Source organism: Pinus tabuliformis, chromosome X (assembly GCF_031772625.1).
Source record: "Pinus tabuliformis cultivar Carrire ecotype Pingquan chromosome X, CPIR1, whole genome shotgun sequence".
In the NCBI taxonomy this organism is placed as follows: domain Eukaryota; kingdom Viridiplantae; phylum Streptophyta; class Pinopsida; order Pinales; family Pinaceae; genus Pinus; species Pinus tabuliformis.
Window position 1 is genome coordinate 414,415,127 of NC_142308.1, and position 72,089 is coordinate 414,487,215.

General features: G+C 36.9%; 2 pseudogenes; both read right to left on the reverse strand.

The window, feature by feature from the left end:
• Window positions 1-21,315: 21,315 nt before the first annotated feature.
• On the reverse strand, window positions 21,316-30,083 carry LOC149140296 (KH domain-containing protein At5g56140-like; annotated as a pseudogene).
• A 24,732-nt stretch (window positions 30,084-54,815) lies between these two features.
• On the reverse strand, window positions 54,816-55,779 carry LOC149140297 (KH domain-containing protein At5g56140-like; annotated as a pseudogene).
• Between the last annotated feature and the right edge of the window lie 16,310 nt (window positions 55,780-72,089).

Genomic DNA, 72,089 nt, shown 5'->3' on the forward strand with positions numbered 1-72,089 from the left:
AATGTTGTTAGAGGTGCTGCTATTTGCCCATAATTCTTAACAAACTTGCAATAATACCTTGTCAACCCAATAAATCCTCACAGATGCTTTATGGATGTGGGGATTTTACATTCCTTAATGGATTTAATTTTTCTAGGGTCTACTTCACACCTTCATGGGATACAATATGACCTAGACATTCCACCTCATGTACTCCAAAGAAACATTTGGAGCTTTTTTCATATAATTGTTTCTCCTCCAATAGTTAAGCACCCTGTCAACATGTTGAACATGATCCTTCAAGATTTGTTGTCACAAATTTTCTAAGGAAGGGTTTGAAATGGAATTCATCAAACCTCGAAATGTAGAAGGTGCATTGGTAAGTCCAAGGCATGACCAAAAATTCATAATGACCCGAGTCATGAGTTCTAAATGTTGTTTTTGGATGTCTTCAGTCTTCATTCTGATTTGATGATATCCAAAATGAAGATCCAACTTAGTGAAGTAAATTGATCCATGCAATTCATCCAATAATTCATCAATGACACAAATGGGAAATTTATCTTTAATAGTGAGCTTGTTGAGCTCCCCATAATCTGAACACATTTGCCATGACCCATCCTTCTTGTGCACCAATACTACTATAGAGATAGAGAAATAACTTTGACTATGTTGAATTATACCAGCCTCTAGCATTTTTGCAACCATACATTCAATTTCACTCTTTTGGGCATAGGGATATTTATAATGCCTAATGTTTAGAGGAACACTTCTTGGAATCAAATGAATAGCATGATCATGATCATGAATAGGTGGGAGGCATTTGGGAGTCTCAAATACCTTGGAATGATTGTCCAAGACTTTTTGGAGATCTGGAGAAATAGATGATTTCGATGTTGGAATCTCTAGTGAACATAATTGTGCAATTACGCCTCGTTGTTCTTTCTTTAGAATCTTTGTAATTCCATTAGAGATGATTATCTTTCCTAGTTTCCCTGTGATACCCCTTAATTCAACTTCCTTTCCTTCCGAAGAAAATTTCATGAAAAGTTCTTGAAAATTAAAAGCTATTGTACCCAAGGATTGTAACCATCGGACTCCTAGTACAACATCAGCACCACCCATTGGAATGGAAATAATTGGGCTATTCAATACATATTCTCCCATGGATAGCTTGATATTATGGCACTTTCTAGAGAAATTTATGTAATTTATGGTTCCTCCACTTGCAACCATCACTTGACACTCTCGTGCTGGATATAGGAAGCAATTCAATTCCTTGGCTATCTTACAATGAATAAAATTATGGGTACTGCCCGAATCAATCAACACTATTACCTTTTTCCTCTTAATATGGCCTTCTATCTTGATAGTTTGACCAGTGGTAATTCTGGCCAATGCATTACAAGATATGGTCGGATTCATTTCTTCTTTCTATAGGGTTTGTTCTTGGTGTATATCCTCTTCTTTGGACGTTTCTTATTCCTTTTCTTCATCCTCTTCACAAACTATGTAAAATAATTTCTTCTCAGCATAGTTATTACCTTTAGTGTATTTGTTATCACAACTATAACAAAGCCCTTTTTCTCTTTTTTCTTCCAATTGTTGTGGTCTCAACCTTATAGGTTGTGGAAGGGTAGGCCCAACAACACTTCCATCTTTATAGTTTTGAGTGGTAGGCTTCCTTGTTTCCATAATTTTTCTTTCCAACCTGAATTCCTTCTCCTTCAAAGTCCCTATGAACACATCAATCCTATGCTTCTTTGGAATATCTTTTTACTTTTATATTCAATTTTGAAAGTCCTCAATGTGCTCCATCATTGAAACCTTTTGTTTGAGATTTATCAATTGGCTAAAAAAAGTGTTTCTTTTTGCATCCTCATAATGTAGTATCATTTCTTCCATAAAAGTTGCCCAAGTGACAATTTGTTTATGAGAGAAAAGCCCATTGATACAAACAAATGATTTGGTTCCAAATATAAAGTTGCAATGCGTACCTTTTGTGTGTTTTGCACATTATGGAGATCGAATATTGAATATTGGTATATAGTATCATGAGATCCAGTTACCAGATCCTGCACATCATATTGGAACATGTTTTGGAACTGTTGGGTCTCAATCCACCATAATAGACATGAAATAACATTTCCTTTTTCCTCATTAATTTCATCATTACTACCCTTTCACTTAGTGAGCATTTCTTGTAAAATTTTCAAATCTGTCTTCATCCATTTTTCCTTTCCAAGTTTTCTTCTATACTATCATCTTATCCACTTATCTCTCCATGCCTTTCTTTTTAATTCCATCTTTTCATGTTTATATCCATCTTATTACTTTTTGTTAGAGTGAATTTTGTTGTTGGCACTCGTAATTTTGATATATCATGTTGCATTTCTTCCTCTTCTTTGAGTCATTGCTATAGTTTTCAAATTTGCTTACTAGGTGTTTCCATTTTCTTTCTTCAGGCATCAATTGGTGATAATAATTCTTCACTATTCCCTTTGAATTATTCAAACTAATTTTTCAAAACCAATCTTATGCAATTTTTTTAAAAAACTACACACATTTTTTCACTTTGTAGGAGCTCAATAATGAATCTGTTGCATCTCTGTAATTTTGGATCTCCAAGATCTGAAATTGTGCCCTATGGTAGCCCCCTCATTCCTCTTTCCAACCCTACAAGTCTGATAAATATTGAATTCTCTAAGGAAGAGTTATGCCAAATCTCTCACGATGACCTAATTATCGGCGCAAGCTCAGTGAGAGAGAGAACTTGTACGAAGTGCCATGTGTCATTATTTCGACCTTAGGACCAAAAAATGCTACACAAAAAACTAAACTCTGTCCTCTTTCTGTAACTTCTTACGAAATTTCAATCTGATACTCATAGAGAAAGTTATGACGATTTTCCCAAGGTCACCTGTTTGGGATGTAATTTGGGATCCTGCCAAAACCTAACTTCCTTGGATCATATCTTCGCAAATATAGTGATACAAGATTTGAAATTCAAATCCAATCACATTGTAGAGAGATTTCAGATCAAATGGGGTTTTTTTTAGCTTCTGAAACATCGCAGAAAAAAAGTTATAGCAAAAATGCCACGATGACCTGTTTGGAGCAGTGAAACCCTAAAATCCAAAGTTCTCATACCAAATGTTATGCAACCAGCTCACAAAATAGAAGAAAAGATAGATCAACACCTTCAAAATCACCCTCCTCGAGGGGAGAACCTCTTTTACATTACACAAATAAAACAATTCTTGGATGATACAAATGAAAAAACCTCCTTTCTATATATAGGAGTCTAAGGGGTCACAATATAATCAAAGCCGACATAACAATAATAATATAAGGGCACAACAATAACAATAATGGGCTTCTATGGGGCACAATAATAACAATATGGAGACAATAGGGGCACAAGAATAAAAATAAGGGCTACAATGAAATATTAATGGGGGAATCATTAGTATTATAGGGACCTAACATTTTCGCACCTCGTGTTGGTGCACTATAGCTCAACATCTTCTTTTGTTTCATTTCTTTCTATATCTATGTTGAAATATGTGTGATGGAGATGTCACACAACTTGGTTAAAGGCATGTCCAACTCTAGGGCCTGGCATCCTCCCCCACTCAAATTTATTGTTATCCTGGAAATAGTCCAACTTCAACCCTTTGATAATGTCCTATTAGATCTCGCCATCATGATGAAGTCTCTCTTGAAAATATATCTAACTACATTTTTTAAAATCACTCCTACATGTCAGAATTTGTTGGATCCCCTCATGAGGCTCAACTAATCAAGTAGTTAATCTGATCACTGTACTAAGATCCATAAGAACTCATATTGCAATATCCTTTATCTTAGATCATCACAATTCCACCAATCCACTATTATAGAGGCACCACCCTAGGTACCCTCATAATATTGGCTCACCATATATTTACAATGACGAGTCATCTCCTGATGGTTCACTAAGATGAATAAGAGTGTTGGTAAACTTCTAGAGGATGCAACATTTGTAAAAAATATATGTTTGGGGTTCATGATAGCTTGTTGGAAAGAACTATCTGAGGACTAAACATTCTGATAGGGGTATGAAAACCAACTATGTACTTGACCAAGGGTGTCATATCATTCTTCAATGGATGATCTTTCTTTATTACTAGACCAACATGTACACATTCATCATGGAAGTGCATTTGTAACATGCATGATAATCCTTTTCATTGGATATCATTTGTAATGTGCATGGAATTATTTTTCATTCATATGTGTATTACTTGATATTGGTGAGGTGTCATTGGAAAGAGATCATGCTTGTGGTCATCTCCCTTCATTCTTATATGTAGAGTGCATTAATCAGTCCAATTTAGAATTGGATAACAATTTGATGACCATGATCTAGGACCAAGTAAGCTTGTTTTGTTCCCTGAAAAAACACGTATAAAATAAGACTCTTAATCAATGTCATGAGGTTAACTCTAGGTCCACATGTTTAATATGTACGATGTTCCATCTACATGCCTCACATGGAAGGTATTCCTTCGATGTTAAGAGCCACAAAGGGAAAGTTTGGATTAACCACTATTATCGTAAGTTCTTAGTAGCGCCCCTAGCACTGAAAGTGACTCAATGCTCAAAGAGTAGAGAAGGATATGTGATTCAACTAATTTCATACATGATGTGTAAGTAAATATTCTGTATATGCACATATCTTCCATATATGCATATTTCTTCCATATATGCACAATTTCCGTGCATGCATAACTTCCGTAAATGTGCATATATAGAAGTTGCACATATATAGAAGATATACACATATACGAAAGTTGTGCATAAATGGAAGATATGCAATACATAAGATGTGTATATATAAAAGTTGTGCGACTTTCGTATATGCACATCTTTTGTATATCCACATATCTTCCATATATGTGCAACCTCTGTATATGTGCATATAATGTTTATATGTGCAACTTTTGTATATGTCCAACTTCCGTATATACATATATCTTCCATATGTGTGCAACTTCCATATATACACATAGATTTTGTATATGTGTGACTTCTGTATATGGACATATCTTTTGTATATGCACATCTGTGCACAACTTCAACCTGCGTATATACATAGCTTCCATATATGTGCATATCTTGTTATGCATATATGGAGGTTTTCATATATTCATATTACAAAAATTGTGTTATATGTCATATAAAGAAGGTATGTGCATATATAAAAGTTATGCATATATGAAAGATATGCACATATACGAAAGTTGTGCATACACGGAAGATATGTGGATATACGAAATTTGTGTAGAACTTCAACCTTTGTATGGGCACAACTTTCATATATGCACATCTTTTGTATATATTCATATCTTTCGTATATATGTGCATATATGAAAGTTGCGCATATACAGAAATTGCGCATATACAATGACTGAAATTGCGCATAAATTATGTGTATGTGCATCTTCCATATATGCACAACTTTAGTATATGTGCATCTACTGTATATGCGTAACTTCCATATATGTGCATATACAGAAGCTACGCATATAAAAAATATGCACAACTTCAACCTTGATATATACGTAGTCTCCATATATGTGCATATCTTCCGTATATGCACAATTTTCATATATGCAAATATCTGAAAGTTATGCATATACAAAAGATTCGCACATATATAGAAGTTGTGCATATACAAAAGATATGAGATACAGAAGATGTACATATATAGAAGCTGTGTGACTTCGATATATGTACATTTTTCGTATATGTGCAACTTCTGTATATGTGCTTCTTTTGTATATGTGCATATTTTCTATATATACGCATATATGGAAGTTGTGCATATACAGTTGATGCACATATACGGTAGATATTGTGCATATACAAAATATTTGTGCATATACATAAATTGCACATATCTGGAGAATGTCATATATGCATACTACGAAAGTTGCGCACAAATTCTGTATATGTGCATATACAAAAGTTGCACATATATATAAGATATGCACATATGCAGAGGATATGTGCATCTTTTGTATATGAACACCTTCTGTATATGTGCATCTACCGTATATCTGCAACTTTCATATATGTGCAACATCCAAGGATATGTGCATCTTTTGTATATGAACACCTTCCGTATATGTGCATCTTTTGTATATGAACACCTTCTGTATATGTGCATCTACCATATATCTGCAACTTTCATATATGCGCAACATCCATATATGTTCATATCTTCCTTATATGCACAACTTCTGTATATGTGCATATACGAAAGTTGCACATATACTAAAAATATGCAATACCAAAGATGTGCATACATAGAAGCTGTGTGAATTCTATATATGCGCCACTTTTGTATAAGTGTAGCTTCCGTATATGATTATCTCTCATGTGTAGCTATCACCATGACTCAACCAATAGACTGAATAATAAATACGATAGTACATGGTTACAACAATGATATTCAATCCCACACATCCCAATAGATCATATATGGTTGAAGCAACTCTCATCATTCGTTACTTTTCATTCCACCGATGACTTATGACTCTAGGACCACTCCACCAATAGCCAAATCATAAAACAATATTGTTACAAGGATTTCTCATGAGAGTACATGGCTAAAATAAATGCATGCCAAGGCTCATGACTCTCTTCTTCTATGCATGACTAAGACATTGATATACAATGCAAGTAAATCATTGAACCAATTATGCTCTAAGCATGGCTGGTACAAAAGATTTTTAACAATTTTTCAATGGCAAACAAATAGATATATCACTAAAAAAGTACTCCTTTCACTCAAGGAAACATGTGATGCTACTACAAGCAATTGAGTGAAGGAAATAAAATAAATAACAAGTAATCCATGAAATATTTATACCATGCATAGCTCCCCCTCATCTCATTATACCTCCAATGAGTAGGTTGATCCAGTGGACCTGAATCTTCATGAGACTCTCGATCGAACATGTTGTTGCAACTTGTACTCAAGTCTTGCCATACCGCTATAATATGCTCCCCTGAGAGTGTGCATGCCTCTCATAGCTCTTCTACAACCTTGTATGAATATGCATATATCAACAAACTATAGTGGGACTAGCTCATCTGCTCCAAATCTGAAGAGGAAGAATTTTTTCTTGATTTCTTGCTTCTCCTCACTCTCCCCTTCAACACATACACATTATCTGGTGTCCTAGTTCCTTTGGAAATCACTCTCTTGGACTTCTCCTTCCTGATGCAACATCCTTTAGAGTTGAAAATCACTTCCTTTCCTCCATCTACCATCTAACTCATGCTTAGAATATTTTGTTTGAACCCTTCAACCAATATTACATCAACTGCATTAGTTCTTTCATCAGTAAGACTAGTTTTCCTTTGTCCAACACCTTAGTAGGTGTATTAGCTTAGTAGGTGTAAAGACAATATTCATGAGGAGATTACAAAAGAAACAATAAATAGAAAAGGAAACTAAGCAAATGGGACTTGCACTTCAAAGCCAACTTCTAGATTAAGAGAGTTTTTATAGAAAATAAAGGTGAAGGAATTAACTAATAAAATTTACACTATAATTTCAACCTTTAAATCTATTTTAAATCAAACATTCAATTTATTCCATTCTTATTAATTTTAAAACCTATTTTTATTAATTATAATGTTAATATCTTAATAACTATCTTATTATTTTCGTGAACTTCTAAACAATCTAAAATGATATTTACATGAGATATATTATTCAAAAATTCTATCTCTATATTAAAACTATTAAAAAAACTATTATAAATTTTCTATATCAAAAATGTTTTTGTAAACTTATGTTGATAAATATTTATTCATAATATTTTTATTTTGAAAATTTTCAATTAAAGTTAATATTTTTTCATTCCTTTAAAAATTAAAGTTTATTTTTTTATACCAATGATTAATATTAAGTTTAATTTTTATATAAATGAACAATATGATGAGGTCATATTTCCCTTCTTTTCAATTATGATAATCATTATGAAAATATAATAACTAGATTTTATTTAAAAATATTATAATTTTTATATCTATTAATATTTTTCAGCAAAACTTGTATAGAGAAAAGTGGATTACATTAAATGATCATTCAAACCATTATCATTTAGAGTTTATAGCAAGATAAATCTTAAAAGTAGTCTATGTTGCATTTGAAAAGAGATTCTTAAAATTTAGACTTCAATTAATTTTATTTTTTTATATTTTTTTATTATAATAATTTAAAATATAAATTAATCAATTTGTATATCTAATTTAAAATTCCACTAAGTAATAAATTCAAATTTTATTTAAAATCATCTTGCAATATTCAAATTAATCTAGCTAAACACAATCAAAATGAAGCTCCGTTGAATAAAGGAAACTTATAATCTGCATGAACCTTAATTAAAAAATGAAAACTTGTAAAATAATAAATGTATTTCTAAATATAAGAGAAAATAGGAAACTTATAATATACATGAACCTCAATTGAAACTTATAAAATAATAAATTTATTTCTAAATATAACATAAAAGTGGAGGAGATGGCATCATCTTATGCCTTCAAACCTCTCCTCCATGCTTAGTACGTTCCAAAGTAAAGTTGTGGCTATGGAAACTTTGTTTGTTTACGCTGAAATAGATCCATCAACCTGTAAAATGACCCCCTTTTCAAGAAATTTGAATCTAGGTTCATGTAATCATGATTTTGGAGAGATCTGGTTTCCAAAATATATCTCCAGTGCATTTCACTGAAAGTATATCTACATGTCTATCACCCAAAGATTTCCCAAGAAATTTGAATGTAATCATGGTTTTTGAAGAAATTGCTTTAGAAAATATATCTATAATGTACTACACTCAAGTCTCAAAGTTCATGGTTGCATACTATCTATCATCATATTTGGGGATTGAGGCAGATCTTTTTCTTAAAATTGTTGCATACTATCACGACAACCAATATTTGTGTAGCTGGCAGAGGAGGAGCGGACAGAAGCCAAGGAGATCATGACGATTAAGCCTAGCATCGACCTAAAATCCTCTCCTACGGAAAAGTTCCTTCTGTAATTCATGCTGTGGGAGCTCCATCCTTCACCTTTGACTCCCTCTACACTATCTGTGGTCCCCTTCAAATGGGTAGAAGTCTGTGGAAAACCTAAAACTCCACATGAACCCAACGGGTTGCTGCCATAGACTAATTCATTCCTTGTTCTTCATTTGTCGCCTTGACTCCTGATGCCTCCCTTGGTAGCCAATAAGTTTCCTACACCACAGTCTCAACCAGACACTCAACACAGTAGTTCCAGCTTCAGATCTTATAGCGTGGAAGATAAAAAAGTTCTTCGTCTAAACAAAAAGTCTCGAAGAAACCCCGTGATCTGTTATATCATTGTTGGACTACAAGTTTCCATTGCCATGGAATCACGACGTTAAAACTGCTTATTCGCCTTTTTGAGACCTGGGTCCACCCAAAGATGTAGTTCACAGGCTGAGAAACAAGGAAGCTTCGAGCTTCATCAATGTTTGGTGGAAGTCTATCCTTAGAAAGCACAAGCCTAAACCTAATTTTTCTCCCCCTGTTTCATCCTATGGTGGCGTAGAGCTCCTCATGGACCGAGACAGCCTGAACGGTTCTCACTTGGCTGAGCCAAATACAAAAGAAACAAGAACATACAGAACATATTGTTTTTGGGTGTCTGAGGAAGAGGAAGGCGCATCTAGTTTTTTAGGATTTCAAAATTTTATTTTCCTGCATTCAACCTAGAAACATGGAGCATGGTATCGTGTATCGTGCATGCCATCACTTCCGCCAAGGGCATGACGTACGAGGATACCAAACAGAGGTTGGGAAAATTTTAGAGGTGATGTTGTCGAAAACATGTTGGGTCATCGAAAGTCAAACTAGTCCACAGATGCATGTATGGGTATGTCAGTTGTACTGTTAAGAGTGTATTAAACACCCTGTAGCTACACAAATATTGGTTTCCCTCCTTCAGGACGTGGTTCAACCATGCAATAAATGACCATACCAACTGCCTAATGATATTTTTACGATTTTGATTGTGTGATACTTACTCCTTGTTATGGATGTCTTGCAGAGATCAAAGTTTTTAAGCTAGTAAAAAAATTGGTTACAAAAAAAATATGCATCTTCATTTCTTTTATAATCCAAGAAAGGCCCAATCAAATTCATTTAATGGAATAATTGAAATTATTTCTAATATTTATAATGAAAAGGATTTTTTAACTAATTTCTCCATGACTAGTAATTTTGAATTCACAAATTATCAACTAGTTTTCTACTCAAACTATTATTTAAACAGTCCACTAATTTCAACCATCATTTCGTATTTTACATTCCAACACAAAAAGGCAGCGAAAATCACTGCTAATATAGGATGTGACTTTTTCCATTCTGGTAAAAAGGAACACACTACGGTGACAGTCAGGATTCAAGGATACATCTCCAAAGACAACAGTGACTTCTCATCGGTAAACAAGTGCCACACAATAAAACAATAAAATAAAACCAAATTTGCTAATTATTTTATTAACTAGGCCATTGCATGAGATGAAAGAAAGGGCATAGGGCATACTTAGTGTGGTCATAGAAATAAATAAAGAGGCATTTGAATATTTTAGCTGAAAGATGATTGTATATTTTAGAAATATATTGGAATATCTTGAAATATGATTGTATATTTTTGAATATGATGGATAAGAGTGTATCATTTTGATTCATTGTAGATTTTAGGAATATTTCATAATCTAATGGACAAGAGTAGAGAGGGCCAATTTTTTTTACCTCATTCTTCTTCGTGAAATTCCAAAATATTCTCAAAACCTAGATAATGACAATGGTGGAAAGCTAGCTTATCATCCTCACAAAGGTTCTTTAGAAGATGGTGAAATTCAGAAAGCCTGTGAAATGCACAAAACAATGAATAGGAAATAAATCATGAAATGCAAAAAACAATGAACTAAAAATTAATCATGAATACATTTAGAAGATCTTCTCAATCAAATTCCAAAATTCCAAAATTTTCCCAAAATTTAAAGACAAAATAAAGATGGTTGTTGAAAGGTAGCTTACAATCTTCATAAGAGTTATAAATGGGATTCCAAATCTTAAAAAAAAAAACAAAAATGCTCTAGATGTTCAAAATTAATCCCAACTATTTCATTAACTGAACATGATTGTGCCATGCTTGGAAAGTATGAGTAAATCGAATTGCAAATTTTTCAACAGGTTGAAGGGATGTAGAAGTAAACGAAGTTTCAGATTAGTGATAATTGTACAAGATTTCACCTCTTCAAAAAATCAGTAACTGGATGTCAACATTAGTCGGTGTAGACATAGGCAGTAAATATGTGAACTGTGCACTTATTTTATTATATATTTTTAATGTTGTCTCCATTTCATTGATAAAAAAATGTATGTATTATTAAAAATTATATACAGTAAGTTAGTTTCAATTTTTGTTTGCATTTCTAGAGAAAATACTGGGGGCGCTTAAAACTAGTTTCTACTCCTTTTAAAAAGAGAGTCTTGGTAAAACTTTATGAAATATTTTTTTCACAATGGTTAGAGGAGTTGTAGCCTCCATGTATTTTTCTTGAAGTTTATGAAATAGAAGTCATACAATATAGTTGTGTAATAAATTATTTTTTGACACTTAATTCTAAACCCTGTGATATACATTTTACTTTATCTTCCACCTTTACTATCACTTGAAAGGTAGGCGAGCAATATTTACAAGGCTATCAGTTATTTAATACACCTTATATTAGAATTCAAAGCATGATGAGAGGCTAGATGGGGAGGCAGATGTGAATGACATATTTGGCGGCTTTGAGTTAATAACCTCGAGGTTTTCAAATGGAGAGGAAGGTTCATAGTCACCGGAAAGCTTGGCAAGGCTAGATGTATGGGCATGCTTTTGCATGTCATATAATACTATTAAGATCTAAGATAGGGTGTATTAAATAACTGGTAGCCTTTAAATATTGCTCGACTTAAAGAAGCGGGAAAAATAATGTGTACTCATAAGATATATTAAATAGCGGATAGCCTTGTAAATATTGTTTGCCTTAAAGAAGTGGGCCCGCTTATTTAAGGAGAGCAATATTTACAAGGCTATTTGCCATTTAATACACCCTATCTTAGATCTTAGCAATACCCAATGGTATGCAGAAACATGCCCATACATCTAGCCATGCCAAGCTTTCTGGTGACCATGACTCTTCCCCAGCCATGCCAAGCTTTCTGGTTACCATGAATCTTCTTGTCAATTTGGAAACCTCAAGATTATTAACTCACAACCACCGAAAAACCCATCTCCATATTCCTCCATATCCAACCTCCCATCACCCTTTGAATTCTAAAATAAAGTGTATTAAATAGTGGATAGCCTTGTAAATGTTACTGCCTAGAAAAGTAGCTTATCATCTTTGCCAAATCTCTTTAAACGATAACGAAATGCAGAAAACATTAAAGTAGAATCAATCATGAATACATTTAGAGACTTTTTGACGTATCTTCTTGGAGACATGGGAGAACTCTGCAGAGATGAAACCATTTCTAAAGACTCCCATCCAATCATATGGCCAAGGAATCATCAGTTATCCTTATCTTGGTAACCCGGTAGACTTGTATGCTTTTTTGAGGTAGTGTATGCTTTTTTTGTAGGTCCAAACTAAAATACATAAAACTAGATAATCTAAACATTTAATAAACTACAAACATAAATCACATTCACATTCATACGTTTCAATAGTATCTCTTGAGGAGTAGCATCTCTGCATTAAAACATGAGTTGGACAGCTAAATTCTACTTCCCAAATATGAGACCTGCGTTATTAGCTCCCCATCTCCTGTCAGAAAATATGCACCACTATTGGCTCAAGTCACTGACAGTAATTCTCAATGACGAAAATATAGGATGGTTGTGACAATATTAAAGAAGTGATTGAGTTAATAGATCACTTCTTTGTTTTAGATTTCTTATTTGTTTGTATTAGATTGCTTCTTGTTTTGCAAGGATGCAGACATATAAAAGGACTATTAAATCTCAGATAATTCAAAGATATACCTCCAAGGAATAGATAGAGATGATTACAGTTCAAATGCCTTTAAAATCAAGGCATACATTTTAGAACAGAAGCTCAAGAGAACAAGGAAGACATTTTGTGAATAAAAACTAGAGAAAATTTTAAAAAATCAATGGTAACTAATTCCTTATTCACAACATCTTTAGGAATATTTCCACAAAGGCGTATCAGAAATGCTTACATTTGTAAATGTGTTAGAAAACCTGCACAGATGAATCTAGCTAGTAAAGGTTGAACACACAACTTTGCAGAGAAAAAACACTAAAAGAATTGAAAGAACAAAAAAGAATGATTGATTCAGAAAATAGGTTACAATGCTCATGATATAGCATTACTAGGTGAAGATCCCAAGGTAATGCACCATAGTGGTGATCAATGAGAGGACTCAACACCTACAGCAAGTTCCGAAGAGAACTAGTCAGTTGCAGAGTGAAAGGAGGAGCAAATCAAGGAGTAAATCATGCAGAAGAACTAGCCAGTTGCGGAGTGAAAGGAGGAGAAAATCAGGGAGTAAATCATGCAGAAAGGATCTTGCATGTAGTCCCATGCTCTAACTAAGTGTCCGCATGTGCCAGTAATGAAGGTCCTAGTTGTGTAGTACGTCCAACACCCTCCCTGAACACCACTATGGGGAAAAATAGAAAATGGGCCCTGGAAACTAAAGCCAAAGGTTACCCAAAATATAGTGCAACTTGTACTAAAATTCAGGAAAGAGGGGAAACCTCGTGGGAAACCCCCGCCCCCCCCCCCCCCCCCCCCAAAAAAAAAAAAAATACAATGTATTCAAAAGAAAAGAGGAAGAAAAGACAGTTGTTGAGCAACTGTGTCCTTCACTCCAAGACGATTGCGCGGAGAGTGAAATTCTGCTCAGTGAATTTCTTAGTGTAGATATCTACAGTCTGTTCTGCTGAAGGACAAAATTGCAAATCAATGACCGGATCATGTATCTCTCATGTAGTGCATATGGATCTCTATGTGCTTCATTTGATGTCGTTGTACTAGATCCCTGCAAAATTTGAGAGTGCTCTGGTTGTCACACCAGATGACAATGGGTTGGTGGAACTGGACGCCAAACTCAATGAGGAAGTGTTGCAGCCACAGAGCCTGAATGGTGATCTTGACTACTCCTCTATACTTGGCCTCAACTAAAGAGAGAGAAATAGCAACCTACTTCTTTCTCGACAAATAGATAGGGCCAAACCCTAAACTGAGTGAATATTTGGAGGTGGACTTGCGACTAATGTTGTTGCCAACCCAATTAGAATTTTTAAAGCCAAGGAGATTGAATGAAGTGTCTGCTGCATAGTGAATCTCAAAGGTGATGGTGCACTGCACATACTGGAGGATGCGCTTGGCAACATTCTAGTGTAGCTCATGCGACTCCTACATGTATTTGGAAACTACCCCTACTGCATATGAGAGTTCTGGTCTAGAGTGGGTGAGCTACAGTAAGCTCCCCACTAGCTGTCAGTAGAGAGTATTGTCAACTAATGGAGTGTCACCTCCATCCTCAAGGTAGAGCCCAGACAAAAAAGGAGTCGGTGCTTGCTTGCAGTCAATCATGTGAAATCTCTCGAGAAAATCCCATGCATACTTAGCCTGAGAGAGTTTGATGCCTATGGCATCCTGGCTGATCTGAAGACCAAGAAAGAAGTGTAATGGACCCATGTCCGTCATCAAGAACCTATCAGGCAAGGCCCTCTTGACTACAGCAATGGCTGAATCCGAGCTGCCAATGATCAGGAGATCATCCACATACAAAACTAATATAAGAAGAGAATCATGTGTCTTGAGCATGTAAACATTCGGATCAGACTTATATATTTCAAAGTTTTGTGATAGGAGAAAAGAATCCATCTTCGCATACCAAGCTCTCGGGGCCTGCTTAAGGCCATAGAGAGACTTCTTCAATCTGCATACCAAAGATAAATCCTTAATGAAACCATGTGGTTGCTCCATGTAGATCTCCTCAGACAGGTCTCCGTGAAGAAAGGCATTCTCAACATCCATTTGATGTACTTCCCACCCCTGGGTAGCCGCAATGGCAAGTGCAAGGTGTATGGAATCCATCTTTGCTATTGGAGCAAAGGTCTCATCATAATCAATGCCATGCTCTTGCTAGAAGCCTTTGGCTACTAGCCTGGCTTTCTGTCCGATGATTTTCCCATCTGCAGCACTCTTGGCCCTGTAGACCCATTTGCATCAGACAAGTTTCCTTCCTAAAGGAAGGGGGACCAGATCCTAGGTCTATTTCTCAAGGAGGGAATTATACTCCTCCTCCATGGCAGACTCCCAAGAGGGATGCCCAACAGCCTCAACATAAGACTACGAATCCGAAGATTGAACCAAATGACAATGCCGAGATGGCATTGGTTCAGTGGCAGTGAGGGCAAGAGGAGGCTCAATAAACTCTGAGAAAATCCTCCATGGATGAGAATTATCCCCCACAAGACCATTTCTAGTAGCTGGGTGGTCTTGTGCATATATCTCACTTAAGCTCCTTCTTCTCTGATTTATGACAGGGGAAGTTGATTCACTACTGGAAGCTCGATCTGGGCTTAGATGTGGATCATCATATGCATGCACTAGATTTGTATCTGAAGACTCTGTCTCTACATCTACATACTCTACCTTAGCATATGCATGCTTTGTATCTGCATCTGAGTGTACTGATTCATCATCTCAGACATGAGGTAGATAAAAGGTTTCTGCATGTGGCAATTGAGGTGCATGCGAGAGACTTTCCTCAAATTTGACACTTTGCTCAATGATGAGCTTGTCCGTAGAGGAAATCAGGAGTCGGTATCCCTTCACACCATTAGGGTATCCAACAAAGATGCACTCAATGCTTTGTGGATCAAGAGCTTTCCTCTTTTCAGAGGAGATCTTGGCCCATGCTTGGGAGCTGAAAACATCGAAGTGGGTGACCTCTGGTTTAGTGCTACTCAAAGCCTAAAAGGGGGTCTGATCCTTGATAGACCTATGAGGAGATCTGTTCTGGATGTAGTTAGCACAATTAAGTGCTTCAACCCAGAGCTTATGAGGTAGTGAATTAGCATGCAACATGCAGGAAGCCATCTCTTTGAGAGATCAGTTCTTTCTCTCAGCAACTTCATTCTGCTGCGAAGTGTATGAAACTGTGTGCTGCAGTTTTATGTTGGACTTAAGGGTTTTCAAGTGTTGTGTTAACATATTCCTCCCCATTGTCTGTACAGAGGGCTTTGATCTTTCTCTCTGACTGTGCCTCAACTAGTGTTTTGAAATCTTCAAAGTGTGCAAAAACTTCAAATTTGACCCTGAGACGATACACCCAAGTATGCTATGAAAAATCATCAATAAATGTAAGCACATACCTTGCTTTGTTGATGGAAGGATGAGGAAAAGGCCCCATGAGATCACTATGGATCAGATCTAGAGGAGAAGATGCTCTGTGAGTCTTGCTGGTGTCAAATTTTCTCTAGGATGTTTGCCAAGGACATACCCTTCATAAACTCCTTTGGAGAAACTGATATTTGGCTTCCACCATCTCATGCTTGCTTAGTTACTGCATATAACTATAATTTAAGTGACCAAACCTCTCATGCCAAAGCCTACTAATATCATCAGCATGTGTAAGCAATAAGGAGGATTCAAATTCAATAAATTCAGAAAATGTATACAGTATGGCTCCATTGTTTACCTCACCGGTTGAAATTTTGGAGCTGCTATGTAGGTCATATATGTTCCCTACATCTGGAGTGAATTCCACTCTCTTTCCAGTGCTAGAATGAGTGATATGATAAACTAAAATCAGGTTTACTGAAAGTTTTGGAACATGAAGCACATCTTCAAAGCTTCCATGTAAAATTTCTACTCTACCTTTTCTGGTGACCTCAATAGGTGAGTCATCTCCCATGAGGATGGGAGGTCCTTTGCATGCATCCAAAGAGGAATAGACTTCGTTTGCAGCAGCCATATGATGTGATGCACCAGAATCTATAATCCATGCATCAGGGGAAGAGTTAATTGCAACTAAAGCATGAAAATTGTTACCTTTCCCGTGTGGCGGATCCACAGTTTTCTTCTTAGCGCCCTGAGGGATGTGGTCCCCAAGGTTGTGCTTCTGAAGGATTTTTGCCATTTGGTCAATTTTTTTCTTCATGCAGAAGGATTTCGAATGGAATCCTCAGTGACAATAGGTGCATTTGTATCCTTTCTTCCCTTTCTCATTTCTAGAGCCGGAGGAGTCATTGAAGGGCTTGGTGTACCCTTCCTTCTTGGGATGGGAATGCACTTTGCCCTTGTCTTTTTGCTGCTGATTTTTCTGATTTGAATCAGATATGTGATTTTTATCGTGGCTGCCATCATGCACAATGAGTGCATGTGCTTTTGGAGGTTTGATTTTCCCCATGCCAATGAGTTTATCTTGCTCAAAAGTGAGGGACTCCATGAAATCTTTGAGAGAAGGCATAGTGTAGGATTTACCTATTATGAGCCTTACTGAATGAAAAGTAGACACAAAGATAGATTATTCTAGTTTGATCTTTGACATAATAGAGAGAACTTGGCGACTCTCCTCCTTGGATTTGTCAATTCCATAACCCTTGAGTTGTAGCAATAGATCATTATATTTGGTAAAGGAGTCTTGAATTCTGTCATAGTTCCATGGATCCAATGAGAGCAGCTCCACTTTGAGCAGATGTCATTTCATCTCATCCTATTTCATGTAGATTTCTTCAACCTTTTTCCAAATATCATTGGGAGTATTGTAGGCAGATAGATGAAACTGCAACTCTGGGGAGATGCACATGCATATGGATCTGTGGGCCTCATCCATGCGGTTGAGGTACATGGATTTCTCTATGGCTGAAGTGGGTTCCACTTTTGCAGCCATGGTAATCCTGTACAACCCTTTCTGACGAAGGTATCGAGCCATTTGGTCCTTCCATTCATGATATTTTTACGGTGTTAGGATCAATGCTTTAGGAAACTCCATTTTTCTGTTGATCTTCGATCTCCAAGCTGTAATACCTGCAAAATAAAGTACTGGTGTGCCTTTTATCTAGCAACTTGTGGGCTCTGATACCATGAAGAGGTTTTTCATTACACCAAAACCTGCAGGTGTTGGTAAATGTTCCAAACCAGTAACTAGGATCCCCAGGGTGGAAATTACGGATTCCATAGAGGTGCGGTGATTCTTCCAACACCCCCCCCCCCCCAAATGTAACTCGGGGGAATCGAACCTGGGTCCAGGCTCTGATACCATCTAAATGTGTTAGAAAACCTACATAGATGAATCTAGCTAGTAAAGGTTGAACACATAGCTTTGCATAGCAAAAACAATAAAATAATCAAAAGAACAAAAAAGAACGTTTGATTCAAAAAATAGGCTACAATGCTCATGATATAGCATTACTGGGGGAAGATCCCAAGGTAATGTGCCATAGTGGTGATCAAGGAGAGGACTCAACACCTACAGCAAGTTCCAGAGAGAACTAGCCAGTTGTGGAGTGAAAGGAGGAGCAAATTAGGGAGTAAATCATGCAGAAAAGATCTTGCATGTAGTCCCATGCTCTAATTAAGTGTCCACATGTGCTAGTAATGAAGGCCCTGGGTGTGTAGTACCTCCAACAAATGCAACTTGGGGGAATCAAACCTAGCTCCAAGCTCTGATACCATGAAGAGGTTTTCCGTTACACCAAAGCCCGCAGGTTTTGGTAAATAAATAGGATCCCCAGGGTGGAAATTATGGATTCCATAGAGGTGCAGTTATTTTTCCAACAACATTTACATTAAGAATAAAATAATATAAAGATTTATATATTTTGTGTCCTTTTTTCATACTCATGAAGGGAGCATTTTGAATTAGTCATGCCCATTAATGAGTGGCCAATTGCACAAACCAAAACATGATCGATATTTCCAAGAAGCGGGATTTTGAAAAAATTGCCTACACATCTGGTGGTAGTGTGGCTGCACATCCAATTTCAATGTTTTATTTGAAACTAATGTGATTGAGTGGGGCTGCACAGCCAATTTCAAATATTTTTATTTGAAATTAATGTTATAGGACACACCATATGAATTATAGTAGTTATGAATTATAGTAGCTCCTAGTACAAGGGAGTTTTAAGAAATGACATATTTTTGTCTAAAATTTAATAAATATACAAATATCTTAGCAAGAATCACTCTCATTAAAGTGAGAAGAAAGGTGGTTTGAACATGATATATCATACTATTGAATTTGAAGCCTTATTAGAATAGTAGGTGATAGGCTTGGTGTCGTCCTGAATGTTATCTAAATCACATAATTTAGGAAAATTATTAATCAATAGTGGTATAGGTCTTTGTGTTCCTCTTCATTTTTCTCGTTGGCTTGGCATGCATTAATTTGCAGCCACTCCAATGTATTTGAGATTTAATATTGAAAATCATGGCTTCTAAATATCTAGAAGTCCAATTTCAAATGCTTTGGAATGAATACAAACTTTGATAATCAATAGTCTGCCATCATAAATGGAAATTAGAAAATGTTCGTGTCATGGCTTCTAAATATCTAGAAGTCCAATTTCAAATGCTTTGGAATGAATACAAACTTTGATAATCAATAGTCTGCCATCATAAATGGAAATTAGAAAACGTTCGTGTCAAATAGAATCAACTGTAGAAAATCAACTGTGGAAAATGTTAATTAGGAGGAGATTGTGTGAGAGATATGTCAGAAATGGACTTTCCATACCTCTTAGAAAAAGGTAATTTTGGAGCAACAAATAGTATCTACGTAATGTATGGAGATAAAGGTTGGATTTTTCTATATACCACATGAACTCTACCTAAGATCGACATGTATGACTATCATAGGATTGGATCTCACTGGTGATCTCAATGATAACCATGATGGAATATTGGGTATTCAGTAAAAATAAAAATAATTGATAAGCTTAAATAATCATTTAGTCTTTCAGTATGATGTAATAATCCTTTATTGGTGAAGAGCTTGTTTAATCACCCAAGATCCACAAATTTATAGACAAAAGGATTTATTTCAGATATCCAGGGATTGTAACAAGAGTAGATAGACCAGGGATTGTAATATTTTGCCCGTCTTCAAAAGGGAAGAAACGTGAGCATGAGGACATTGCAAAAGTTAGTTCGCCTGAACATCTCCACAAACTAAATGATGAAGACAACCTCAGATGATAAATCCACCTATGATAGAATGCAACTTCATATTCTCCTGCACAAAAAAATAGCATTCGATGGTAATTTTCAAACGCAGAGTTTGAACGGAATACTATTGTTCAACTAAAAAGTTCAAATGGAATATGAGGATGAGCAAGACTTAATGACCTTACAAGTTTTCATACAAACTGAGAGGTTTTGAATGGTTGATCTTGTATCAGCGGCACCCTTTTAAATGGTTATTTTCAAAGAGTGGATTGGCGGTTGAGAAATGTCCTATTTGCTCCAAACCAAAGACCATTAATGATCTACATGCAGATCTAAAAAAAATTGTCCAGAAAATCACATATATAACAATGTAGTTTTATTATGAGGGAGAGATGAGAATTTTATAATGTTAACATTATGTTTATTAATTTAGTTACAAAATATTAGATAAAATCAATTAGATTATTATAATTAGATAAGACAAATATATAAAGATGTTTCCTTCTTTACTAGTTTTTAGATGTTTCTCTCTTTTTGAATTTTAGATGTTCCCAAGAAAGGAGTGCATATTTTCTTGGTTGCCATTCACTTAGATGTTTCTTATTGGTGTGTATTTCTTGGTTTCCCAATTCCTCTCTGTTTAGAATGGGAAGCATCACCACTTCGTGCACCAAATGAGAGAAAGTGCACTTCAATGTTTCTGTTGTCATCCATTTGGCCTACGCTGGTGTGTCCCTTTCAACCGACAAGATATGATAAGTATGGTTGCTAGCGTGTTGTCCTTTTTATTCCTAGGTTACTACTGTTGACTAGAGATACTAAGCTTCAATGTTTTTGTTGTCATCCATTTGGCCTGCGTGGGTGTGTCCCTTTCAACCGACAAGATATGATAGGTATGGTTACTAGCGTGTTGTCATTTTTATTCCTAGGTTACTATTGTTGACTAGAAATACTAAGCTTCAAAGTTTTTGTTGTCATCCATTTGGCCTGCACGGGTGTGTCCCTTTCAACCAACAAGATATGATAAGTATGGTTGCTAGTGTGTTGTCTTTTTTATTCCTAGGTTACTATTGTTGACTAGAGATATTAAACCAACAATGGACGAACCATATTCTCGGAATGTACCATTTAGAATGTTCAACTCTCTTAATTTTTGCTTCTTGAAAAAATATTGTGGCTCATTGATAGATTTCAACAATTTTTCTAATATCTCTCGCACATGCAGTAAGTGAGCATATATGATACTTGCAAGAAATTCGTCCTCCATAATGATGTGCAGAGGCTCATGGAGATGTTCATACCTTAGCTTCTCCTTCATCATGGCCTCCAGGGATATTGAAATTACCCTTGAAGGGTCTTTAATTTAACCCTCTCCTTTGAATAGAACACGACATTTAGTAGCAGCTTCAACTCATTGTAGTGAGTTGTGTCTAGGATGAAGGAGACATCCAACAAAATTAAATTTTGGATATTTTTGAACTGGAACTTCAACTCTGATGTTTTTTTAAACAATAATTCTACTAGAACCATCTCTTAGTATTCATTGCAACGATAAGGGGATGCCTATAACATGCTCAACCTTTCTACCTTTCTCATTGGTAAGGAACTAATCCAGTCATGTCCACTCCTTATAGTTGAAATCAATCCTCCATGATTCAATGTGCTACCATGCTTAGGCCCATCATGGTCTAAAAAAGATGAATTCCCCAAAAATGCAGTTATGCTCATTGTTTTATAGGTTAGCCATTGTGGAAAAACTTTCATAGGGGACTGAGTTTTTTTCATTTGGAAAATAACTTAGTGAGATACTTGTCATGCTCGGTTATGCCAATGCTTATAGAGAACTTGCCAAGAAGTTGTCGTGAATTGATAGTGAGAAGTTCATATATAGATTGGGCCTTAGAGTTGGTAAATCCAAAAAAACTCGAGCTTCTAAATATGGGTCCCTAGAGTCTTTGAGTTCTGGAAAAGCTAAAAGGTGTTGAAAATGCAGCAAGAGAATCCTAATTTAATTTTTTCTTGATTAAATTAGGAGAAAATATATCTGCCTGGCATTTCTCCCATTGAAATGTCTTTAGATTGGGCCTTAGAGTTGGTAAATCCAAAAAAACTTGAGCTTCTAAAGATGGGTTCCTAAAGCCTTCGAGTTCTATAAAAGCTAAAAGTTGTTGAAAATGCAACAAGAAAATCCTAATTTAATTTTGCCTTGATTAAATTAGGAGAAAAATCGAATTTCAATTTCAGTAAAATACTTGGAGGTAGTTAACTAAGGTGACATGGCCTTGTCAGTCAGTTAACTCAGTTAATTCGAGTTGCAAACACTTGCATTATGTTTAGTTATGATTGATTGTTAATTTCTAGCAATAAGGTTCAGTTAATTTGAGTCATTATGAGTTTAACTAGCTCAAACTGATTAAGGACTAGTGGAGGGTCCAATAGTGAGGTGTAATTCCAACTGATCTTTCAGCTAACTCATCAATTAGTCTAGAATAATTGATGCATACAGATAACATGAGTTACCGAGTTGACATTGGAGTTCAAGGGCAGTGTACTATCAGTTGTATATTTTTCCAAGTTGTATAGGTGGTGCATGCAGCCATAGAAAAGCCTAAAGAAATTACACAATTCCCAATGAAAATTTTCCCTAATTAATATGGGGAATCTCCCTACTTAATAGGGGGATAATTCCTTATTCAACCGTGAAAGGAAATAGGAGCCTGGGAACGTAGAAAATTGGCTAATTATTGGCTAGGGTCAGCCTGTCAGGCTAATTTATGATGGTTGATTTTGAGCTAACTGAATGTGATATGTTTATTCATGATGATTTGATCAAAAAATTAGTTTGAATTGTTGTGACATGAAGTAAATAGGATTTCAAGTGTACCTTATTGACAAGATACCAAAGAGGTATGATGTGAATTTATTTCAATTTATTTTAAATCTAATGGAAGTTATGTGCTTGGTACAGGAAGCAAATGCTAGGTTTGGTGGTTGAAATTGGCTGCAAGGATTAGCAACAGTAGCAAAAGGATTTCGAACAAGAAATAGTACGTTGGTAAAGCACTTCAGGAGCAAGGCCATTATGGAACACTGGTACCCAATAGTTTACATTGATTTCCATGAACATGCTATGACTAGTACGATGGTTTTGAGGCAGGTATATGCCTTGGTTGTTTGACCTTCTGATACGAGGAAGCCTTTCCAAGAGTTCGATAGCTCGAGATAGGAGATGTCAAGGAACTTAGAAGGGGAGTGAGGGAACTTAGAAGGTGAGTGATTGCACAGAAGGGGTGACCGAGGCTGTTTTTCATCTGTCTTTCTTCGGTAAGATAAGAAGGTTGTCGAATTCGGCATAAAAAGGGTCTAATCTAATTAGGGTGAGTTGCCTAGAGGATTATGTAGTAGAAAAGGGAAGGTCGGGGATGGATTTGTTTTTTTCATTAGCATTGCTGGACAAAATTAGATGCACATTGGTAGTGTGCCCTGGAACAATCAATCGGTAACTATTCGCTAAGAGGACAAGTGGCGTAGGATTATAGCGCTTGACATTGGATGCAGCTTTGACTTGGATAATGGATTATGGACTTCCTGAGAAGGAGCTGTACTTTGAGAGAGGAGGTGTAAGCCTCTAGATTCCCTTACGGGCATCGTATCCTTTTATTTGATGGTTGAGAAAATGTGCATATGTGTATTATTGTAAATATTGTATCGAGCTGGATTTATAAAGGTCCATAGAAAGTGTTCTTATTTCTTGGGTGAAGAAAATGTGTATGTGCATATATGTGATTATTATTGTAAATATCGTAATGAGTTGTGTCATAAAGCTCTAGTACATGATATTTTTGTCATGTTTCTGCAGTTATCCTTGTAAATACTGCAACGAGGTGTGTTATAAAGATCCATGTGAAGTATGTTTTGTTTTAAGTAGTCTAATTGGTTATAGGTATCATTGAACACTGAGGACGGTGTTCCCCCAAGGGGGAGGGTTCTGTAATAGCCCTGGTTAAAAATCCATGTAAAAATATATAAGACCATGGTCATGGGACACGTATTCCAAGCTAAATGGTGGGAAAAACATCCTAGTGGGTATTCATTTCGGTTATTATGGCTAAAGTAATTTGGAAAATGAAATGGAAAAGGCAAGAGGCATTAATTGGAATTTTATTTATGAAAATAAATGAAATTAGGAGAAAAAGGAGGTGAAAGATAACAAGTTGCATGTGAGGAGGAAAATGAAGGAAAATAACAGAAAATGAAGAAAATAGAGGCCTCATTAATAAAAAGCTTCTAAGGATCAGTTGGCAAGATTTTGCTTAGGCTTGGTCAGTGAATCTTTTGACAGGTTTTGGTGGATCTCTCTCTCTATATTCTCTCTCACATACTCTTGGACACACAAAGATTTCTTGGAGCACTCTTGGAGGAGTGTGGCATACTTGGAATTTGGAGCAAGAAGGCAAAAGAAATGCAGGAAAAGTGCAAGAAGACATCGCGATCAACAACTACAATGGGTTTTTCTTGTAGGTACAGTTGCATGTATGTTTACCTCACTAATTTTGGCATGCATGGCATATCCATGTGGTTTATTGGTCATGATCTGTCACTGGCATGGAGGATTGCCTGGATTGACTGTGGATTTGCCTAGTCTTTCCATTTCCTGGATAACCATGCTATTGTGGGTTTATTTATTTGTTTTTCTAGTTGGTTCTCATGTTTCCTTTAACTTGGGTTGAGTTACTAGTTCCTGGAAGCCCCGGTTGGACAAACGCTCTAGAAGCCCTGTAACATCTTGGGTTAGGTTTAGTTATTAGTCCTAGAAGCCTTGGTTGGACAAATGCTCTGGAAGCCCTTTGTGGGTTGAGTTACTAGTCTTGGAAGCCCTCATTGGAAAAATGATCTAGAAGTCCGGCGACAGTTGTGGGCTGAGTTGCTAATCCTAGAAGCCTTGGTTGGAACAAACACGTGGGAGCCCTGGAAGGCTTGGGTAGAGACCAATCTGGTGGTGATTTTTTGATGTCACACTGTGAGGTGGAATCATTATTTTATCGGTTGAGGTGGTTTTGCCTTTGGAAGCCTTGAATGTTTTTGATTGATTTGTTTTACGAGATCCCACATTCATGTTTGGAATATAGCACGGGGGTGACTGGCTGAAGAGAGATTGGGCTCAACCATAGCTACGGTCAGGTGGTACATGGAAGTCCCAGACCTGGTTTCATTTTGCATATGTTAATAAGAGATCTTTCCTCTTGTAAATGATGGGTAAGTGTACTTGTTATTATGTGATATTGATGGTTGTATTATCATTGTTATGTTGTTGGTTATATGTTGGCTATGAGCATGTTTTATGACAGTGATGATGTAAGGATTTCATCATGTTTTGATTTATAAATGAATGAACAATGTATCTATGGCCTAATAGATGAAATTGCAACTAATGATATAAGGTCACAATGCTTCTTAGCAATTCTGAGATATGTATGAGACCCCTATGCTCAGATATGTTGTTTAAACCAGTAGATTACATATTTGTGATATGTTTGACGAAATCCCTATCATGGCTAGTAGGGAGTCCAGTCAAGTCCTTGTTCAAGTAGTTTCATTTGTGTCATTATTCCATTATTATATTTCTGTTTTGAAGGTGCCATTTAGTTCTGGGCAGTGACCTGGGCTCTGGGAATGAAAAAGTGGCTCAAATCCCAGAGACACAGGCACAACATTGGGCATAAAATTCCCTAGGCGCATGCATACCCATGTTGTGGGAGCGTCTAGATCACCCTGGATTCATGCATGCCAATATCAAGGGAGCATCCGGGAGTTGAATGGTTTAAAAACTCAGTGGGACCCACGGGCTGGTTCCCTAAGAGGTTGGGATGGTTCCTGGGAGTCCTGTTGTTAATGTGGAAGGTCTATATGGTGTGTTTCCATCGAGTCCACTTATTTAAGGTGAAGTAGGAGGTCGAATCATATCATAGTAACTTTTTGTCACATGTTTACCCCAGTTGGCTAGTTACTTAGGTATATGTTGGAGGAGGGTGTTACAATTTGAAAAAGTAGTAGTTGTCAAACATTGATAAGAAATATACATATTTTATGTTCATTGAATATGTTGGTTGATGATGTTGCTGATTAGTTCTATGTCTTGTGATGTTGGATGTACTCTTGGTTCTCACATATGTTGTTGGTGCATGGAAATATTATGTATATGTTATCAACCACGGTCGAAAGAACATGAGGGTTTTTTTGGAGCTCTGCAACCCTATTGGTCATGCGGCCATGAGGTAGGTGGCGCGGAAAACAACAAACATCAGTCAGAAAGTGGCATTGAAACCAAGAAATTACAACAATGACAGACGAATACAGGAGGGGAGAGATCCCCTCCTATAGAGATGCAGTGTCAAGAGAAGGACCGAGCAATAGCAAACCGGATGAGGAAACGAATATACCAAGACCTGTTCTCCAACCATGTAATAGCTGACCGTACCAACTACCTAACAATGCTTTTACAATTTTGATTGTTTGATACTTAGTCCTTGTTATGGATATCTTGCAGAGATGAAAAATTGTAAGCTGGTCAAAAAAATAGTAAAAAATATGCATATTGATTTCTTTTATACTCCAAGAAATGCGCAATCTAGTTCATTTAATGGAATAATTGAGATTTCTAATATTTATAATGAAAAGGATTTTTAACTATTTTCTCTATGAACAGTAATTTTGAATTCACAAATTCTCAATTGGTTTTCTACTCAAACTATCATATAAATAGTCCACTAATTTCAACAATCATTTCATATTTTACATTCCAACAAAAAAAGACAATGAAAATCGTTGCCAATATAAGACTGAAAAGAAATGAAAATTGTAGAGAAGAGGATTGCTCTTCTCAGTATTACGAATAAATAAGATATTAGGGACATCAACAATAAATGACTTCATTGAGACTAAACTAAAATGGATTAACTGAAACTGAACTAGGACATCTAGATGGGCAGATGTGACACCTAGAAGGTGGTTGGAATTAGATTCTCCAACACTCCCTCTTAATTACAACTACGTAAAAATTCTATTAAGATACCTGATGGTCTATGTCTCAGCTAGGCTTACAATTTAAAAAAAAATTACTTTTCTTCTTATCTTCTTGCAGATCCCGTAGCCTCTAAATGTTTCGGCTTTTTGTTATTGTTGTATCCTTCAAAATTTAGATTTTTCATTTGTTGGCACGGGTCTTCCATTGTTATAGGTTGTCTAAGCATGTCCTAGAATTCTTCAAAAATCAGCTTGTATGTGAAATGCTACCACGTGTCAACTTCTGTAGTGTTCTTTTCATCATTAATCTTTTGCTACAAGATAAGTTCATAATACAATTTCATTTGTTAAGGACTCCAATGCATCAAAATTTCATAAAGGTTTTCATCATCCATGATGTCTTCAAGGTTTATAGTTGCAACCTCTACGTATACTTCATCAACATATGGTGTTGCAAGCCATGTTTCAAAAAAATTTAACTCTTCTTCAGAATTTTCCTGTTTACCTTCACATTGGAAATCAATGGTAAGTACAAAAACATCTGCAAAACCATATTGGTTCTATTCCTTCTGCTCTGCAATGAGAGTTTTCTCTTGTTTCGCTTCTTTCTCTACCTTTGCCTCTATCTCTATTTTCTCTTTGTGGGCTTCCTTCCTTTTCTCTGCCTCTATCTCTGACTCCATTTTTGTCTCTATCTCTTCCACTTTTGTACTAACCTGTGTTGTTGTAAACATGTTGTCTTCCACTTGGTTTTCAGATTCAAGTGGGATTATCTCACCAAACAACATCATGTCAATATGATGTTTTTGTTGCATCATCTGCAACCATTCATATTTACCCAATAATTCTTCATCAAAATTTACATCAAAAATATTAATTGTTGGATTCACCATAGCATTCACTGCTTCAATGAAAACTTCACTGTCATCAGCAAGCTTTGTTGCTTGATTCACCAAATTTTCATCAGCAAGCTCTGTTGCTAGAATCATCAAATTGTTATCAACAATGTTTATTGCTAGAATCACAAAATTTTCATCCACTTGTGGTTATGCACAGTGGGGTTCACGAGCATCTATGTTCTCCTTCTTTGCTTCTTCAACAAATTCTTCACTCATCATCCACTTGTGGCTAAGATTATTGGGATTCACCAAACTCTTCATATTCATCTGGATTACTCCCCCTTACATGAAAACTCCTCTTAAGGGTATCACAGGCTTCCTTGGTTGTCTTTGCTTCTCATCATCAAAAAAAACAATTCAAACATATCCTGCTGCTGCTTCGACTTTCTCAGTCCCTTGGTTTTTCCCATTTGTTGAACTTTGATTGAATGCAACTCAACAAAGAATTGACCTGCAGACCTAGTGGTTTCCTGCAATAAAAATGCATATATGGTGATTTTCTCTACTGCTCAGCTTCAAAAATGGGTCTACAAATTCTCTACAAGGGAAATACTATTAAAGACTCATGTGGTGATGAGACAAAAACATTTCCATGCATGATAACACAGATTGAAAAAAATGAGGCACTAAAAGATCATTTCATGAGCCCTTTCTCCCTTTACGCCATGAATCATTTAACCATCTCAGATTCCTAGTTTGACCTTTCACCATTGTTGGCTTGTTGGGGCTTGACCCGGGTTCAAAGTTAATTAGCCAAACAAATCCCTGTACTATTGGCCCTTTCAGTAACAGTCCGTGGAGCGCAAATTGAGGTCTCACTCGAAGTAGTATGGGAGGGTGCTAGAACCAGGTTTCCGCACCCTTGAGATGTCTGAGAGATTCAACTAGTCCTTTGTTTGTTCCTGTGCGCTGATGGCTTCGCGCACCTTTCATTCGTCGCAGCCTAATACCTTGCCTTCGTGCAGCCCTAACCAGGGGTTGTGTCATGCTCTACGCTATTTCTCAATACCTTATTTATCTTCTAGTATTAATTAAGCACCTTCACCTACTTAAATGTCTTAAGTTATACTTAACAATACAAAACATTCATACAGGTTCGCACAGTAAATAAATAGTATACTTGCAAATTATATCCAATCATGCATTAAACTAGGAAAAGATACATAGAATTATAGCGAAACTTCTTGTTATTGATTTGTCCAACTGTTATAGACTCGATCTGCCCTATGCACTTAGTTGCAAGCATCTACGCACTCAACTGCATAGCCTTCTCCTACTCTACGACCCACAGACACACTTTACACTTCGACTCAATCACTTAGACTTCTCATGCTTCTATTCTCTTAGTTATTAGTTATCTTCTACACTTAGAGCCTCGCTTTATTTATACAATCCCATGGTCCGTGGACCATGGGTAGGTCTATCCAGCCAAAATTACATTACAAAAATTAGGGTGGACAACCCTGTGACTCTATCATACTTTCACACCCCACGCCCGCAACTCGCAGAGATTTTACAACCAAATTCGGTCAAAACTTGGGCTTTAAACCCCAAAACATGCCTTGGGGGGATTCCATGAACAACAGACCCCCCAAAAAAACATCATGACTCACCCTCAAGTTTCTCTCTCGATGCGGAGATCTTTGTGCGGAGTCCCTCCAACTGTTCTCAAACTACGGCAAGGTCGGCGGCACACTGAGCTGTTGCTTTTTGGATCTGTTGCATACATTTTTCTGAGACCGCTGTGTTGGAAGTGCTTCTCTGCATTAAGGCATGCATCCCCTGCATTTGCGCGAGCTTGCCTTAAATTTCTTCTATGATGGTGAAGTCCTCGTCGATCTAAGGATGAACGTGCACCTTCAGGACTGCTTCCTTGTGTCATGCCACGTCCACCTGTTCTTTCAACGCTTTAACTTGTTGCAGCCGCACGAGCCTCTGAGTGAGGGCCACCATCTGCACAGTTCCTTTGATGCTGTCATATTGTTGTTGGAGTTCTCGCGCCTCTGTCTCTAAGTGCTAGATGTTGGGGTCCTTCAGAAGATTTGTGAGGACCTCAAATGATTCTTCTAACATGCTGGTGCAATCTCACACTGCACTGAAAATTTCCTCCAGTCCCGCAGTGATAGCACTAGCCCGATGTTCTTTGACTTCCGGAGGGGTGGATGGCTGTGCCTTTAACCGCAGCTCGGTGATCTGAAGCTTCAGCTCCAGCTGAACCTTTGTCATTTCCTCCCTGACCTCTCGTACCCTTGTTGCTAACCTGTGGATTTGCGCCTCTGCTAGTATGTCTGCTAGGCTGGCAAGCTCTGGACGCATTGGCAAGCGTCATCTATTACTTGTACCAGCTGTTGATTCTGCGACACCACTTCGTCGCGCTGCAAGATTAGTTGTTCCATATTGATTTTTTTCTCACTGAGGAATTTTAGTGTGTGGCTCTCCCTAGCTCACAGCTCTGTAATTATCCCATCCTACAAAACATATAAGGTCTCTCACAGGAGTGCAGCCATATTGAGACCAAGACCTTTCAACGCACTAACCATAGGCCTGTCAACCTCATTTGATGTCACTAGTTGCCCCTTTAGGTAGCACTATGGTATTCATCATCTGCGCACACAAAATCTATTCTGGTGTTGTTGAGCCGATTGCGAGGCTTGTCAAAAGGGTACCAGCCTATGGAGGGTGTAGTTGCAACTCCTGCAGTTGCACTCTGAGGGCCCCCAACACAATCTTGTTCTCCTGCATGAAATTCTTGAGGACCTTAGACGTGACATAACGCACTGTCTCACCAATGGCTTGCAGATCACCCTCATTAGGGTAATCGGCTGGGTGCCAGTGTTTTAACTAAAGCAGTTCATGGGTCCACGCCTTCCTCTTCTTCCTCTGCTTCCTGCCCATGAAAAGGCAATGGTTGGTCCTCGCACGCCTTCATGGTTGCCTCCTGCGCTGCTGCTACAACTTATTCTTGCTCAAGTGTTGTTTGTGTAGCGTCCCGCACCACCCGCACTTCTGTTGTTGCTGCTTCCTTCCTTCGCTTTTTGGTCAATTATGTGATGCGTAGCTTGGCCTTGTCTTTCTTTCTTTGTGCCGTCGACTTCTCTATCTCTGCGATGTCTAGGGCGCACCACTCTGGCGGCGATGCCTCCAATATGTTAAAAATGACGTCGTTTGTGGCTACGAAGTGTAGCTTTATCCATTGTTTGGTCAGGTCCTTGCGCGCTCTGATGTAAATGTTGTGGATGTCCACTTTCAATTCCGCAAAACTCTGCAGGCTATTGTAGACAGTGGGTGACAACCGCAGCTTACGGTTGATCTCCATTCTGAGCTTCATCTCCATGAACACCCAAAATATTTTACTATTGCGGATCCTCTTGGCATCCTTTGTGGCCCAGAGCGAGGCATACTTCGCGACCTCTGGTAGGTCGCTATCAATTATGGGAATTGACTATCCTCTAGTAATTCCCCTGCCACGAGCACTATGGATAACAGAATCCATGCATAAGCCCTGTTCCTGAGCTTTGCGGTAATTCTCTAAAAACTCCTTGCAGAGGAACTTGGACTAGTCAAACTAGACCCCCTCCACGCACTGCTCAGCCAGTGCGACCACTGATGTGGGTACTTCGTCTATGCGGCACTTGTGCATAACCTTAGCATCCAGTATTTGGGTTGCCACTTTCACTACTTTGTCACTGGTGTTGGATATGGCGTAGCCCCTTTTCTTCTTCATTAGGTTCTATTTTTTCTTCATGGCCTCCGCGATGGCCAAGTCACTGCTCTTCCCCTCTGAGATTTCTGCGGGGTCCTTTGCTTTACATGGAAGCTAAGAGATATGGTGAATCAAGTCTGCCATGATGGGGATGGGCTCCTCCAGCCACAAACACCCATCATGCACCAGACAAAGCAACTACCTGATGACGGAAATGGTTATTGGGGCACGGTGGAAACCTAGAGCAGGTTCAGTAGCCCAGCCTTTTCTACTCCACACAACCACTTTCGCGGCTCTAGTTCTGTAACCCCTGCAACAATGTTCTGCTTGGGCTTCATGAGGTGGCCGGTCTCAAGATGGGGGACCTTCTCTTGGTCAGCGAGGTCCCAATGTTCGAATTTTAGGCTCGGCATCCGTCCCAGGTGCATGCCGTCAAAAATAATGTTTTCTAGAAGGAGCGGGGTCTAGAGCAAGCTCTTGGTCTCATCCGGGTCCTTGGGTACTTTAGCCTTTCCTTTTCGCAGGGGGACATAGGCAGGCAACTTTGTCAGGGGATGCATAGGTTGAGTTTCGTCCTCCATGCCTTCATCCTTGTCTTCTGCGATGATTAGGTCCTCCAGGTCTTCCTCTTCTTCATCGGTCTCTATGGTGATGGCTTTCCCCTTCTCCTCCATTGACAGCTTGGTGAGGAGCAGGTTCTGTGGGGACACACTTATGGGAACCATCGCTTATTTGTCCTTCTTGGGTCTTGGCGTACGTGGTGATTTCAGGATTTCTACCATAATCCTGGCACCATCTGGAGCATCCCCCATAGTTAGGGTCTACACGGCCTCCTCAGCAGTCATTTCTATTATCTCCATAACATCGTCAGCTATTGCCATCATATATGTCCAGAAATCTACCACTCGTGAACTCAAAGGCTCAATCAACGCTTGGCACACAACAACCAGGGCTCTGCTCAATAGCTCAATTCGCAAATTACCAAGTGTTGTTTGCTGGGTAGCCCTTTGTAATTTATAGCTATTTTTGAATTTGAATTCGACTGTTTCCCCAAACCCGTTTCATTAATGCTCCCTTGGTGGCAGATTTTCCCAAATCTTGCCCATAAATCGTGTCTTAAATGCCTGCCACAAGCTCCAGTTGGTCTCAAGTTGAGCATCCCATCATGAATAGTGACTTCAACGGTCACTTTCTGGTCAACCCATGTGGAAGCATAGTCCCCTGTGTGTGGTTACAGACCTTGTGATTCTTTTCTTCTGCAAGCAACTCAAACATCGAGCAACTCCTGAGAAGAATAGTTTATAGTCCCACACTCCCTTTCAACTGCCTAGAGCACTAAGACTATTCTTCCTTCGGCTAGTCAGGTCGTCGCACCACCCGTGAAAATTTTCATGCTATCATCCATCATGTTTCTTGGATAAAACCCACCTTTTATTGTTACAGCCGGCATCGCGCACTTTACCATCTATAATAAGCTACCCTGGTCAACATGCTTAGCAACGTGCGATCCAAGCCAAGGCATGACATTGATCAATTCGCGGCGATAGGCCTTAGACTTGTCATCGTGATCGTATGCATCCTACTTTATCCCCTTGGTTTTTTCCGAGAAAATCTTCCTTTATTTCATCCTCTAGCTTCTTGACCTCCGCGTCCACCAGAGTGCTTCTCTTCCTTAATTGTATCCTTTCTTCTTCAAGTTCTTGGAGTCTGAGATTTCCCTATCAGATTTCTCCTTCCAAGGTTTTGCAAACCGTCGTATCTATTGGTGATATCATGCATAGTCTAAGTTCTCCAAGTACTATAGGGCTTACTATGGTTGCTTCATACTCGAGCCCTAACGGTGCTTGTGCAGTCAACTTTTTGCATGTGGTCCTATAAGCCCAGAAAATCGCTGGTACGCACATGTCTGAGTCAGTCTACTTCACATTCTGGACCTTGTTCAGTGCTTCACGTACTTTGTTAAAAGCTTCTACATGGATATTTTTCTGCCCACTTTGCCTTTCCATACTTCATGGTCCAAACTGAAGAGGTCATTCATGCCATTGCCTTACATGCAACCCCTTACTAATCATGTCTCCTACCGTGAGGATGGTATGCATTCATGCAGGTTTCACACCATATGCCTATATCCACCTGGATAGGTGTGTGCGGGGGCCGGTTCGTCTGACAATTTTGTCTGTTAATCACATCGGAGGATTCCCAAACTATATGTGCATCATCCTTCTGCATTCCCGCCAGTCCTCAAAACTTTGTTGGTGCACACCCCACCATTTTGCGGGAATAGCTCGCAGTACCCATTTTAGAGTGTTGAAATGCTACCATTCTGGTGCTTCTCTTTCAACTTTGTTGAGGAAGTCATCCACCTCGCTTAACCCGTCGTACGTAGGCAAATCTATGACCTCTGTTGCTACGTAGCGTAGCAACCTTGTCATCATGTTATAGTTGAGTGTGGTTACCTCGTGTAACCGTTTCTGCCATCATTCTATCTCCTCGTTAGAATCTGATATGCAGGAGTTTTTCGCGTTCCCACGAGATTCGACCATCCGCGGTTGGATTTACCCAATCCTACTCTTGTGCAGTTATTTTGTAGATACAATCCAAGTCATCGTCGCTGTCGGAGTCGTGCACTCGCTCTGTGTAGCGCGATATTTCTGTAGGGTCTAAAGTTACCACTATGCGCGAAGAATTTTTCTCAAAGATCATCTTGTGCTTCTTTAGATTTATCACTCCATTCATGTCAATAGCCCAATCTATTCAAAATAGCACGGGATATGGATTGTTGTCATCAACAATCTCTATCACTTCGAAATCTCCTAGTGCGCTCGCTCCATCGATATCTACTATGATTCCCTGTAATCTCCCCATAGGTAAGATTTTTTCTGGTTCGCCATACGTAGTTGGGTAGGAGACCATTGCAGCGCAGGCCTGCCCATGCACTCCCATGTCTGCTTTTGCAGGATGTTCACGTCCGATCCTAGGTCCATAATTACTTGGTCCATCTCATATTCCCCAATCTGCGCAGTCAATCTCATCTCACTTCCTGTTCGCCTCATGTTCTTCCCGAGCTTCTAGACTATGCGCCGTTTTCCTGTCACCGTCCCAACACATCTAGTTATGAGTTCTTGCAGCCCCTTTACAGCCTTGTTGTCACGCCGCAGCTTCATGCATGTCTCCAAGAATGTAGTGAACATCAATGGGTCCATTTTTGGCTCTAGTCTATCTTTACTTCCTCAAGTGGAGGCATCCACGAAGCTCCTCTTAGCTTCCATGAAGGTCTCCTTACTGCACTCCAAATAAAATTTTGGTTCCTTTATTGGGGCCTTGCGAACCCAGGTACTTTCTTCAAGCTGCTTTCCTTTGTCATCCCCTATCGTAATACCACTCCACAACATGATGTTTACATTAGGGCATTCCTCGCGTAGCTCAGAACTCATCATTTGCAGGTTCTGAGTCAAGGGAGGTTGGAGTGCTCCTTTATTACGCAATCTCGCTATCAGTGTTGGACAATTCTCTATCTCATGATCAAACAATGTACAATAGAATCATGATAGCCGCGTTGGATTCATACAATCGCGTGCATAATGTCCTGGCCCTCTGCAATTATAACATATCAGCTATCCGCGACCTCTTCCTGGTCCCCCTCCACCTCGGCCTCATCTACGCCCCTAAAATCGGTGCACGCCATTTCTATGTTTTGATCGAGGGCCCGTGTTTCGACCTGAACTTTGTAGGTAGGAGTTCGATCCATCATCAGTTCATAACTTCTACAGGTGCACTCATCATGTCCTATTGACCTGCAGAAATTACAGAACTACTAGGAATTTTGCGTATACTTTTGTAATAGATGGAAGTTATCTGTAGCATGCTTTCCTCCTATCTGACAAATCGCACACCATAAGTAGGCACCACACTTGGTCCTACTTGTACCTCTGGTCTTAGTGGCATTGGCCCTCCTCCCGCAAGATAATTGGCGAACATCGAGCAGTGGTCTTTGTCGTGCCCCTGACCGTTGCATTTTACGCACCATACCTCATCGCACACTTCTAGGTGAATTCTCCTGTCTTGTTTCAAACTTTGCATCTCGAGGCACAAGTTTCTCAACTGCACATGAATATGCTAAACTCCCAGGTTAGGATCTTGTATCGGAGTCTCGTGCAATCTCATCGCGACCTCCAGAGCCTCAACCTGAGTGGTTAGCCTTTATTGCGATAGCACGTTCTATAGAAGCAATGTTAATGATGCTATAAACCATTCACGATGTTTTCCATCTGTTAATGTCATGTTCTCTTCATGAATTGTGCACTTTAGTCTTTGATCCAATTCCCACGAGGTTTTATCTGGTAGCATTGTGATTTCCTTAAACCCAATGATCGACTGTGCCTCTGAATTTGGCCTACTAAATTCTTTATTTAGCACAACTTGGATATCTCCAATCCCTGCATTCGGATTGTCATTAGAATGCTTAATGTATCAGGTCAGCATGCGATCCTACAGAGCGGTGACCAACGTTTCCTTCTTTATATTATCGTCTGTGACATCCTGTGCTTCCCATACAACTTTTATCACGAACCAAAACTGGTCTAAATCTTCATTCCCTACTCCCTTGAACATTAGTAGCTTTATTGTGCTGGCCATATTGCTTCATGGTGGTGGTGGAGGTGGTATGGGTGAAGTCGGGGGTGAAAACGGTGAAAGTGGTGGTGGTGTGGGTGGGGGTGGTATGCGCGGAATTCTCTGCCTTATCAGATTGATCGCACTCCTTGGCAAAACCTTCGCGAGCTCTTCTTCACCTCCTTGCGGAGGTGAAATCAAGGGGCTAGTCTCTAGTTCTGTGCTACCTTCATTTTTGTAGATTTTCCCACTTCTGGTAGCCCCAAACATCAATTTATTTGTGTAACCCGCTTTTCACACAGTATCATTTTAATCTAAATGTTTAAAGATTTAATGTACTTACCTCACGGTCCCTTGAGAAAGCATCATTCTGCCTCGTTATAGCTGGCTGAAGTATCTACCACGAATTTGGTGATGAATCCTCCTATGATTCGATCGAGCCAGTGATCGACAATGCGTGTGATCTTAGCTTCCAATGCTTCCAGTCTGCGCACCAATTCTGAAGTCCACACAATAGGTTTGTCGAGTTTACACCTTCCTTGGCTATCTGCTAGCTTCACGATCCACTCATACAACTTAGTAAGGAAGGATGCAAAGAAAATTTCATGGATCTTCGTATACAAGTAGCAATGTCACCACTCTTCCTTTGATAGTCAAGGATTCCTATTTTCCCACGCTGCGAACTCATGAATCATTATGTCCAACCACTCTTCAATTCCTTTCTTTTTCGAATTCCAGTGATACGACATCAAACATCTCTATGAAGATCCCGATCCCGACAATGGAACCATTTGTTGGCTTGTTGGGGCCTGACCTAGGTTTAGAGTTAATTAGCCAAACAAACCCCTGTACTACTAGCCCTTTCGGCAACGGTCCGCGGAGCACAGACTGAGGTCTCACCCGATGGTGCAGTGGAAACAATGGTTTAATAAAACCCACAAATGGATTTATAAAACCCAACAATCACCCCGTCAAACACCCCTTTAACACAAAATATAGGCTCCTTCCCTATCGGAACCGAAAAGCCTTTGAAAAAGCTTAAAAATGAGTTTTTTCCCTTTCGGGACCCAAAAGCCTTCAATAATGTTAAAATTGTGCTTTAATGCCTTTTCAACCAATTATATCCATTAGCATTGTGGATCTAGATCTGACCGATCGGATGGTCAGGATCCAATTGCAATATCGGCGATCGAGGTTCCACCGACTCCCAACTATTGGCCTATGGAGGTCTGATGCGATATCACTATCGCTATCAGCGATTTCCAATGGCCGCTTTAATATATATCTGCCTCCCCACTAAACCTCCGATGTGATAGCCTTACGAATCCGATAGGCTATCCAATCGCCCCTATATTGTTTCAGGTTCGAGTATGTCGTGCTATCAGAATTCCGCAATTACAAGCTAGTTCCCTTCCTTTGTAGTGATGTCATTATAGATCAAACCCGATAAGGTCCAAAAGTGTGATTTATAATATTTCAAGTCTGCTTCAATGAATCCGCTAAGTGTTTAGTGTGATTTTCCAGTGTAAATGGCTTTCAGAAATGAGACAAGGGAATACACATGGGCGATGTGATTTGGGTTTCTACAGACTCAATGGGCATTCGAAACCTCCGTCTAAAGGATTTGAAGTCTGGATTCTTTGTTTAAACGTGTTTTGAGCCCGATACTTAGTGTATTTGGGTTTTTCTACCTGCGAAACCAAACTAATGGAATGGGCCCACCAATAGATCCCTTAACACTAGATCTCCATTAAAAAATATGAAAAACACAGGCCAGCATCAATATTATCTGAATTCAAAGGAAAACCAAGCATTCGAGGCCTCCACAGGCCAGTTATAAAATGATAACACAATATTGTTTTATTCACAATAACAATACAGAGTCTCAACCTTAAGCCAGATTACACAGGGAAAAAGACCTCTGTCTCCAAAAAATTCATTCCAAACACTCGCTCTATCCTCTCGCTCCACTCAACCTCTTTCTCATTACATTTTCCTTCCTTTTATCAATCGATAAAAACTCTAACCATATCTAACAACAAATCTCTATTTTCAATAGATCTAACAACAATATTCTAATTACTAGCTCTTCTTCACACCTATGCTAACAACTCTATCTCTAAATCTAAAATAAGATAGTCTCTAGCTTATTACAATAATGAATTATAAAAATTTTCTTGAGAGATCCAACCCTCTCAGTAAAAATTGCTTTTTACCAACCAGGTCAATGAATTTCAACCTCTTTTCACCACAACATGTGAACAAGTTTTCACATTGCTCACTAAGTTTGGATGCTCCTGCATCAGACTCCCAAGGAAGAAAAGAATTGTCCTTCAAACTTTCAGGACTTACTCCATACTTCTGTAGTTCTTCTGCTATCAACTAACTAGAATCTTCCACTGGCTGCTCTTTCCACTTGATTAGATATTGGAAATAATTCTGCCCTCTAGTTTTCTTGTATACTCTTTGATCCAAAATAGCTTCAACTTATTTCTTGACTGCTTTTGGTACCTATTCCTCCCAGTTCACGGTTTGAACTTCATCACCTGTAGCTTCTTTCTGTAACTTTGTCTCTTCCTCTCTGAATGGATACAAATCTGCAGCATTAAAAATGGCAGATATTCCAATCCCTTCTAGCAACTCAGTCTCATACACATTGGCTGAAAATCTTCTTATAATTTTACAAGGTCCTATATTTTTCATTTTCAATTTGTTGTAAGTTTTAGTATGAAATCTCTCCTTCCTCAAATGCACCATCACTGAGTCTCCCACTTGGAATTATTTCTCTCTTCTTTTCAGATTTGCTCTCTGCTTGTATTTGTTGTTGCTTTCCTGCAATTTTCCTTTGACTTCTTCCTGTAATCTTTACATTTGTTCTGCAAATTCTTCTGTGCTTGCACTCCTAGCTTCCTGTTTTCCCAAATCCCTAAGCTCATACACACCTCTCAGATGCATTCCAAAGACAACTTGAAATGTACTCATTCCAGTGCTCCGGTTTGGTGTATCATTGTAAGCAAACTCAGCTTGAGCTAATGCCAAATCCCTCTATTTGGGATTCTGATATACTAAGCTACTTAATATATTCCCTAAGCTCCTATTCACTACTTCAGTTTGTCCATCTGCTTGAAGATGGTATGCTGAACTAAAACTGAGGTTAGCTCCCAGTTTCTTCCATAGAGTCCTCTAGAAATGCCCTACAAACTTGGCATCTCGATCTGATACAATACTTACAGGTAAACAATGCAATCTTACAATCTATGAAAAGAATAAATTAGCTATGTGTGTTGCATCACTAGTTTTCCTACAAGCAATGAAATGTGCCATTTTAGAAAATCTATCTACTACAACATAAATAGAATCATTTCCTCTCTGAGTTTTTGGTAAACCCAGAACAAAGTCCATGCTAACTGGATCCCACAGTCGATCTGGTATAGGCAATGGTTGATACAATACTATATTTTGACTCCTTCCTTTGGCATGCTGGCATATCCTGAATTTCTCAACAACCTTTTTAACATCAGTTTGCATTTTTGGCCAATAATAAAAGGCATTCACCTGAGTGAAGGTTTTATCTTGTCCAAAATGACTAGATAACCCTCCACTATGTTTCTCCTTGATTATGTTCTCCCTCATGGAACATTTGGGAATACATAACTTGTTTCTTTTAAATAATAGGCCTCCTTGAATGAGGTAGTCCAACCACTGACTTCTGTTATGGCTCATTGGATTTTGAACTATTGTGTAGATATCTCTAAAATCTTCATCATCCTTGTACATTTCTATCATTTCCTCAAACCCTACAACACCCACTTTGAACTCTTGCATAATAAAACTTACCCTGCTCAATGCATCTACTACTTTATTAGAATTACCACTCTTATGCTTTATTACAAAAGTAAAACTTTGTAGAAATTCTACCGACTTGGCATGCTTCTGATTTAGCATTGGCTGGTTATTGATAAACTATAGAGCATGATTGTCTGAATATAAGATGAATTCTTTTGGCAACAAGTAATGTCTCCACTTTTTCAAAGCCTATACAATAGTGTAAAACTCCTTGTCATAAGAAGAATATTTATTCTTTGCATCATTTAGTTTCTCACTGAAATATGCTATTGGCCTTTGCTCCTGACTCAGAGCTGCACCAACTGCAACTCCACTTGCATCTGTTTCTACTTGAAAGACTTTCTCAAAATTAGGAAATGCTAAAATTGGCTCCTCTGTGATCTTATTCTTCAGCAAATTAAAGTTTTTGTCTACTTCTTATGTCCATTGAAATGGTTGATTGATCTCCTTGATTGTCTCAAGGATTGCTGAACAAACTTGACTAAAACCTCTTATAAACTTTTTGTAAAAACTTGCAAGTCCATGGAAGCAACTTACCTCAAATATGCTTATGGGAGTAGGCTAGTTCCAAATTTCTTGGACCTTTTCTAGATCCATCTTCAAGCCCTCTTTGGAAACTACAAATCCCAAGTACACTAGCTCCTCCTTCATGAAACTACACTTCTTCAAATTGATTAGTAGTTTCTCCTTCTGTAGAGTTCTTAGGACCAACTTAAGATGCTCTAAATGCTCCTCTTTACTTTTACTAAAAACCAAAATATCATCAAGGTAAACAATGACAAATTTGCCTACATAATCCTTTAAGACTTTGTTCATTAACCTCATAAATGTGCTGGGTGCATTAGTGAGCCCAAAAGGCATTACCAACCGCTCATACAATCCACTATTTGTTTTGAATGTAGTTTTCCATTCATCACCTTCTCGGATTCTTATTTGATGATATCCACTTTTCAAGTCTATTTTAGTAAAGTATTTTGATCCACTCAGATAGTCCATTAAATCATCCATTCTTGGCAAAGGAAATCTATACCTGATTGTGATCTTGTTGATAGCTCTGGAATCTATGCACATGCGCCACTCTCCTCCATTCTTCGGACTGAATACTGTTGGTACAACACATGGACTGAGGCTTTCTCTGATCAACCCCTTATCCATCAGCTCCTTTACTTGCCTTCCAACTTCTACGCTCTCTTGAGGAGTTAGTCTATACGTAACTTTATTTGGTAAACTTTCCCCTGGTATTAGATCGATGTGATGGCTAATACTTCTAATCAGTGGTAAGGTATTCAGCAATTCATCCACAATGATATCAACAAATTCATCTAACAAAACTTTAACTTCTTCAAGAAAATCATCTAAATTTGTGGAAGTTAAGATTACCTTTGGCCTTCCTATGATAGCAAAATGCAACTGCTCACTTTTCACTACCTCCTGTAGCAATTCTTTTCCGCTTATCAACATAATGCTATTTCCAGGCGTCCCTTTATCATCATCATTCTTCAATGGCAACAATGTGTGCTTAGTTCCATCCTTCTCTATGGTATAGGTGTTTCTCCTCCCGTCATGAACCGCTTTCTGATCAAACTGCCACGGTCTCCCCAATAATATATGACATACATCCATGGGCATTACATCGCATAAAATCACATCCTTATACGTACCGATTTGTATCTCAACATTGCATTGTTCTGTCACAATGACTTGATGCCCCTTCTGTAACCAAGACACTCTGTAGGGTGCAGGATGTACTGTCTTTGCTAACCCAAGCTTATCGACCATCTCTGTGGACACAAGATTGTCAGTGCTACCACTGTCAATTATTAGCTTACAACGATTACCTTTTGATTCACAAGTGTTTCTAAACAAGTTCTTCCTCTGCGCAAGTTCTCCAGTCTCCTTCTCTGCACTCAGCAAAGTTCTTCTTAGTAACAGTGATTCACCTTCTTCAGGGGGCTCTTCTTTCTCCACAAGTCGAGGTGGTTCTGGCTTTGCCTCAGCCACATCTGCATTCCTCTGACTTGTTGATTTGTTATGAGGATAGTCCCATGACATATGTCCCCACTCTCCACATGTATAACATCGAACATCTCTTCCTCGCCCTCTTCCTCTGGGCGCAAATCTTCCTCTGTTAGCTTCACCCCTCTGTGGTGGTCTGCTACTTGAGCTTCCTGTTTCATGTTGATGTTGTTGTCCTCTTGATCTGGTAGCTCCTCTACCTCACTGAGCTCCTTCCTCTGTTCCTTTGACTGTGCTTTCTTAAGATCTTCTCTTCTACCTTCAAGCTTGCTTTATACACATCCTTAATAGTTTTCAAACTTAACAAGCTAATCTCATCTTGTATATCATACCTTAAACCATTTATATATCTAGCTATCTTTTCCACATCATCTTCTACATGCACTACTCTAATACTCAATCTATAAAATTATTCTGTATACTCCTTAACAGACATTCCTTTCTGCTTTAAATTTTGCAATTGCTTAAAAAAATTCAAACGATAGTCTTTAGGAAAAAAAAATTGCTTTCATTTTACTTACCATTTTGTCCCACTGCTTGATCTTGGATTTCTCATTCCTCATTCTTGACGTCTGTACCTCGTCCCACTAGATGGCTACATGACCCTTCAATCTGGTGACTACAAACTTCACCATCTTCTTCTCTTCAGCCTCTTCATAGTCAAAGTACTAGTCTATGGATCTGATCCAATCCATAAGCTCCTCTGCATTCAGACTCCCTTCATACATAGGGATCTCCACCTTAGGTTTTCTTCCTACCTTTACTAACATCTTGATGACTTTGGCAATTTCATTGTCTTCCTCTGCTTCCTCCACTTCTGCAGCAGATTCTTATGAAGAGCTCTCAGCTCCATCATTAGGCGCTCTCCTCTAAGCAGTCTCAATTGACTCCATTCGTGCACACAGACTCTGCACCTCTTCCAATAGAATTGCATTTGGATTTGGTCTTCCTCGACCAATTCCTCTCCTTAGCGACATCTTTGCTACAAACAACTCTTTCTTCTGCTCCGATACCAAAAATGGTGCAGCGGAAACAATGGTTTAATAAAACCCACAAATGGATTTGTAAAACCCAACAATCACCCTACCGAAAACCCCTTTTACACAAAATATAGGCTCCTTCCCTATTGAAACTGAAAAGCCTTTGAAAAATCTTAAAAATGAGGTTTTCCCCTTTCGGTACCCAAAAGCCTTCAATAATGTTAAAACTGCACTTTAATGCCTTTTCAACCAATTATATGCATTAGTGCTGCGAATCTAGATCTGACCGATCAAACAATTAGGATCCAATCGCAATATCAGCGATCGGGGTTCCATTAGCTCCCAACTATCAGCGCTATGGAGGTCCAATGTGATATTTCTATCACTATCAGCGATTTGCAATGGCCGCTTTAATATATATCTGCCTCCCCACTAAACCTCCGATGTGATAGCCTTACGGATCTGATAGGCTATACAATCACACCTATACTGTTTCGGGTCCAAGTATGTCGCGCTATCAGAATTTGCCAATTACAAGCCGGTTCCCTTCCTTTGCAGTAATGCGATTATAGATCGGACCCGATAACGTCCAAAAGCGCGATTTATAATATTTCAAGTCCGCTTCAATGAATCTGCTAAGTGTTTAGTGTGATTTTCCAGTGTAAATGGATTTTGGCGATGCGACAAGGGAATACACAGGGGCGATGTGATTTGGGTTTCTACGGACCCGATGGGCATTCAAAACCTCTGTCTAAAGGATTTGAAGTTCGGATTCTCTGTTTAAACGTGTTTTGAGCCTGATACTTAGTGTATTTGGGTTTTTCTGCCTGCGAAACCAGAATGATGGAATGCGCTCACCAATCGATCCCTTAACACCAGATCTCCATTAAAACATATGAAAAACACAGGCCAACATCAATATTATCTGAATTCAGAGGAAAACCAAGCATTCAAGGCCTCCATGGGCTGGTTATAGAATGATGCACACAATACTGTTTTATTCACAATAACAATACAAAGTCTCGGCCTTAGGCCAGATTACACAGGGAAAAAGACCTCTGTCTCCAAAAAATGCATTCCAAACACTCGCTCTATCCTCTCGCTCCACTCAACCTCTCGCTCATTACATTTTCCTTCCTTTTATCAATTGATAAACACTCTAACCATATCTAACAACAAATCTCTATTTTTAATAGATCTAACAGCAATCTTCTACTTACTAGCTCTTCTTCACACCTATGCTAACAACTCTATCTCTAAATCTAAAATAAGATAGTCTCTAACTTATTACAATAATGAATTATAACAAATTTCTTAAGAGATCCAACCCTCTCAATAAAAATTGCTTTTTACCAACCAGGTCAATGAATTTCAACCTCTTTTAGCCACAACATGTGAACAAGTTTTCACATTGCTGACTAAGTCTGGATGCTCCTGCATCACCCGCAGTATTATGGGAGGGTGCTAGAACTAGGTTTTCACACCGTAGAGATGTCTAAGAGGCTCAACTCATCCTTTGTTTGTTCCTGCGCGGTGCCTTCACGCAGCCCTAACGAGGGGTTGTTTCACGCTCTGCGCTATTTCCCGATACCTTATTTATCTTCTAGTATTAATTAACCACCTTCGCCTACATAAATTTCTTAAGTTATATTTAACGATACAAAACATTCATACAGGTTCGCGTAGTAAATAAATAGTATACTTGCAAATTATATCTAATCATGCATTAAACCAGGAAAAGATACACAGAATTATAGCGAAACTTCTCTTTATTGATTCTTCCAACAGTTACAGACTCGACCTACCCTTCGCACTCAGCTATAGGGGTCCGCACACTCAGCTGCGGACTACTAGGCCTTTGCGCACTTAGCTGCAGAGCCTTCTCCTACTCTATGACTCACAGACACACTTTACACTTCGACTCAATGACTTAGACTTTTCATGCTTCTATTCTCTTAGTTATTGGTTATCTTCTACACTTAGAGCTTTTGTCTATTACAATCCCATGGTCCGTGGACCATGGGTAGGTCTATCCAGCCGATATTACATTACAAAATCTAGGGTGGACAACCGTGTGACTCTATCATACTTTCGCACCCTGCACCCACAATTCGCGGAGCTTTTACAACCAGATTCGGTCAAAACTTGGGCTTTAAGCCCCAAAACATGCCTTGGGGGATTCCATACCCAACAACCATCTTAAACAAAAATTGACTTAACGGTTTCAAGAAAAAAATGTTCTTCATTTTTAAAATGCTCTTCAATGTTTGCGTGGTTCCGATGGCTTTTTTTGCGCAGATTTGCACACTCGTTCAATTGACGGAGTGTGTCAATTTCAAAATTCCTACAATTCGTAACTTTAAGACATTTTGCATAGTTTTCTTTTTGCTGAGGTGTGAAACTGACACACTAGTGTCTCTTTACATATGCGCAATTGACGCACTTTGTCATGGTATCATAGCACTAGGTCGCAAAAGACTTCAGAGAGAGTAGTGCTTCAATTTTTTTTTGGGCTAGCAAAGAAGAAGCAAGGGTTGTGAGATGTCGAGGAGAAAGTGAAAAATCATCATGAATTCTGCACATGTGAAGAAGAATAAGTGCATCAATTGTGCATCTGTCAAGAGAGCCTAGTGCGTTAGTTTCACACCCCAACAAAAAAGAAAGTGTGCAAGTGTTCAAACTCACGAAATTGTTAAATTTTTAAAGTTGATGCACTCCGTCAATTGAACGAGTGCGCAAAATTGCGTAGAAAAATTCATTGGAGCCGCACAAACGTTGAAGAGTGTTAACGTTCTTTTTTTCAAACCGTAATTCGATTTTTGTTTAAGCTGGTGAACGGTCAAATGAAGGAATCTGAGATGGTCAAATGAAGAAATCCATGAAGGTTCATGATGTAAAGGGAGAAAGGACTCATGAAATGATTTTTTTGTGCCTTGTTTTTTTCAATGTGTTGTCATGCGTGGAAATATTTTTGTCTCATCACCACATGAGACATTAAAAGTTACACGTGAATATTTAAAAAAAGTGGAGTCCTCCATAGTTTTCATATAGTATTTTGAAAAGGTTTTTGAAATTTCTTTATTCGAATTTTTAAGGGGGTTTTATTTTAAGAGGCTTTGTCATATTTAAAGGTCTTCATTAAAAACTAGAAATGAGTTGTGGGCATAGTAATATTTAAGAAAAAGGAGGATTTGTGAAAGAATCTGTTAAAACTTTGTGAAAGTTTTTTTTTTTTTGCATGTGAAAGTATTTCCTTTGTAGAGAATTTTTAGACCCGTTTTGAAACTAAGCAATAGATAAGCCACCATAGAGGCATTTTTATTGTAGGAAACCACTACGTGTGCAGGTCGATTTGTTTGTTGAGATGCATTATGTAAGCGCTCAACAAATGGGAAAATCCAAGAGGCTAAGAAATTCGAAGCAACATTAGGAGATGTTTGATTATTTTTTATTATGAGAAGCAAAGACAACCAAGGAAGCCTACGATACCCTTAAGAAGAGTTTTCGTGTAAGGGGGAGTAATCCAGATGAATATGAAGAGTTTGGTGAATCCCACTTTGCTCAGCCACAAGTGGATGATGAGTGAAGAATTTGGAGAAGCACAGAGAAGGACCACATAGATGTTGGTGAACTCCATTGTGCACAACCACAAGTGGATAAAAATTTTGTGATTCTAGCAACAGAGCTTGCTGATAACAATTTGATGATTCTAGCAACAGAGCTTGCTGATGATAGTTTGGTGAATCCAGCAACAGAGCTTGTTGATGATAGTGAAGCTTCCATTGAAGCAGTCAATGCTATGGTGAATCCAACAATTAATATTGTTGATGTAAACTTTGATGAAGAATTATTGGCTAAAGATGAATGGTTGTGGATGATGCAACAAAAACATCATATTGACATGATGTTGTTTGGTGAGGTAATCCCACTTGAATCTAAAAACCAAGTGGATGAAAACATGTCTACAACAACACAAGTTAGTACAAAAGTGGGAGAAATAGAGGTAGAAACAAAGACAAAGATACAGGTAGACAACAAGAAGGAAGCCCACAAAGAGAGAACAAAGACATATGCAAAGGCAGAGAAAGAAACACAATAGGTGAAACCTCTCATTATAGAGCAAAAGGAACATAACCAATATGGTTTTGCAGATGTGTTTACACTTACCATTGATTTCCAATGTGCATGTAAACATGATGATTATGAAGAAGACTTAAATTTCCTTGAAGCATGGCTTGCAACACCATGCTTTGATAAAGTCTGCATAGAAGCTAGAAATGAATGTTGAAGACAGCATGCATGATGAACACATTAATGAAATTTTCAAGTATTGGAGTTTTGAAGAGATTAAATTTTATTCTCATCTTATGTTGCAGCAGATTGATGATGAAAAGCGCACTACAGAAGATAATATGTGTAGCAGCCCACATACAAGCCGTTTTTTGAAGAAATCTAGGACATGCTTACACACCCTAGAATGGTGGAAGACCTGCACCAGAAAATGAATAAACTAAGGTTTAAAGGATACAACAAGAAGAAAATGTTGAAACAATTTAGAGGCTATAGGATCTGGAAGAAGAGAAAAAAAAAAGTAAGTGTAGTTGAAGTCAATTTTTTTTATTGTAAGCCTAGTTGAGACATAGACCAACATGCATCTTAATTGAATTTTTATGTGGTTTACATTATGGGGGAGTGTTGGAGAATATAGTTCCAACCACCTGTTAGGTGTAAAAACCATCCATCTAAGTGTCCCAGTTCAATTTTAGTTAGTCAATTTTAGTCGAGTTTCACTCCAGTCATTTATCACTAATGTTTCCAACGTAATCTTATTTATAGCTCAACTTCAAAAAGTGTTCAAACTTACAAAATTGTAAAAAATTTAAATTTAACACACTTCCTCTTCTTCAGAGGTGTGTAATTCAAGGTTCTTTCACACCTCCTCCTCGGCCTCTCATGACCCTTGCTTCTTCTTTGTGAGCCCAAAAAAAAAATTGAAGTGCTACTCTCTCTGGAGTCTTATGCGACCTAGTGCTTTGATACCATGATAAGAAATGCAAATTGTGGAGTAGAGGATTGTTCTTCTTAGTATTACGAATCAGTTAAATAAGATTACATTGGGGACATCAACAATAAATGACTACAGTGAGACTAAACTAAACTAGAAAAAATAAAATTGAACTAGGACACCAAGATGGACAGATGTGGCACTTAGCAAGTGGTTGGAATTAGATTCTCCAACAAGGACATGGATTTTTCCATTCGAGAAAAAAAGAACGCATTACTATGACCGTCAAGATTCAAAAATACATCTCCAAAGAGGGCATTGACTTCTCATCGGTAAACAACTATGACACAATAAAACAATAAAATAAAACCAAATTTGTTAACTATTTTATTAACTAGGCCATTGCATGAGATGAAAGAAAGGGAATATGGCATACTTTGTGTGGGCATAGAAATAAATAAAGAGGCATTGGAACATTTTAGCTAAAACATGATTCTATATTTTAGAATATTTTGGAATATGATGGACACTAGTGCACCATTTTGATTGATTGAAGATTTTAGGAATATTTCAGAATCTAATGGACAAAAGTAGTGTGGTTGATTTTTTATTACCTCATTCATCTTCTTGAAATTCCAAAATATTCCCAAAACCTAGATAATCACAGTTGTGGAATGCTAGCTTTTCATCCTCACAAAAATTGTGTAAAAATAGTGAAATTCAGAAAGCCAGTGAAATGCATAAAGCAATGAATGAATAATAAATCATGAATTACAAAAAACAATGAATGAAGAATAAAACATAAATACATTTAGAAAATCTTATCAATCAAATTCCAAAATTTTCCCAAAATTTAAAGACCAAATAAAAATAATTGTTAAAAGGTAGTTTATCATCTTCATAAGAATTATCAATCAGATTCCAAAACCTTCTCAAATTTTCAAAAAAATATAAAAATGACTCTCAATGTTGAAAATTAATCCCAACTACTTCATTAACTGAACATGACTGTCCCATGCCTAGAAAGTATGAGAAATTCAAATTGCAAATTTTTCAACGAGCTGAAGGGATGTGGAAGTAAATGAAGTTTTAGGTTGGTGATCATTGTACAAGCTTTCGCCTCCTCAAGAAATTCGTAACTAGAAGTCAACATCAGTTGGTGTAAACATTACTGCTTGGTATATTACATGCAGGAAGGAGGACACTGCACAATAAATATGTGAATTGTGCACTTATTTTATTATATAATTTTAATGTTTTGACTCCCTGCCATGGATAAAAATAAAATGTAGGTATTATTAAAAAATATATTCCATAATTTAGTTTCAATTTTGTTTAGATGTTTGGAGAAGATATTGGTGGGCGCTTAAAACCAGTTTCTACTCTTTTGTAAAAAGACAGTCTTTGTAAAACTTTATAAAATCTTATTTTTCACTACGGTTAAAGAAGTTGTAGCCTCCATGTGTTCTGTTTTTTTTTAAGCTTGTGAAAAAAAAATTATACACTATTGTTATGTAATAAGTTGTTTTTTCACTACACATTATTCTCAATTCTTAATTCTGTGATATAAGTGTTACCTTATCCTCTTCCTCGACCACCGGGAGAGGAAGCGTTTTCAAGTTCCAACCTTTGACTTTTGGATGGAGGGAGTTAGGATAAGAACAGAGTGACCTATAGATAATCTCAAGTTCGGGACCCAAAATGGGATTATGCTTCCGACCCCGTCCACACAGATCTTTCTTTATCACATACGCGTTTGGCATATACGTTTGGCGAAGGCTTTTCAAATCGACTGGATTTTACTATCACTTGTAAGGTAAGCTAGCAATATTTACAAGGCTATCTGCTATTTAATATACCTTATATTAGAATTCAAAGTGTGATGGGAAATTGGAGATGCAAGCAGATGCGAATGGGATCTTCGTCAGCTATGAGTTAATAACCTTGGGGTTTTCAAATTGATACGAAGATTCATGGTCACCGGAAAGCTTGACAAGCTAGATGTATGTGCATGTGTCTGCATGCCATCAAGTACTGGTAGGATCTAAGATAGGGTGTATTGAATAACTGGTAGCCTTTTAAATATTCCTCGACTTAAAGAAGCAGGGAAAATATGGTGTACTCATAGGATATATTAAATAGTAGATAACCTTGTAAATATTGCTCACCTTAAAGAAATGGGGAAAATAAGTTAGGGTACACCTTATTTTCCCAACTTCTTTAAGGCTAGCAATATTTACAAGCCTATTAGCTATTTCATACACCTTATCTTAGATCCCAATAGTACTTGATGACATGCAAAAACATACCCATACATCCACCCATGCCAAGATTTTCAACAACCATCAATTTTCCCCACCCATGCTAAGCTTCCCAATTAACATGAATCTTCAATCCAGCCATGCCAAGCTTTTCGGCCACCATCAATCTTCCCCACCCATGCCAAGCTTTCCAATTAACATGAATCTTCCATCTAGCCATGCCAAGCTTTTCGGCCACCATCAATCTTCCATGGCCATGCCAAGCTTCCCAATTAACATGAATCTTCTTCTCAATTTGAAAACGTTGAAGTTATTAAATCACACATACCTAGGAACTCATCATCATCTTATCATCTTTATTAAATCACACATACCTAGGAACTCATCATCATCTTATCATCTTATCAAAAGTAGCTTATCATCTTATAACGAAATGCACAAAACATTAAAGTAGAATTAATCATGAATACATTCAGAGATTTTTTGACGTATCTTATTGGAGACGTGAGAGAGCTCTGCAGAGATGAAATAATTTCTAAAGACTCCCATCCAATCCAAGGAATCATCAGCTATCCTTATCTCGGTAACCTGCCAGACTTGTAAGTTGTTTGAGGTAGTGCATGCCACAATTATGTAGGTTCAAACTAAATTACATAAAAATGGATAATCTAAACATTTAATAAACTACAAACATAAATCATATTCGCATTCATACGTCTCAAAAGTAGCTCTTGAGGAGTAGCATTTCTGCCATTAAAAAATGAGTTCGACAACTAAATTCTACTTCCCAAATATGAGACATGTGTTATTAGCTCCCCCATCTCCTGTCAGAAAATATGCACCACTATGGCTCAAGTCACCGATAGTAATTCTAAATGACTAAAATATAGGAAGGTTGTGACAATATTAAAGAAGTGTTGAGTTAATAAATCACTTGTATTATATTTCTTATTTTTGTTTGTATTAGATTGTTTTTTTGCAAGGATAGAAAGATATAAAAGAACTATTAAATCTCCGATAATTCAAAGATATACCTCCAAGGAATGGGAATGATAGAGATGATTACAGTCAAAATTCCTTTCAAATGAAGGCATACATTTTAGAACAGAAACTTGAGAGAACGAGGAAGACTTTTTGTGAATAAGAAAAAGAGAAAATAAAAAACAACCCATGGTAACTTATTCCTTATTCACAACATCTTTAGGTCTATTTCCATAGAGGCATCTTAAAAAAATGCTTACGTTTAGGTTTATGTTAATGATAAAATAATATAAAGATCCATATTTATGAAGAGAACATCTTGAAGAAGTCATGTCTATTAATGAGTGGTCAGCTGCACAAACAAGAGCATGGTGGCAGTGTGGCTGCACATCCAATTTCAATGTTTTATTTGAAACTGATGTGGGCTGCACATCCAATTTCAATGTTTTATTTGAAACTGTGGGCTGCACATCCAATTTCAATGTTTTATTTGAAACTGATGTGGGCTGCACATCCAACTTCAAATATTTTATTTGAAATTAACAGTATATGACACACCGTAATATAATACATCATATGAATTATATTAGTTATGAATTGCGTACTTTGGCTTTTTCGATCAAACAATATAAAGATTTATATATTTTGCGGCTTTTTTTCCATATTTATGAAGAGAACATCTTGGAGTAGTCATGCCCATTAATGAGTGGTCAGCTGCAGAAACAAGAGCATGGTGGCAGTGTGGCTGCACATCCAATTTGAATGTTTTATTTGAAACTGATGTGCTTGAGTGGGACTGCACATCCAATTTCAAATATTTTATTTGAAATTAATGTTATATGACATTAATAATATAACACACCATATAAATTATATTTGAAATTAATGTTATATGACGCCATAATATAACACACCATATTAATCATATTAATTATAGTAGTTATGAATTGTGTAATTTGACTTTTTTTAATATGTTTTCTGATTAATTTTAATCGGAATATGATAGCAATTTTTAAAAATTTGAGTTTAAGTTGTTTAATCTACAGAATTGGAGTGTCCAAGGGTTTTTCAAGGTGTTGAATCCATTTATGGATTCAAAAATGCATTCTGAACAACAAAAAAAATCACATTCTTTTTCGAAATTGTTTTACCAAATTTAAGTGAAAAAAACTGGGTTCTTCTATAAATTTGAAGAAAAAGAAATTTGAGTAAAAAGTTATGAATTATAGTAGCCACTAGTACAAAAGAGTTTTAAAAATCTGGGTTCTTCTATAAATTTGACTAAAAAGTTATGAATTATAGTAGCCACTAGTACAAAAGAGTTTTAAGCTACTAGTACAAAGGAGTTTTAAGAAGGGATATACTTTTTTCTAAAATTTAATAAATATACAAATATTTAAAAAGAATCACTCTCAGTAAAGTGATAAAAAGGGTGATTTGAACATGATATATCATACTATTGAATTCGAAACCTTATTGGAATAGTAGGGGATAGGCATGTTGTCGTCCTGAATGTTATCTAAAGCACATACTTTAAATGGAGTTGGGCAAATTCTTAATCAATAGTGGGTCAATATGCATTAATTTGCATCTACTCCAATGCATTTGAGATTTTATATTGAAATTCATGACTTCTAAATGTCTAGAAGTCAATTTCAAATGCTTTGGGATGAATACAAATTTTGATAATTAATAGTCTGCCATCATAAATGGAAATTAGAAAACGTCCGTGTCAAATAGAATCAACCGTAGAAAATATTAATTAGAAGGCGATTGTGTGAGAGATATGTCATAAATGGACTTTCCATGCCTTTTAGAAAAAGGTAATTTTGGAGTAAATTTCCTTGAGTGACAGATAGTTGAGTTCTCCAAAGTATTGTATCTACCGAATGTATGGAGATAAAGGTTAGATTTTTCTATATACCACATGAACCCTACCAAATGTATTGTATCCACCGAATGTATTGACATGTATGACTGTGATAAGATTGGATCTCAGTGGTGACCTTCCATGGGGAATATCTGCACAAACTAAATGATGATGATGACCTAAAATGATAAATCGGCCTATGAAAGAATGAAACTTCATATTCTCCTGCACAAAAAACAAACTGGTTTTGGTTCCCACCAGTAGTAGTCGATGGCAATTTTCAAATGTAGAGTTTGAACGAAATATTATTGTTCAACTACAAAGTTTAAATGGGATATGAGGATGAGCAAGTACAAACTGAGGGGTGTTGAATGGTTGATCTTGTATTAGCGGATCCCTTTTAAATCGTTATTTCCAAAGAGTGGATTCACTGATGAGAAATGTCCTATTTTCTCCAAACCAAAGACCATTAATGATCTACATGTAGATCTAAATAATTGTCCAGAAAATCACATATAAAACAATGTCGTTTTATTAGGAGGGAGAGAGCATTTTATCATGTCAAAACTATGTTTATTAATTTAATTACAAAATATCAGATAAAATGAACTAGATTATTATAATTAGATAAGACAAATATATTGAGATGTTCCCTCTTTACTAGTTTTTAGTTTTTTAGATGTATATTGAGATGTTCCCCTCTTTACTAGTTTTTAGATCTATATTGAGATGTTCCCTTCTTTACTAGTTTTTAGATGTTTCCCTTTGAGATGTATATTAAGATGTTTCCCTCTTTACTAGTTTTTAGATGTATATTGAGATGTTTCCCTCTTTACTAGTTTTTAGATGTTTCCCTTTTTTAGTTTTAGATGTTCCCCAAAAAGAAGTGCATATTTTCTTGGTTGCCTATTCAGTTAGATGTCTCTGATTGGTGTGTCTTTCTTGGTTTCTCAATTCAAACAGAGTGGAAGCATCCCTGTTTCCTGCACCAAATGAGTAAGGGAAAGTGCGCTTCAATGTTTTTATTGTCATCCATTTGGCATGCGCAAGTGTGTCCCTTCCAACCGACCACCAAATGAGTAAGGGAAAGTGCGCTTCAATGTTTTTATTGTCATCCATTTGGCCTGCGCAAGTGTGTCCCTTCCAACCGACCAGATATGTGCTAGTGTGTCCCTTCCAACCAACCAGATATGATAAGTATGGTTACTAGCATGTTTTCCTTTTTATTCCTATGTTACTATTGTTGACTAGAGATGCTAAACCAACAATTAATGAGCCATCACCGACCAGATATGCGCTAGTGTGTCCCTTCCAACCGACCAAATATGATAAGTATGGTTGCTAGCGTGTTGTCATTTTTATTCCTACGTTACTATTGTTGACTAGAGATACTAAACCAACAATCGATGAACCATCTTCTTGCAATGTACCATTTAGAATGTTCAACTCTCTTCAATTGTTGCTTCTTGAAAAAATATTATGGCTCATTGACAGATTTCAACTATTCTTCTAGTATCTCTCACACATGCAGTAAGTAGGCATATGTAATACTTGCAGGAAATTCATCCTCCTCCACAAGGATGTGGAGAGCCTCATGGAGATTTTCATACCGTAGTTTGTCCTTCATCACGGCCTCCAAGGATATTGAAATTACCCTTGAAGGGTATTTAATTTAACCCTCTCCTTTGAATAGAACATGACATTTAGTAGCATCTTCAACTCGTTGTAGTGAGTTGTGTCTAGGATGAAGGAGACATCCAACAAAATTAAAGTTAGGATATTTTTTAAACAATAAGTCCACTAGAACCTCCACTTAGTGTTCAATGCAACCATGAGGGGATGCCTATAACATGCTCAACCTTACTCATTGGTAAGCAACCCATCGATTCATGTCCACTCCTCTAGTTGAAACTAATCTTGCATGATTCAACGGGCTACCATGCTCAGGCCCATCATGGTCTAAAAATGTTGAATTGCCCAACAACGCAACTACACTCACTGTTTTCTAGGTTAGCTGTCAACAACATTATGGAAAAACTTTCATAAAAGGATTGAGTTCTTTTCATTCAGTGAATAGCTCAAATGTTGAATTGCCCAACAACGCAACTACACTCACTGTTTTCTAGGTTAGCTGTCAACAACATTATGGAAAAACTTTCATAAAAGGATTGAGTTCTTTTCATTCAGCGAATAGCTCAGTGAGATACTTGTCATGATCGATTATGTCAATGCTTATAGAGAACCTACCAGGAAGTTGTCGTGAATGTGTAATTGATGGGGAGAAGTTCATATATCTGGTTGACATTTCTCCCACTGAAACATCTTTAGATTTGGAGATAGAGTTGGTAAATCCAAGAAAACTCAAGCTACTAAATATGGGTCCCTAAAGCCTCCGAGTTCTAGTAAAGCTAATGTCCCCAGTGACCCAAAGGGGAAGAGAGAGCTTTCTATTTAAATATGTTATAGGGTGGCCTCACTATTTAAGAACAACCCCTAGAAAACAATCGATTTTTCTTTCAATAGAGCATGCTAGAGGCAGCCCCATGGATTGGCTTAAGCCATATGTAAATTCTAGTGGATCCATGGGAGGAGGTACTGGGTTGGTAAGGTTGTCCCGATTGATAGGGTGGACCAAAAAAAGAAATGCATTGGTGTAAATTGACTTTCTTAATGGGAGCTTTGCTAGTAGGAGGTTGGGTTGATTGGAGAGTCGAGGTTGTGAGAACATAAGTGCATCTCTCATTTTGCACGTGATATTAGTGATAGTTAGCATGATAAATAGTTTGTTGGGCTTGTTGGTATGGAATTCCTAGTAACAAATTGGCACAATCGAGAGGAGGAACATCACATGCCATAGTATCTCAAAAAGGGCCAATAACAAAGTTGATATAGTATCTCAAAAAGGGCCAATAACAAAGTTGATAGCACAACATTCAGAGAAGGAAAGACAAGGGCCTTCCTTTTGGACCCAACTGAGTTCATTTGGGTCTAGGTGTGTAGTGGTGCAAAGGCTAAGGTGTCAAACCAAGCCTTGTGCCATGCGATTCTCTTTAATATCATTATCTTGTTTTCAAGGATAAAAATCACCAACTCATGTTTTCTTTGACAATTATGGGTAAACAAAGGTGCAGCGGAGGTACTAGATGCATTAGCAGTCATGAGGGTGAGAGGGGTCTACTTTGGTAGGATTCTCGAGAGAAAAAAACTACAAGTGAGGTAATGGAATTTCGTTGCTTTGCTTTTGTAAAACCAGTATTGTTTGGGTGCATAGTTTGAACTGTTCAACCGTTTGCAGAATCATGTGAGTTTGTTTGACGAAATGTACATCAATGTGTAATAGGAGATGTGGGGGATGAGGTAGGGGCCAAATTAAAAGGAATAACATTAGATGGACTATTTTTGTTTTGAGGAGATCAGCTTCATGGAGCCACTTCACATTCCATAGCCAAGGCCTGAATAAAGGCCTTGTCCAAGGAAGTACTATAAAGAAGTTGTATCAAAGAACTCAACTTCTTGATGAAAAACCATTAGAAACCCGTAATTAAATTTGATAATTAGTACCTCTTCCAGATCAAAGATATGAATTTGAATGCACAACCAAAAGACATCAATGTAAGCTTGCACTTATTGATTCGATAGTTTCCAGCACTGTCACGATTTGGCAAGCAAATTCAGGAGATATCCTAGGGCATAGAAGCATTCTCTTAAGTTCTAAGAGAAGTCATCCCAAGATGTGATAGTGTGGATCTGGTCTTTGTTGGTTCTTCAAGCTTGAAAACCAAGGATATATTCTGGAGTTTAGTATCCCACAATGTTTGGGCCAGACCCTCTAACTGTAGACTGGAAATTGGAAGCTTCATGTCCTCTTCCATTGCGGGACATGTTTTGAAATAGGTGGAGAGACTACAAAGCCAAGAATCAATAGCCTCGTCATTGATTTTGACGAGGAATTTGGGCAACTGAAAGTGTGTATCCAGTGGTATTTTCCCTAAAGGGAACCATTGTTGCTATAGAGTAATTAGCTCTTGAAGAGTCATGGCTAAATCATGGACTGGTGAGTCCTTAGTTGAGGGTTCTTAATGAGGTAGCATTATTTTCACCCACCAAAGGGATTGAAATGTATGACCCCAACCTACAATGTTTGATAGGGATTTGAAGCAAGGAGGACACACTAGGAAGGTCATTGGATTGTTAAACCACGAATCCCAAAAAAAGGTCTTTAAAGAGGTGGATGGATTTCAATATCATATGCTATGATACCAATTGATCTACACGTAGATCTAAACAATTGTCTAGAAAATCACATATATAACAATGTAGATTCAAAGAAGAAAATAACATAGAAGTTCAAGAAAACAATACCATAGTTTTATTATGAGGGAGAGATGGGCATTTTATAATCCATTCTAACATTCTATTTATAAATTTAATTACAAAATATATAAGATAAGCTCAACTAGATTATTACATATAGAAAATATATTGAGATGTTTCCCTCTTACCCTTAGATGTTTCCTTTTTTTTGAGTTTTAGATGTTGCTAAGAAAGGAGTGGGTCTTTTCTAGATTTTCCAATCAGTTAAATGATTCTTATTGGCATTCCTTTCTTGGTTCTCCAATTAAACATAAATTTTGGGGATGTAAATATTTTTATCAATAAAAGGGTATTATCCAACAAAATTTTGCAATCATGCTACAAGGCCACATTTATTGGAGAGTTGCCCTTCTTGGTGAGGGCATTGGTTTATTATTTCCCAGTATTAGGCTGATGAAAATGCATCCTAGAGGGCATTATCAAGCCATAATTTTCATTCATACTCCAAGGCTCCACTCATCCAAGAGTAGGTGAGCTATTGTTGTGTTTCACAATTTCAAAATTGCATTGTAAGGCTTCTCTGTAAGTTTTTTCGTATCCTCCTTTTGAAATATCTCATCAGAGGATATATATGCCTGAGTCAATGATAAATGTATAAATATTGTTTAATAATTAGATATGCAAAAAGAGATTTCAGCCTTGGCTCATTCTAACCTTATTTCATTTTAACCTTATTAGAGGCATTTTCCCAACAAGGCAAAGATGAATTATTGTACCATATTCTCCTTTCTACATATTGTTTGTCTTTGTGGTTCTAATGGGGAAACCACATCATATTGTAGAGACTTATAACCTAGGGAAGGTGTTTGACCTCCTAAAGTCGTTTTTCCATGATCAAGGGGTTGAACACAGAATATTGTTCCCTGGCTATTCTAACAACATTGACGGAATTGATGGAATCGATCTAGGTGTAGGTTACTGTGTTTGACCTCCTGGATTTCTTTTACCCCAATCAAAGAGGCTGAAATTAATAAAAAATATTGTTCCTTCTTATCTTAAAAATACTAACAAAATGTATCTAGATGTATGTTGAAGAATGTCTATGGAGAATCATTTTTTTACATGGTTCTGTTGGAAAAACAATAGTAATTCCAACCACCACCATTAAATGCTATGTCTAGCTTCTTCTAGAATTCGGCAGAGCTGGATAGCTTCCTAGAGAAGCCACCAACTCCAGAAAGACTCCAAAAAGTTCTTTATTGTGTATAAAAACTGCTTCAGTAATCAAACGAAGATAGTTTTGTGTTTAGTGTATGATCTTTGATTTGCTATCAGAGCCTGGTGTGAGGTGAGCTACGAGAAGAGGCGGTAGGGAGATCCATTCAGAGCGGTGGATTATAGGTAAGTGTGAGGGCTCTACTCTGTCAGGAGAGACGGCTCTGTTCTGCTAGAGTCAGCTGTTACTCATCTTAGCGTGCGTAAGAAGGCGACTTTCTGCTAAAGTCGAGGGAGAACAGAAATGAAACTAGTGTTTGGTGTGCGATTGAGGCGTTTGAGCCACTATAAGGAGGACTGTGTTGAGACCATCGTGGAAGGTAAACTCGTTCAAGCATGGTTTATTTTTCTTGTTTTCCAAACATTGTTGCAGGGATCTACGCTGGTGTGACTGCAGGCAGCCGAGGTTTGAGAAAGGAAGTGGATGCCGAAGAGTGTGAGTGCTGCCTGGAGATAATACTTTGCAGAAAACGTTGGAACTATTGCTGCCGCTGCTTGCTGAGGGTTTTGGCTGTTGAAGTTTGAAATCATCACTGGATTCAGGGTTTATTGGTTACCATGGGAATCTGAATGTTGTACCAGTTTGTGACAAGAAAGTAGATTTTATGTTGGATGTATCTATAGAAGGCAAGGAAGTTTTGTTGAATTCGTCTTACACTCTTTCCCTCCCTGTTTTTGCACCGATAGGCGGTCGAAAGCATGCGGCCATGTTAGGACCAAGGATAACTTTGTTTATCTCCTTGTTTGTGCTTGTGATATAGATATTTTTTTTGGATGGTTTAAAAAAAAAGGGTGTTATTATTGGTGATATCAAAAAAAGGAGGGTTGTTATTATTAGTAATTGATTAAGGAAATTAATTATTGAAGTTGTGAAAAATTCGTATCTTGGTGGTTGGTACTTAAGGAGTCAGAAGCTTATTGACAATGGCTAATATATTGGCAGAATCTTATTTATCTGAATCTAACAAGTTAGATGGTGAAAATTATGCAAATTGGAAGTTTAAGTTGCAGACTTTGATGGAAGGCAACAATACATGGGCGAATGTGTCTGGAGCTGAAGTTAAGCCAGTGTCCCCTCAAGTGATAGACGTTGCAATTCAAGATTGGGAGCGATGGGAAAACATAGCAAAGTTGCTTTTGCAGATGACAGTTAAGGACAAAATTATTCCACACATTAGAGAGTGCAAAAAATCCAAGGAGACATGGGAAACTCTCAAAAATTTGTATGAGATGAAGACTACAAATCAAATATTGTATTTAAAGAGTAAGCTTCTTTCAATTAAGATGGAAGAAAATGAAAGTGTTAGTGATTTTATTTCTAGAATTAAAGATCTAAAGGATAAATTAGGTGACATTAGTGAATCAATATCTAGTGCAGACTTGGTTACTGTGACATTAAATGGAATGCTTGATGAGTATCAAATGCTTATCACTAGTCTTTCAGCTAGAGAGGAGGCTCCTACTTTTGATGAGTTGGCAGGTATACTTATGCAGGAAGAAGAGAGGAGAAGAAGCTTTAAACAAAAATCTCCCAATTCATATTTGGCATTGATGGTCAAAGGGAAGCAATCCTTCAAAGGCAAATAGTGGGAGAAAAATAAAGGCAAAAAGCCACAGGTAAAATCATTTCAAGGTACATCATTACCAAGGACAAATGCCAAATCAAGTAGAGATGATGTGTGTTATTACTGTGGAAAACCTGGTCATTTTGCTAAGAATTGCATGAAAAGTATATCTAATCAATTTAAATAAAGAAGGCATTCAGGAAATTATGTTGATAGAGATGAAGCAATTAGTCATGACTTTAGCAATCTTAAATTGTTTGTGTCCAATGTTGCTTTATCAACAGAAACTAATGATGATAATGCTTGGTTTATAGATTCTGGTGCATCAATCCTTATGTCATGCAAAATAGATTGGTTTGATACTTATCATGAGATTAATAATGGTGGACACATCTATTTAGGAGATAATAGATCACATGAAATTAAAGGATATGGTAATATAAGTGTTATGATGTCTAACGGACAAGAAAAACAAATTCAAAATGTGGTGTATGTTCCAGGATTAAAGAAGAACTTAATTTCAGTCTCTACTATCACAGATCAACATTTAAAAGTTGAATTTGTGAAATCACATTGTTTGGTAAAGGATGTGCAGGAGGACAACTACAAGGTTGTTGCACAAGGAATGAGAGTTGGAGGCTTATACAAATTGGATGTAATAAAGAATGGGCATCACGCTTTGGCATCAATAGGCATGTCAATTATAGAGCTTTGGCATCAAAGGTATGGACACTTAAATCATAATGACCTAATGTTACTACAAAAGAAACTGATGGTAGAAGGTCTTCCAAATATTAAGGGTGAACACTTTGAATGTGAAGGTTGTGCACTAGGAAAACAACACAGGGAAGAATTTCCTGTGCATGAAAATAGAAGAAAACATGAAATACTTGAACTAGTTCATACTGATGTATGTGGTCCAATGCAAACTAAGTCACTTGGTGGAGCATATTACTTTCTTATATTTATTGATGATAGCACTAGATACACCTAGGTGTACTTTATAAGAAACAAAAGTGACGTGTTTGAATACTTTAAAGAATTCAAGAGTATGGTTGAAAAGAAAACAGGAAATAGCATTAAAATTCTTCGATCAGATAAAGGTGGTGAATACACTTCAGGAGCTTTTATCAAATATTGCAAACAAAATGGACTTATGCAACAATTTACAGTACCACATACACCTCAACAAAATGGAGTAGCTAAGAGAAAGAATAGAACATTAGTTGAATGCGCTCGAAGTATGTTAAAAAGTAAAGGACTTTTTAATATTTTTTGGGTTGAAGCCATTAACACAGCTGTATATCTTAAAAATGGAAGCCCTACTAAGTATCTTGAGCACAAAACACCATCTGAAGCATTTTATGGTTTTAAACCTAAAGTTAGTCATTTAAGGATATTTGGATGCAAGGCCTTTGCTCATATTCCTAAAGAGGATAGGAGAAAGTTAGATGCCAAAGCCATGAAATGTATTTTTATTGGATATTGCACTGATCAAAAAGCATATAAAATGTATGATCCAAGTATTCACAAGGTCTTTGCAAGTAGAGATTTTATATTTCATGAGCATGTAGATAAACAAATAAAAGATGATGAACATAATACATGGTAGTCTTCTTATGAAAACTTTACGGAAGAAGAAGAAGTTGTGGAATCAACTCAAGAACTAGAACACATGGACATTCCAAAAGACACATCAAGGAAACAAAGTCCATAAAGAAATGAAGGCACTCCACAGAGAAGAAAAGGAGAAGGTACTCCACAAAGTAATGAACCTCTAAGAAGGTCAACACGACAGATTCAAGCCCCCATCAGGTATAAAGATTATGCTTTAATGTCTCAACTAATGACTGTTCTTGAGCCCTTAAATTATGAACAAGCCAAAAATCATAAAGGATGGATCGAAGCTATGAAAGAAGAATATGATTCTATAATGAAAAATGAAACTTGGGAATTAACAGAATTACCTGAAAATAAAATCCCTATAGGATCAAAATGGTTGTACAAGAAAAAATTTAATGCAGATGGTAGCATAGACAAGTATAAGGCAAGATTGGTCGCAAAAGGTTATTCACCAGAAGAAGGTATAGGTTATGAAGATACCTTTGCTCCAGTTGAAAAAATGAATACAATCAGAATAATGATAGCATTGGCAACTAAATATGATTGGAAGCTACATCAATTAGATGTAAAGTCAACTTTTCTAAATGGTGACTTAAAAGAAGAAATTTATCTTGTTCAACCAGAAGGATTTGTAAAGAAAGGTCAAGAACATCTTGTATGCAAGTTAAAAAAGGCCTTATATGGACTAAAACAGGCCCCCGGATATTGGTATGAGAAAATCGACAAATTCCTCTTTCAGCAAAAATTTAAAAAAAGTAAAAATGATCCTAATTTGTATGTCAAGACATACAGAAATGGGGATATAGTATTACTTTCTATATATGTTGATGATCTTTCTAGTTGGTTCATGGTATGGAAGTGGTCTTACTGATTGAATGTGAAATTCCCTTGCTAAAGCTAGTCGTGGAGCTCCTCCCTAGCATGAATGTTGAAGAAGAATGCCTCATTTATCTAGATGGAAAGACTCTTGTTTCAGTCCCTTAGAGCGTGATTGAGGAGCCTTGCCTCATGAATCAGACTAGTAATCCCACTCCTATTCCCAACCTCACCTAATAATAACAGGGAGTGCTGATAAATTAATTACAGATATAAAAATGAAGTTATTAAAGGAATTTGAGATGAAGGATTTTGGTGAGGTGCACTATTGTCTAGGTCTTGAAGTATGGAGAGATGATGGAAGAACCTTAATCACACAAAGCAAATATACAAATGAAGTACTAAAGAGATTTCATATGAATGGATGTAAAGCAGTGAGTACTCCATTGGAACAAAATATGAAATTAAGAAGTGATGATGGAACAAAAGAGGTGAATGGAACATTGTATCGCCAATTAGTAGGAAGTCTGAATTATCTCACTACCACCAGAACAGACATTGCTTATGCAGTAAGCATACTTAGTCAATTCATGGCTAAGCCTCATGAAAGCCATTGGATAGCTACAAAAAGGGTCCTTCGATACTTAAAGGGAACTATCAAATTTGGTATTGAATATACTAATGCTTGTAATGTTAAATTGACAGGTCATTTTGATTTTGACTGGGCTGGAAATCCAAATGACAGGAAATCCACCACTGGATACGTCTTCAATATAGGATCGAGAGCTATATCATGGAGTAGTAAGAAACAAACAACAGTTTCCTTGTCCTCAACTAACGCAGAAGATAAAGCATTATGTAATGGCACCTGTGAAGCTATATGGATCAGAAGAATACTTGAAGATGTTGGTGAAGGTCAACAAGAACCTACAGTGATCAGATGTGATAATCAAAGCACCATCAAACTGGGGAACAATCATGTATGTCATGCAAGGTCAAAACATATAGACACACAATATCATTTTGTAAGAGAAAAGGACCAATCAAAAGAAATTTCTCTAATGTACTATAATACAAATGAGAATGTAGGTAACATATTCACTAAGCCTCTTGGGAAGGCAAAATTTGAGTTTTGTAGAAGTAAGTTATGTGTTGTAGAAAATCAAGATTATAATGTAAGCCTAGCTGAGACTTAGACCAGCAGGCATGACAATTAAGAGTATGTTTACAGTATCTTATATATTGTATATTTGTTATAAGGTTGGAATTAAGGGGGAGTGTTGGAAAAACAATAGTAATTCCAACCACCGCCATTAAATGTTGCGTCTAGCTTCTTCTAGAATTTGGCGAAGCCAGATAGCTTCCTGGAGAAGCCACCGACTCCAGAAACTTCTCCTCTGTGTATAAAAACCCTCTTTGGCAATCAAAACATGCATGTGTTCAGTGTTTTGTGTTCATTTCTAAGTTCATGCACTCTCTGTTATGGTATCAAAGCTCATACACTAAACACAAAACTGTCTTCGTTTGATTACTGAAGCGGTTTTTATACACAATAAAGAACTTTCTGGAGTCGGTGGCTTCTCCAGGAAGCTATCCAGCTCCGCCAAATTCTAGAAGAAGCTAGACGCAGCGTTTAATGTTGGTGGTTGGAATTACTATTGTTTTTCCAACACTCCCCCTTAATTGGTTCTCCCATTTTTGTTTTGGAAATTTAAACATTTATATATGTACAGTGTTTACAACACAAAGCTAATAGAATTTAATGGAGGACCACAGATTCTAGTTGGTCCAATATCTTCATAGAAGATTCCCACAGTCCGTTGTGGACGGTGGAAACCATGTCCTAACCATCGAGGATTAGTGAAGAAGTGTGAATTAACTTATGGTAGTTCGATTTCCAAGTATAATTATCTGAGTAAGTAACATGATTTTTGACATTTGCTAAGAAAATGTCAAAATTTGCAATCCAATTTTAGGAATAGTATTTCAGGAATACTAGAGATCATAGTTTTCTCACGGTCACATGAAATGCGAAAACATGACAATTTGTCATTTTTGGGCTCAGACCTGAAATTGCAAGTTTACCAATGCAAATTTACAATTTACCTTCTCTATCATCTATGTTTTATGTATATTTGTGATTTTTTTGTTTTGGGCAGATGAGTGAGCATCAAATTTTTTCATGTTATTACAATCTTAATAAATGAAACCATTAATAATAAAAATGTGGGAAACTCTTATGAGTATTATTAAGAAGACTTAAGATTTAAGCACTTGTCTAGAATGTGAAATAAATTATTTGTCTCAAAACAAACACAAAGACACAAATAACCATTTAAGGGATGATAATTGTAACCTAGGAAGAACAACCACTATCCATTCCATTGTGATAGTGGAATAGAAATATAGTGGCAACATTCATTATTAATGATATTTGTCACGAATCCATGATTTTTCGAGTCTAAAAAACCTAAACCCTGTCATGTGCTGCTCTATAGGCTATACAGTATAGTAGTATAGTTATCACCCTTGTAGGTTATATAATATTACAGTGTTTCTATCCTAGAGTTATAGGAGGTTAAGTACCTATTATAATTTATGATGGTACCCTATCTAGATGAAAATAGATTTGGTTGGTTTTTAAAGTTGAAATCCGTGGTAATTCTTGGTGAAATCATGATGTATGTTTTTTTTAATCATATTTTTTAATATAAAACAAATTGTATTAACTTTTGGAGAATTTTGATTGTGTAGACTTCAAAATTTAAAGCTATGATTTCATGTAAAATGGACTTAAACTATGAAAATCACCCGAAAGAGAAAAATATATATAAAAAATTCCCCTGTAAACTACTGCGTCCAGATTTTGATCACTTTGATGGATTTAGGATTTAGGTTTTAACATTGATTAGTGCTGATATGTAGATTTCATGTCCATTTATCGAGTACAATTTTGGAGGAAAAATCATCAAGAGCCACATATTTTTGTGGAGAAGGATGTGGCAGTGGTTAACGACTACTTACCTGTACAACCTTCAATGTGTGCCCATCAACAACTACTTACAACCTCCAATTTGACCTTCTACTACCTACGAAATGAAGGTGCTTTACCTTCCCCGTCGGAGTCGAGGAAGATTATTAGATAAGGAGGGATGTGGGCAGAAGCAGGCAAATGAACACAGAAGGAATGGGGCTGATAAAGTAAGGTCAATAGCAAAGCGAAAAGTGTCTAGGCAAGCCCGTCCAATCACTAAGTTCAGGTCTGTGAGGTGAGCCGATATTGAAAGGGTTAGACTGTTTTGAAGGAGAAAAACAAAATATCATTAATTACCATGTAATTCAATAAGCACCAATAATTTACTTATGACCCTTTCTCTAGTTTACTTATGACCATCTTTATGTATGTTTTTAATGAGTAAATGTTTTCAAGGAGTCAAAGGGATACAATAAAATAATGATTAAAGAGTAAACATTTTTAGAGTCAAAGGAAAACAATAAATTACTTTACTTATGATAATTTCTCTATTCATTTTTAACGAGTAAATGTTTGGAAAGAGTCAAAGGAATACAACAAATTAATGACTAAAGAGTAAAAGTTTTTGGAGTCAAAGGGATACAATAAGATGTGTCCATATTTTGATCACTTTCATGGATTCATATTTTGATGTTGGTATGTAGATTTCATATCTATTTATGAAATAAGGTTTTGCAGGAGAAATCAGTAAGCACCATACATGTTTTTGGAGGAGAAAACTTTCTTTTGAAATTGTAAAATAGAATATCAATATGTACCATGTCATGCGATAAGTTAATCAATAAGCACCGATAATTATTTTATTACCCCTTCCATGTACCTTTTTAAAGGCTAAAAGCTTTTGAAAGTGTTAAAGATACAATAAGTTAATTGTTAAAGAGTAAAAGTTTATGAAAGAGTCTAAGGGATTCAATAATATATATAACTTATTTGTTTATTTTCTTCTTTTCATTTATAAGTTTAGTCCTAATGGATAGTCTAGTGGATAAAGCCTGTTAAGTCTTTGGCCCTCTATCATGATGCACAGGTTCAATTCTCTTTGGCTCCACCATGGTCAAGATCAAGATTAGGCTCCATCTTTTGAGTGGATTGGTCGTGTGGTCCCTTTGAGTGGTCCCGCCTAGGCGTCATTACAAAGAAAAGAAATAAGACATATTATTTTCTTTTCTTTTTTTGTTTGTTAGGTAACGTGAGTCCTGAGATGACTAGCATGCCTAAGTTGTGGCTTAATTAAAGACAACACAAGAGAATCTAAGGCATGAAAATCACCCGATGATTGCACGTCGCCTAAGCTACACCATCCCTTAACATCACTAGATTTTTTCCAGTGAGGTTTCAAACCGATGACCATTTCGCCACGAAGTTCCATAACATAAAACTCTATGCCCCATGGGCTTATTAGTTTATACTATTAATTTTTTGTCTTTTTTTCATTATTAATTATTGACTTTTTGTTTTCTTGGTGTTGAATATGAATGAACACATTAATTCATTAAAAATAAATGAAAAAAAAGAAGCAAATCAAATCATTTATCTATTAACACATACTTATTGGTCAGAAATAGTATTTGATTATTCACCCATACATAGATACTTCAAAGGGATCAAACAGATTGGACTACTCCAAAGGGATTACATGGATTGGAGACATCAAATAGAATGGATTGGGATTAGAAATTCATTGTAGAATGACATCATAGGCCCCATGGGGGACATGAAGTGGAAAATCTCATTAATTTGTTAACCGAGCGATATGAACCGAGGTCATTTCACATAAACCTTTTCTTCCAAAAATCCATTTAAAAATGTGCAATTAACATCCATCTTATACATTTTCCATTTATTTTGTGGAGCAACGGCTAACACCATCTTTATTGTGTTAAGTCTAGATACAGGTGCACAAGTTTCGTTATAACCAATACCAGGTTATTGACTAAACCGCTGAGCTACAAGTATTTCTTTATGTTTCTCGATTTCACATTCAAAATTCAACTTGGCCTTGTAAATCCATTTAACACCTATACTATTTTTACCTTCAGGAATATTTACAAGCTCCCAAGTATTATTTCTTTCTATAGCATCAATCTCTTCATCAAGATCCTTTACCCTAATTTCTTCTTTAACAACTTCATCAAAATTTACAAGATCATATACAATTAATGAAACATTTAAAACTTGACATATTTCATCATTCCGTTCATACAATTCTTTTAAAATTATAGTCTTATGACCTTTAGTTATGTTCGTTATTGTAGCTAATGTAGGATTTCAACATTCCGTTCATAGAATTCTTTAAAAATTATAGTCTTATGACCTTTAATTATGTTCGTTATTGTAGCTAATGTAGGATTAGATTGATTATTTACCTTTGATCCTACTATTTGTTGTCCACCATAACCCAATGGTTCTCCATGCTCTTGAGTTCTTAGTGTTCTAAATTATGATGGGATGATTATCAGTGATTTTCTTGATAAAGTGCCTACAATAGGTGTACATGAAATCAACTGTCCACATTGTACTTCCTACTAATATCCATCATCATATCTATAAAATAATATGGTTCCCTCTGCAACAAATTTATATATGCTCCCATCCCAAGCTTCTTCTTTCTTGAACTCAACATCTCTACTGATAATATACTTCTTGGTGATCGGATTATAGAGTCTAAATGCCTTAGACACCTCACTATATCCAATAAATATACACTTCTCACTTCTATCATTTAACCTTTGTCTCATCTCTTTACGTACATGTGCATAATTCACACACCCAAAAATTCTTAAATGAGATATATTACGACTCTTACCACTCCTAGATCCTTTGGGAACTCAGTTCTTCACACTCTTAGTCAGACTTATGTTAAAAATATAAACAACACAAGTAACTGCTTCTCCCTAATATTAATTTGGTAAATGCTTTTACTTTAGTATACTTAAAGACATATTCATAATGGTTTGATTTTTCCTTTCAAATACTCAATTTTGTTGTGGAGTGTAAGATATAGTAAGCTATATTTTGATTCCATAAGCTTGACAAAACTCAATGAAACCATTTAGCATATATTCACCACCTCTACCTAATCTAAAAATTTTATTTTTTTTGCCACTTTCCTTATCAACCATAACTTTAAATCTTTTAAATATAGTAAAAGATTTAGATTTATGTTTCAGAAGATAAACCAAGTTTTTTTTACTGCAATCATCAATAAAATTTAAAACATAAACATTACCATCCAATGACGATGTTTGCATTGGTCCACACAAATCAATGTGTACAACCTCTAATGGAGCTTTCACCCTATATGAAACTCCATATACAACTTTTTTTCTATGATGCTTTGCAAATATAAAACTATTACATGAGCTTGTTAGTTATTGAATACTGGGTAACCCTTTCACCATCTATTTATTCTGCAACAAATCTAGACCACTAAAATATAAATGACCATATCTTAAATGCCATAACCAAGATCCATCCAAATTATTAGTTTTATAACCATTCAAGGAAGGATTTAATTAATTTCTTATTACAAGTGGAAACATTTTATTCTTTTTCATCTCTACTCTTGTTGTTAATTTCTTACATGGATATTTATCAAACATTGTACATACCTTGTTCTTCAAGAAAACTATGTACCTTTTCGATATCAGTTGTCCAATGCTCAACAAATTTCATTTTAAACTAGGTACATAATACACATCATAAATTGTTATTATTTCATCATTTCTAAGTATAAAAAACAATCACTTATTTACCTTTAATGTATACCTTATTATCATTTCTCAACTTGACCTCAGATTGAATACTGGCGTTTAGATTGGAAAACAAAACTTTGTCTCTAATCTCCTGATTATTGCAACCACTGTCCAACAACCAAATATCATTTGAACATTCTTGAGTCATGTTATAGGTCAAATATATTGGCTTCTTATTATCTTCATGCTCTTCTAATATGTGTGTAGGTTGGTTACCGACATTTTCATGCTTCTTCTAGGTTTTGTTGTTACACCCCCTTAAATTAGAAGGGTGTTGCAACGATTTCTCCTAATTCTCGGAATTATCTCGCATACATTTTTTATCAACAAGTATGTTGTCTCTTCCTCTATTAATTGACCTTCCTCTACCTCTTCCTTCAGTAAATTTCAACTGATTAGGAAAGGTGTTCTCCATTGTGCTATCATCATATCTACTCATCCTGGATTTATGTGAAATTGGTGAACCAATCAACTCATCAATTTGCATTTGACTAATTGCTTTGAACTCTTCTATGGATACAACAATGAATTCAAATTTATTTTGAAAACTACAAAGTACTTTCAATCATTTTCTTTTTTCAGAGGTCTTATCCATACCATCTCAATCGATTAATAATACTTATGACCAATGTCTTAAAACTATCCATGGTTTCACTATCTTCCATTTTAAGATTCTCAAAATTGCTTCTTAATTTCATAACTTGACATTCTTCACCTTAGATAAACCATGGTAATAGGATTCAAGAGTGTCCAACGTTTTCTTTGAAGACTCTGCACTTGATACCTACGGAAATATCACATTATTTAAGCCTTGTTGAATAAGGCCAAGAGATTTGCTATCCTTCCTTTTGTTCTTCTTCAAAAACTTCACTCAACCTTTTTTAGAGCCATCATTACTTCCTAATCAATAGGATTTGGATGCCCATTAGAAACATTTCCCCAATGATCATGTGAATGAAACAATGTTCTCATTCTAATAGACTAGGTATCATAATTTTTCTTAGTCAAAATAGTAACTTATGACTAAGAAATACTGGTATTTGATGTCATCTGTCATAGTCGGTTTAAATCTTTACTTGGAGGTTAATAGAACTTTCACACTCTAATACAATATTGAGAGACAATGTGATGTTCTACAGACTAGCTTTGATACCAGATTGAAAAAGAGAGCACAACAAAATATGTAGCTATAGTTTCCAACCTTATAAACAAATGTCAAAAACCACAGAGAAACAATAAAATATGCAACATGCAAAACACATTTTTCATAGAAAATTCAATGCTTTGTTTTCAATAACAAAATACAAACAAGTTGAATACTAGCTTCATAAAAAAATTCTATGATGAACAAAGAAACCACTACAAACAGTGAACAACTACAACTAAACAATTAATAGCTACATCTTTGTTATGAATCTATCTATGCTTGCATCTTTTGTCCCGATCAATCCCTATTTATATAAAATTTTAAGTCAGTTACTTGGATTAAAAAAAATAATTTTCCCCTTCAGATTTCAACAATTTGTGGTTGTGGTTGTCCCTTCAGATTTTAACAAGTTGAGGAAGTGTTTCCTTTTGGAATTTTGATGGGTTGAGGCAGTGAGGTGTTGTTGGTCCTTCAATCAGGAAATAATTAATATCTACATGGCCCTGGTCGTGCATGGCCCTGGATTCCTTTAGAAAATAGGAAGTCTTTGGATCCTCAAAGAAAAGAGTGCATATTTGTTGGATATCCATATGGTGTAACGGGATACATACTCTTCCTTCCAAATTGTGGATTGAATCAATCAACCACACTTCATACATACACAATAGATCTCCTGAAAAATCTATTACAAGAAAAAAACATTTGAAGCATGGAATGGCATGCAACCATAAGTTACACATTTCTGCATTTTTGGATCTCGTGCATGGCCCTGGATTCGTTTAGAAAATAGGAAGTCTTTGGATCCTCAAAGAAAAGAGTGCATATTTGTTGGATATCCATATGGTGTAAAAAATCTTTTATTTTAGAGGGGTGTATACAACTTCCTTATTAAGAACCAAACTTGGGACTTCATTAAACTTCCTTCATATTGTAATATTATGAAATGCAAGTCAGTCTATAGGACAAAGAAAATAGTGAATGGACTTGTGAGTAGATACAAAGTAGGGTTGGTGGCCAAATGCTTTTAGCAAGTTCATGGCATCGATTATAATGAAACCTTTGCTCCAATGGCCAAAATGGACTCTA